Here is a 72,089-nt window from a genome sequence, read left to right as displayed (position 1 = left end):
GCAGTGCATACAGTGTGCTCTTGATTTTGGAGGTAGATGCCCATGATTCATTGCTTACATACAACACCCAGTGCTCATCCCAACAAATGCCCTCCTCAATGCCCATCACCCATTCCTCCCCGCCGCCCCCATCAACCTTCAGTTTGTTTTCTGCATTCAAGAGTCTCTTATGATTTGCCTCCCTGTTTGAAACCAGTTTTCCCCTTCCCTTCCCCCAATATAATAATTTTAATAAGACCATTCAATATCAAATATTTGTATTTGAATGATTTAAGATCACTAACACTTGTGATTTCAGAAAGTAGGCTAATATGATTTTTCTATATTTCTGGTGATATAAATAAGAATTTCTTTTAAACGTTTACTCTCTGGGATTGTGTTACTATAACATTTGTGTCCTGAGGAGGGAAACAGAGGAGAGATTCCCCTTTACAAAAGGGGACTCCTGTCTCGTTCAAGTCCTAGATGGTCCCTTGAGGAGCAAGACTTCATCATGACTTCTTTGTCTGTTCTCTGCTGTAGCATCAATCAACAAAGAATATACTAATCCTTGTCTTGAATAAATAATGAGATATATATGAAATAAGCCACATCTATGTATTAGATACAAGATAATGGTACTTTGATGCATGTAGCTAAAGATAACACTGATAACATCTAGTCTATATCCTAATGAGAAGTTAATTGCCAAAAAAAAACCCAAAACTGTGTTGATTATCTGCCGAATTTGGCTTGGGACCTCTGGTACCTATTTGTCCACCAGGCTACTTTAAGAGCTGAAAACGAGAGATGCATTGCTGTTTACACATTTAAAACTGCTATTCCTATTGTCTTTGGAATGTGAAACAGAATTACACTGTGTACGGATGATAGTCCTGACTAAACTAACTCCACCCTCAATATTCATGGTAGAACACAATATTTTATGCTGTAAAAAACTCTCCACTTTTAGGGGAGTATTTCTTGAACTGCAAAACAATGTAGTGTTGCATAAATATCAAAAGGATTGTACAAATAACCCACAAATATAAAGCTATACAGAAATAAAACAGAGCTTATACATGATCTAGACATTGATTTCAAAGCAGCTGCACAGAGATAGTTCATATTTACTACACTGCAAATGTAACTTCAGCTTAGTTCTTTGGATTTCAATTTAGCATTCATGTCTGAGAAACACACGCTATTCAAAATTCCTTTAAATTTTTCAAAAGCAGCCATTATTTGAAGTAATGGTGTTGAAATATTTGCACCCAAATGCTTTATGACCATTCCTATAGGTATCTTTCTTTACAAGATATTTTAAACATTCTTTGTTGTTAACAGGGAGCCATGCAACTCTTTATATTTCTCCTAATTCAATCTGTCATATTTACACTTGAAATGATGTTTAAGATTTCCACTCCCTGGAACAAGCTCACAAGTGACCTTGCCAAAAAAAAAAACCAAAAATCCACAAAAGACTGAGAAAAAACATACATGGTGGTAAAGAAGGGTAAAATAAAGAAGGGTAAAATATCAAGTAATTACTCACTGAAAATTGGTGAGAGATTAAAAGCAGCTCATGATGATATGAGATCTGCAGTAAAACAAAGCTTGTGCTTGGAGCTTAAGCAGATCAGAGTCATTGTCAATGTCAGGTAGCTGTCTCTACCTGCTTTGGTCATCAGCTTCCCTTGAGGCCGGGAAGGTTTATTTTTATTTATTTATTTGTTTTTTACAATGCGGAGTTGTTTATTTGAAACATTTATAAAATGCCTTGCTGATATATATGTCTTTTAATGTATAAATTCTACTTACAGAACATATCTTAAGAAAATAAGAAATGTGCCCAAAGATAATGTGCAAAGATCCACTCTGCAGGAATATTTATAGTATTAGATTACTTTTTTATATGAAATTTATTGTCAGATTGGTTTCCATACAACACCCAGTGCTCATCCTAACAGGTTTATTTTCTTCTAGTTCCCAGGTCTGGTAAACCAGTCTTCTAGTTGCCAGGACTGGTAAACCAGAGGATGATTTGCATATCTCTTGTGAACAGATAGCAGGTCATGTATGTTCTTTCCAGGCACATTTGGAGAGGGACAACACAAGCTGTTAGCAGTGTCAATTTGAAATCATCAGTTCACACATGTATGTGCACATGCGTGAAACTGGAAAGAAAAACATGAATAGAATAGTCCTTGCTGTGTAAATCGCCTGGCTGATTTTTAAAATGGAAAAAAGAAGTAGTGTTTCTTATCAGCTTTCTTAGTATTTTCAAATTCTCCTATTTCTATCTTCCTCATCTAATAGGTCCCAATTTTGAGTTTATGCTGCTGGTTGCTGGGATTCAGGTCTTTAATGAACAAACTTGTGAGAGTGATGAGCAGAAACTATTTACCTAGCGACAAAGTGCCCTCCAGAAGTGAAGTGATTTTAAGGTAAAATGGATCCAGGACAGTAACGTGCCTGATGACAAAGACCAGAGTAGAATGTGTGCGTGCAGGTGTGCATGGTAGCTTCTGAGAATGACACAGTATTTTTCTCTGCAACTCTCTGTGGAGTTAAGTCTGGGTCCTGAGAAAGTGGAGAAAGGAAGGACAGGGATGTAACAACTAAAAAGGCTATTTTTACTAAATCCTCTGGAAGACGCTTGAGGCATTTATACCAATGTCGCATACCATGATCCAAAGTTTAATGCCAAAGCTGAATAAGTGACCTCTTTGTTTCTGTATGGAACCCAGGCTGGATTTAGCCCCTTGAGAACATCCACATTCTCAGCCTGGCTTGCAACCAAGATCGCTTCACAGTATCAGTAGCAGCCAAAGTTTGTGACCCAGATTGCCAGAGGCAGGGAACAGGATATCCAGTGCACAGTAGGATGGCACCTAAGGGGCCCAAAGCAAGAGGGGAATGATGAGATGGTCTAGGCTACATGGCCCCTAGCAGGCCCTGCCATTGGCCATGGGGTTCCCAGAAACACTGAGATCACACTCTGAGGCAGGTGGAGGTCACATGGGAGTGGACGGGAATGTCCATGGGGCAAGGTTTATTTCTGTGTCAGAACATTTACAACCTCCAGGCTTGTGGAACCCGAGGAAGCATGGAATATACCCATCCTGTCATGCAGAGAACTGGATGTTCTCAGGATCCAAGTGATTCTCCTTTGCTAAATGAGGCACTTATGGGAATTGTTTTTACATGTTTAGGCTATTTAGTGGGAGTTATTTGACAAAAGAAGGGCAGTGCCCGACATCTTTCTTTCCCACTCCATTTATCCTGTTTTCTCTCACTAACTTCTAATGTCCTATTTGTCTAAAGAGCAACATAAAATGAACTTAGACACCCTTACCCATTGTGTGAAACTCAAGTTTCTAACAATCACTATCTGTCTTTCAACCATAAGTTTCTCATTAAAATTTTCTCAAAACACAACTCTAATGAGACTTGCTTTCTATTGAAATATTCCCAACCCACAGATAGGAGCATTAGTAAAACCCACCCATTCTGTGTGGTCAGCCATCAATGAGAATCAACCAAGAACTTGTCTGCAATCATGTATCTCTACATCTAATACTCTAATGAGAATGATGACGAAATTTCTCTGGGTTCCAAGATTACAAAAGGAATGTAGTTCAAAAAGCAATTACCTAAGCAATTGTATCAAACCCTATTTGGGGACACACAGTGAACGGCTATCTAGTTTATTGCAAGCTTACTTGGCACTGGGTTTACAAATATTATCTCATTGAATTCTCCTCACATCCTTGATAGGTAGGCATTATCCTAACCATTTTGCAGATGAAGAAAAAGAAACCCTGACAATCTGTGCACTCCATCCAGTTAATTTTTCTAAGGGACAAAGCCAGAATATTTATTCAAGTCTCTCTGATTTGAAAGAATAAGAGTTACTGAAGAGTAAGACTATCAGAATCCCCTAGACAAAATTTCTGAGTCACCCCCATTATAATTAAATTGATCTTAGGGTGGAGAAGCCATGAGAAATTAAGTCATTTTTTCCTCTTCAAAGTTCAGTAGGGCATTCTGTTGCTCATTCAAGTATGGTAACCACTAACCCATAGGTAAAAAAAAAAAAAAATCAGCCATACCCATTCAAACACTATTTAGGTGACTGATGGTCATTTCTACCCTTCCAATAGAGGTGGCCATTTATGAAATGTAATATTATGACACCCTGATACTACTAAACACTTATTCTGTAATGCATTTCCTTTGTTCTGGTCCTAACTCACCCAGCCTTATGAAAATGTGGCTCTACATGTAGCTTGTTTTCCAAGAAAGAATATACTGACTTGCCCCTCTAGTCATTTTAGCCCTTTCATTGAGCTTTAATAAACAATCTCTGTGAGTGTGATTATTGGGAAAATACACCATGCACACAGTGTGCCAAAAGAGGAACCTATAAGCTGGAGAGCCATCCTCCGGCCCTCAGTGCAGCCTAGAAAGCAAATGCCACCTTGAATGGGTGTTTAGGAGCAGCCTTCTCCTAGTGATGCACAACTCTGCTCTCAGAGGGCACAGGCAGGCTCTCCACTTATCCCTGTAACCATCGGTGTTAGAATTTGGTGAGGAGAAAGGTCACCTAACCTACTGCTAACAAATAAAGAAATATTTACAGACTGGTAAACACGTAGTAAACTGGGTAGCTGTTTACACAGCCTTCTCCCAAATTTGGTACAGTGCAACTAGTTGCTGCTAACTAAAAGTCCATCTTATCTTAGTCTGGTTTCTTGAGATATCCCCCAAAGCATTGTAACAGAGTCCTGGATAGGGAGACATAGGATTACAGACAAGTTTTTGGTTAATACTCAACAGATGGTCAATCCTCATAGATGGTCAATCACACCAAACATGTGTATTTTGCTAGTTTAGGTCTGAAACAATATTATTTACTCTATGTTTAAGTTACTGGTCATTGGGGAAATACCCAATGCCTCATACAATAAAAAAAAAAGTTATATGTGGAAATTTTAGCAATATTAAATTTTAGTTGAAAGATAGGCCAGAAGGATAATTATTAGAAACTGTAGTTGTGAGTAGTATTTATTAGAGAGATGATGTGAGCTTTTTTTGCTTGTCTTTGGCAAAATCACATAGGTGTTTTGATGTTGCCAACAACAAAAAAATCTCAAAACCATGTTGAGTCTTCTCAAGTATGGAAACCGCCATATCCTTGAAATAAGGTAAATGTTTGAAGAGCAAAGAAGAAACCAATTACATAGTATTTTCAACAGGTGGCTTCAACTACAGGGACCAGGAGTGAGCAGTACACACAGGTGGCTTTTCCTCTTGATGCACCAGTTCAGAAGTCATCTTGGCAGCTGCACATGGTGGGAGATCAGACCTTGGCCCAAGGTCCTTCCTTTCATTCTTCCCTTTTAGCTCCATTAAGGAGCCAAAGCCCTTGATTGTGAAGTTGGTGGGGAAGAAGGAGCAGGGCTAGCAGGGATTGGGATCCAGGACCCTTGACAACTGTCATCAGGAACTAGAGTGAATACCAATCACCAAATCACCAGAGCTTTTTGCATGTGAATAAAGATTTGGGAAGGCTGAAATCATTTTTACTATGTTCCTACTTTCTGTATAATTTTTTAAGGGTAAATTCATGTCGTTTATAGATTACAACAACAAAAAAGATGTATTTATTTGAGAGAGAGAAAGAGGGTGAGAGCCGTGGAAGGCCAGAGAGAAAGGGAGAGAAAGAATCCCTTGCAAGCTCCATGCTGTCAGCACAGAACCCAACATGGGGCTTGATCTCACAAACTGTGAGATCATGACCTGAGCTGAAATTAAGAGTTGGTCGTGTAAGTGAATGAGCTACCCAGGTGCCCCAGTTTACAGACTTTTTAAAATATAGTTCCAGAAAGGAGAAATTATGATGCACATTATTTACAAAGCAATAAGGTAACATATCTAGACTCACATTTTATGGCTAATCATTTCTTAAAGTTCTGGAGTATCCTCATATCATAAGATTAAAGATGTAACTTTTAGTTTTCATAATGGTATTCTTTTAGCATCACAAAGTTCAAAATATACGATATAAAAAAGAGTTGGCAAACTACAGCCGAGGAGACCAAATCTGACCCATGGATTCTTTTTGTAAATAAAGTTTTTTTGGAACACAACCATGCTCATTTGTTCAGTATTGTCTATGGCTACTTTTGTGCTACAATGGCAGTTGCACAGCATGGCAGAGACTATATGACTCACAAAACCTTGAATGCTTACTATGTGGTGTTTTACATAAAATGTTTGTCAACTCCTTATTTAAGGAAAAATCTTCCTAAAAACTGAGGTAGGAAATACTTCTTTCCCACAAAATCCCACACATTCTTTCTTATTACCTTTATCATAGAACTGTAAATAGAGCAGCAAGAAATTATTGTCAGCTCTGAATTCTAATGGGTTCAAACAATGCCACACTAATGAAAGGAACAATTTTAAGACTGGAGTGATCAGTTTGGTTCTTTTACTTAATTAACTTATTTCATGGTAACTTATAAGGTTGAAGAATTAAAAAAAAATGTTTCACACTATTTTAAAGGACACATTTTGAACTCTCAGTTTTATAGCCAGTGTCTATTATTTCCAAGAAAGGGTTAAGTAAATTGTAACAAGGGAATAAAGAAGAAACTGGTTAGAAATTGTTCAACTGAGATACCTGTTCCCCCGTGTTCATCATAGTATTCACAATAGTCAAGATATGGAAACAACCTGAGTGCCCATGAGTGGCTGAATGGATAAAGATGTAGCATATATGCAATGGAATATTATTGAACCTTAAAAATTAAGGAATTCTTGTTGTTTCCAACAATATTCAATCAGAGGGCTAAATAAGTGAAATTAGGCAGGTCCCTCCCCTCCAAAAACAAAGTCAACTCACAGAAACAGAGAGTACAAAATGGAAGTAGTTGTCAGGGGCTGGGGAAGGGGGGATGAGGAGAGGTTGGTAAAAGAGTACAAACTTTCAGTTTTAAGATAAAGAGATTCTGAGGATCTAATGGAAAACATGGAAACTGTAGCTGAGAACATTGTACTGTATCACTGAAATTTGCTAAAAGAGTAGAATTTAGATGTTCTCACCAAAAAAAAAAAAAAAAAAAGAGGGAAATGTATGAGGTGATAGATCTATGGGGGGAATCCTTTTACAATATATATGTATATTAACTTATCACAGTATACACTTTGAACATCAATTTGTCAATTATACTTCAATAAGGCCCATGGGGGTAGAGAGACTTGTTCAAATGATTTTATAGAAATAAGATTTGAATTCTTTTTTAACTTTATTTGTATTTATTTTGAAAGAGACAGAGACAGCATGAGCAATCGGGGGGCAGTGAGAGAGGGAGAGAGAATCCCAAGCAGGGTCCATGCGGTCAGTACAGAGCCAGATGCGGGGCTCGATCTCAGGAGACTGCAAGATCATGACCCAAGCTTAAATCAAGAGTCTAGATCCAAATCAAGATGCCTAACTGAATGAGCCACCCAGGCACCCCAAGATTTGAATTCTTATCCCAAGAATGTAGGTACTACATGTTCAGAAGAATTTAAAAATTAGATTCTTTTCCTAATCTTGAATGCTTCTGTTCCTGATTTAGACTTTCAATGACATTACTTAAGTAACAAGAGAATAGATCCTTTTAACAACATGCAGAGTTCCATTCCTTCAACAAAGGTGCACTGAGCATGGACAAAGAAGCAGGCCCTAACCCGGGCACTTGAGCTAGAGCATTACAGCAGAGATGGTCCTCTGTGAAAAGGGGAAATGCATCTGTCCCATCTGAATGGGATATGGCTGGTATAACCCACGGTTTCCAGAGGGAAGGCCTGTCCACAACGCTTTGCCACTTGTGAGCTCAAACATCTACCACCTGGAATGATATTTAAGTTAGTTAATGTTTACACCTGCTTGAATATCCTCGGATTAAAAAGGGCACATCAGAAAGAAGTGGCTGTGCTGGAATTTGGAGGCGATGCAAAAAATCCAGCCCAGCAAGTCTAATGGTTTGTTTTCAACATTTATTTAACCTCCTTCTGCTATCAAGAAACCTGAGAGCACGCTGAGGAAGTTTATACTGCAGGAAGTGGAGAAAATGTGCATTGTTTTCGAGTTGTTTTGGTAAGGCTTCTGGATGGCAAGAATGTGTGTTTTCTAAGTAAGAAAGTTTGCCCAGCTTGTAGGGATATTGTAAGCTTAAGTTTTCGTGCCAACCAAGATTGGGTATCATGCCGTGCCTACTTAGAAAAGCAAATATTGTTAGAGCCCTTGAAATAATCTTAAGTCTGCCCTTGAAATAGCTATAAATGAACTTGGCCTCTGTTCAACATAGACCAGTGAAGACAACATGCCATGGGGAAATGTTTTTGTCCACCCTGAAATGGCCAGCTGTCACTGCGTGCCAGAGAGTGGGGAGCACAGAATTGCTGGATCAGAGGGAATAAGCAAATAGTTCTGTTTTCTCCACAGAAACTCATTTCCCTGTGCTTTATATTGACAATGTGAGCTCTATTTACAAAGGGGTTTGTATGCAAAAGAAGCATCTACTAGGGTAGTGGCAAATATTTACCCCAGCAAATCTCAGGAGCTCCACTACCCAGTATGCTTTTTATAGAACCAGGTGATAACACATTTCAAAGTGCTAGTTTGAGAGGCAAGTGTTTACTGGCATAAAAATGTTCTTTAATTAGTATTTATCTCAGAGTCAGAGTGACATAAGTTGCTAATTATGGTGATACAAGAACAGATTGAGATATTCTTGTATGCAAGGGAGAAAGGGGCAACAGACATGCCTTTGGGATTTGACGTATATGCATTTAAATTAGCTTGATTTGACCCTAAATTAGCTTGGATCCAGTCTGGCCTTTAGTTAACCTGCAGTTAAAATAGCCTTCCTAGCAGTTACGGAGACCAACCGTGCTAGCTTTGGTCTTGAATATTAAGAATTTCAATTTGTATATGGCATAGTTAATTCAGTTTATCATCTCTGTGCTTCATTAATGATACTTCTTACTCCTACACTGATTAGTGGGAACTTTCTACATCTCCGAGGAGCTATCTCTGTAAGTGCTAAAATAAATAATTTTTAAGTAAAAAATTTTAATGGAGAAATATCTTTTATTTCCATTTAAGTTCTACTAAAATATTTCACTAGAAATCTTCTACCTATATTAAAGAACTGTAAATATATGTATTGCTTATAACAAGGTATAGTACACAGTAAGAACTCAATTAGCCATATATGTATATATTTCAAATATTTACAAAGGTGATTATTTATGATATAGTTTTCAAAAAAGGAGAGTCTAGACCACATTGTTCATTTTTCTCGTGGCCAGTAATCATAGTTAATACTTGCATTCCATTTGTTATGTATTAGTTCCTATTCTAAACACTTACCATGTAATTCATTTCATTCTGAAGCAACCCTATGAGATAAGTACTATTAATTCATCCAGATGGTCTGTTGGGGATAGTGAGGCACAGAGTGTTGAGTAACTTGCTTGGATTCATGCAGTTAGTAAGTGGTACAGCTGAGACAGCAACCCCAGTATCTGGTGCTAGAGTTAGTGCACTTAACCACTATGCTGTCCTGCCAGTCAAAAAGTCAGTTGTGTTCAGGTGCTAGAATCAAGCGATGCACCATAAATTCCCTCTTCTCCAGCACTCTGTTAAATACTTCTTACATATCCATGCTTTGTTATCACTGTGGTAGGTGTTCATTGCAGTGAACAAAACACAAAATCATTCCATTTGAATTCTATCTGAATCAGTAAGAGACTGCCTATTTACTGTGATCTTACATTTGAAAAGGTAAGCAACAAAGAGCATCATAGAATTAACTTAATGAAATATCTTACGAATCAGGTCTCCTAACCCCTTCCAGCACACCAGATCACGCTGATATGAGTACATCATAGTTGGGAAGCTAAATTTCAGATGATGACTTTTAACCTCAAGGGAAATGCATCAGATTTGATAACTGCTGATAGAAAATCTTGCCAGTCTCAGTAACACTGAATGTTTACTTTCAAACTGTTTAATCATCACATTATTTCTGGAACCTTCTTATAAAAAATAAGAATCCCTTTTCCACTCATTTCTTTCCTATTAAGAGGACTTGGGTGACTAAGACCTGTCAATTTATGATTTCAAAATATGAATTTTTGTCTGTTTCTTCGCACTTCATCTTTTTTTCTCTGCCAAATTCAGAACAAAGTATATGCCCCAAACAAATTTAACCCAGCAGCTTTTTATGACACAGGAGTAAAACCATTGTTTAACAACAAAGACAAAAGCTTTCACTTTTTTTGGTTGTTTCTATTTGTGGTCTATTTCAACTGTAAAATTTACTTGGAAAACACCTCAGGTGATCTCTAACCTTCTGTATTATGTTGGTTGTAGATTCAAAGTTTCTAAGAAGGTCAATGAAATGCTATACAGGCTGTAGGAAAGGATCATGTTACATTGCTTAATTACCATTAGTTGTGAAGTAATTTTCCGAGTTTAGGATAGACAACTAATTTACATTGTAGGTTCATGTGCATTAATTTTGGTCCACAAATGCAATTTACAAGAACTATAACTTCCTTTTTGTTCATTCAACTTCATTTCTATTGGCCATAATCCTCCCAGATTGGCAAGGTTTTTAGACAAAAAAAAAGTCTTTTCATGGATTTTCTTGGCCTCATTCCTACTCCTCCATCAATGTGGGCACATAGGACAGCCATTTCATATTAGGGATCTCCTTTGTCCCCTGTGGTGCTAAGAGGGAGCCCAAGCAGCCCTCAGCTCAACTTCTTGATTTCTCCCACAATCCCAAAGAGAAGAAATCACTGCTTAATTTAGGGGTAATAGTGCTATCCTCATTTCTTGGACCAAGAGATTCTGCCTCCAACACCCGTTTTATAAACCTTCATTTATTTTAATATTCTTTGCAAAACTTTCTAAGCAGCCATAAAGTCTTGAGTTTTGGAAAGCACAAGTCATTTCTAATTTGAACTGCAGATGGTAAAGGTGAGTGAAAGTTTAGGGATGGTAAGGAGAAAATCTGTGAAGAGTAACATGGGCAAATATTTGAAAAGAATGTCCTGATATTGGCACTTTGATTTATATCAATATGCCAATAGTCTGTGGAATATGGCAGTTGATGGCACAGGTTGTGAAGTCAGGCTACCTGGTTTGACTCTCAATTCTACCACTTACTCACTGAGTCACCTTGAGTGACTGAATTTTGGGAGAACAGTGCCTGGCATTTCCTGAATTTATTTATCTTCTAAGTAGAAGTTTGTACCTTTTGACCCCTTTCACCCATTTCTCTCACCTTCATCCCCTGCCTTTGGCAACCACCATATAGTTTTCATAGTACGTATTTAATGTTTTACAGCACTGTAGGTAAATAGTGGCAACGTGCTGAAAAAATGTAATAACCATAAAATTATTCTAAATCAGAAGATTATAAGTCAGACTGCCATACAAATAGGTTTGAGTGTGTAGCATGAACTGGTCACACACAGGGAACCAACTACTAGTTTGTCTAAACTGAGTGATGAATTCAGCCTTAAGACACAATGTCAGAGAATGTTGTATATTTACTGAGCATCCCTATCACTTATCAACACCTCTCCTGTAGCCACCAAGCCACCAGGCCATACATCATGGATTATTACAATTGTATCCCAACTTGTCATTAGCAGCTAGAACTCTCCTAATAAAACACAATCAGTTCGTGGTAATTTCCAGTGATTGCTAAGCTCACAAAATAAAAGCCAAAGCCCTTGCTATGTCCCACGGGCTCTAGGTGAGGTGCCCCTGACTCCACTGTATCTCTGACCCACTGCTCCTCAGATGCTCCTTCCTCAGTGATGCCAGGCATGTGGCCTGAGGTGGAACGTGGCTTTTGCTGCGCTCTCCACCTGGGGTACCCTCTCCCTACAAATTTACATGGCTTACTGTCACTCATTAGCGTTTTACTCAAATGTCACCTTCTCCAGTCAAACCATAGAACCCTGTAGACTCCCACTTCCCATCCACCTTCCATGCCTTAAATTTTTCTTCTAGTACTTACCACAATCTAACATGTTTTGTATTTTCAGGGAACCTCCACAGGGTCAAGCAAATTTCTCAGTGTTGTTCATTATTGTCTCCCCAGCAGTGGGCACCCAGTAGGTCCTAAGTAAACATCTGTCCATTGAATGAATGCTTACTCCATGTTTGGCACTGTGCCAAGTCCCTCACAGGGACTTTCTCATTTCTCTCACTATAATCCTAAGAGGTTGGAGTTATAGGAGAAACAACATGAACTGACTTACATTTTACTAGAATCACACTGGGTAATGGTGACAATGTGGAAGCTGTTGTAATAATCCAGGGCAAAGGGGCTGGTGGCTTGAAACAGGGAGGCTGCAGGAGAGGTGGTAAGCACTGGTCAGATCTTAGGAAAAAACTCGTGGTAGATGAAGACACTGAACTAAAGAAGTTAGATATCTTGTTCAAGGTTACCCAGTTATCACATGGCAGGCACTGGGTTTAGGTAAGATAAGCTGACTCTCATCCACTGGGCTTTGCTGTTGCTTACATCACAGACCCTAGAGGACAACAAGTCTTCAGGGTGAGAACTGCCTGTGGCAAATAATTTAACACTTGGTTCTCAGCAAAATGTGGCTAGTATCTCCAGGTCCTGAATTCTTTTTGAGGACTAAATATATGAACCGTCTGTCACATAGATAGTAGATGCTTGATAAAATGTAGCTAACCAGGAATCAACCATTTTGTGTAGATATAACCAAGGTTGCTTGTGTTTTGTCTGTATTAAAAGAACTTGTTAGATGATGGTTTTATTGAACTTATATTGTTTTTGTTTTTGCGGGTTTTGTTGTTGTTGGAAACATAAATGAGAATATTAAGGTTTATATCCCAGTCTCTGCCTAAGGAATATTTTAAAAGAAAAGACGAAGTAGGGGGAATGACATGAGGAATCAGAGAAAACAGATCCTATCTTGATTATAGAATGAACTCCATAAATCATTTCCTTAAATTAAGATCTACAAAACTCTCAAGAATTTGACTTTTTGGATTCGGTTTATAATTCATTTGATAACCTGGGCCAATCCTGTGAGTTGCCCTGGCAACCAATTTTTATAACATAAAGAAGTGCTAGCTGTTAATTGGTATTCCGAGTTTGTAGCTGGTGTCTCTGCTTCTGTCTCCATGGTAACGGAGCTGTCATTTTTTTTTTTTCCACCTCTCACATGGTGGTGAGATTTGATATGTGTGTGCCTTAATACACATATACTTACTGGCACAGTATTTTACTTAATAACCATAAATGTGATCACTTCTGACCTATTAGCACTGTTGGTAAAAAACAGTTGCTCCAGGAAAGTCAATTTCATCCTTCCTCTCCATCCACACACATCGCAAGCCTCCATTTGGGGGATGTGTGCAATAGTGTTTATATGGTTATCTGCACAGGGACAATTCTGCATAATTTACATGTGTGTATGGAATATGATGTTTTAACTATGCTAAATAGAGCAAAAATTGTTTAAATAAGAAATAATTTTTTCAAGAGTGTTTATCTGAAGCTAAAGGTAATAAATATTGACTTGAGAGATAAATGTCAATCTAGAGAAATGACGCCCAGTGTTTTCTGTACTGAGAAAATATTCTCACACTTTGGTTAGATGATGCAGAAATACCTCATATATACAACTTCTAGCAAGTTCCTATTTAATAGAATATAGGGTCCCTCCCATTTGTTACCTTTCTTCTCCCCATTTTTTCCTACTTAGAATTGAACTGCAGTTAGATCTTTTTAGTTTTGATTTTCACTAGTTTTTTCAATCCCTCAGGTAGAATTATTTCCCAATTACTCGTGGTTGGATACCTAATCATAGTCTTTCTCATCATTATAAATACACCATTATCATGATGGAGGCAAAGAAAAAAAGGTGAGCCATGTATAGCAATTAATCCTCTTAGAGAGGTAACAGACACACTAGAAACCAAACTTTAATTCAACACTGGTTTCGAACTCTCAGCTTTCCATTCATTACCCTTATGTTCCTTGGGGAAAGCAAAATCAGCAAAATATAAAAAACAAATTTAAAAAGCTCTTTTCCTTAATTTTCCTCATCTGTAAATTAGGGTCAATCTTACCCAGTGATATGTTCATCAATGTTTAACAACCAGCTCTCTAGGGCAAGGAGGATGGCTAATTTGTAGGATTTATCGATTTCTAAGGTGTAAATACTCCCACCATGGCTGATTTCAAGCTTCCAACATGGTGTCACTGAACATGGAACGAGAAAGAGATGATGACAGAGATGCTAACATGCTCACAAGCCAGTGCATACCAGTTCTAGCACATCACTATTAAGTTTGTTATGAGCCTTAAAGGAGCTATGCTGGGTAAAATACTGAGTACATAACAGGGTCCAAACACCTTATTTTTTTCTCTTCTCAATCAAGTATCTTCCTTATCTGTTTTTATTGTTTAAACAAGTTTTTAACAGCCTCATTAAAATAGATTTCACATACTATACACATCATTTACATACCATCATACCAAATGATGGTATACCATCATTCTGCATACCACTTAATTCTCCATTTCTTTTAATAGGTCTGTTGTTGGCCACCATATCCACCTAACATTTATTTGTGGAAAATGAATTTGCATGTGTGGTGTTTTTAACACATACCTACAGATTCTTGGCCACGCCTCCCTTAAAAATGTGGTGCCTAATTCACCTTTGGTTGAGTGTGGCTTGTACTTAATGAATCTAAAATATGGTGGATGTGATGGTGTATAGCTTTGAAGACTAGGTCATAAAGGGCATTGTAGTTTTCTCTTGGCTCTTTCCTTTGTAACTCTTAACTGGGAGAGGGCAGCTTTTCTGCCATGAGAACACTCAGCAGCCCAGTGCCCTATGCCCTGTGAGAGATCTGTGTGCTAAAAACTGAGGCCTCCAATCAATGGCCATGTCAGTGAGCCATCCTGAAAGCTGATTTTGTAGACCCAGGCAAGTCTTCATACAACTGAAGTTCTTACTGACATCTGGACTGTAAACTGGCCCAGAGGTTCTGGCCCAGAATCACCCAACTAAGCCACTTCCTAATTCTTGACCAACAGAAAATGCAAAGTAATAAATGTGTATTGTTTTAAGCCACCAAATTTTGGAGTAATTTGTTACACAACAATAGGTCACTAATGTGGCATAATTCACATTTGTCCAAAAGCCTGAGACTTAAGTGCAGTAGTGTGAGGTTTTAATACAAAGTGTAGCGAGCATGGAGGAGGACACTCTAATATTCCCAAGCACTGACAGAATTTATAATGCTGTGGTGGGGGTGCTGCTGATTAGATTCACTATCAATGACTTATTTATTGGGTATGAATGGCTCATCACCGTTAAGGAGTTTATACCAAACATAGGAATTAAAAGTGGTTCTCTATTAATGAGCCACTTGATCACCTGTGATCTGGGAAGTCTGAGGTAAGAAGCACTTAGGTAGAACCTGAAGGTCAACTTGATTAGATTGCTGGAAGTGCATGAGGTTAATTAACCGGGGAAATCACTCCAAATTCCTGGAAGCTCAGACACCATACTTAAGAGTTATTCCTGAAGCTGCTAGGGGGTCATTAGAAGAAAGAAATAACATGTACTTCTTTTAAGACAGTATCTCCTTTTATGATTTTCAATCAATATTTAAGTGGAAATATCCTTGAAATGCTATGTTTTACTTAAAGCTTTAAGTGGAATTTTATAGTAAGATCTAGTAAAGAGGTTAAAAAATACAATTTTTTTAATAATAAAGTATATCTGGCCTATTTTTTTACCTTGAGTTTCATACTTTAGACAGTAGATTATATAATCCACATATATTTTACCAAAAAACAAGGGTTTGAAATGCACAGGTTCATTTATACGTGGATTTTTTTTTTTTTATTATTGATAGAGTACAGTACTGTAAATGTATGCTAGGGGTGCCTAGGTGGTTCAGGAAGTTAAACGTCTGACTCTTGGTTTTGGCTCAGCTTATGATCTCAGGGTTCATGAGTTCGAGCCCTGCATCAGGCTTTGCATGACTGGTGCAGAGCTTGCTTGGGATTCTCTCTCCCTCTATACCCCCCTCTCTCTTTCACCCCTCCCCACCTCTCACATGCTCTCTCTCTCTCTCAAAATACAGAAATAAACTTAAAAAATGTATTTTATATTCCTGGATGATTTTCTTAAACTTTTTTATTCTAAGCTTACTTTATCATAAGAATACAGTATCCAATACATATAACATATAATATGTGCTGATCAACTATGTTATCAGTAAGGCTTCTTGTCAACAGTAGGCTATCAGTAGGTAAGCTTCTGGGGATTCAAAAGTTACACATGAAGTTTTTATTTTTCAGCATCCCCAACCCCTGTGTTGCTGAAGGGTCAGGTGCACTTTCTAATAGTCCAAGGCTAATGGCACATAGTTCCTGAGTGCCAATACTGCCTCTTCAGAATTTTGTGTTTTAACTTAGTACTGCTAAAGTGGCATAGCAGTGACTCCAATCACCCAAAAAAAGAATGACATTTTGGAGGAAAAAAAAATCCCAAATGAGTCTTAATTCCTTCAGGGGATCACTAGATAAAATATGCTAAAGAAATGCTAATTGTACTTAACAAACATATCTAGTGTGAACACAAGTGCACAAAGGCACCTGCTAGAGATTTATCTGTATTTGAGGGTAAAAAGGAAAAAGATATTTTATATTTTTTTCATAAAGTCTTCTCTAATGCATTTGGTTCAAAGATGCTGCACAAATTCCAACTAAATGAATTGAGATGGGATGAAACTAAAAAATTCCTTAGCAAATCTGACTATTTCCTAACTGTTCATAGTAAACTTTGTTCCATTTTATTCTCACTTCCTTAGGAACAGCTTCTTTCTTTCTTTCTTTCTTTCTTTCTTTCTTTCTTTCTTTTTCTTTCTTTCTTTCTCTTTCTTTCTTTCTTTCTTTCTTTCTATCTTTCCTTTTAATGTTTATTTATTTTTGAAGGAGAGAGAGACAGGGCAGGAGCAGGGGAAGGGCAAAGAAAGAGGGAGACAAAGAATCCAAAGCAGGCTCCATGCTCTGAGCTAGCAGCACAGAGCCTGACGCGGGGGCTCGAACTCCAGAGCCATGAGAACTCCCGAGCCATGAGATCGTGACCTGAGACGAAGTCAAATGCCCAAGAACTAAGGCACCCAGGCGCCCCAGGAATAGGTTCTTAACCAGCCAAACAAAATCTCAAACAGACTATCTGGTTCAGTGACTGCCTGTATTTAAAGTTGACCTTTTTAGGGGCGCCTGGTGGCTCAGTCGGTTAAGCGTCCGACTTCGGCTCAGGTCATGATCTCACGGTCCGTGGGTTCGGGCCCCGCGCCGGGCTCTGTGCTGACAGCTCAGAGCCTGGAGCCTGTTTCAGATTCTGTGTCTCCTTCTCTCTGTGACCCTCCCCCGTTCATGCTCTGTCTCTCTCTGTCTCAAAAATAAATAAACGTTAAAAAATAAATAAAGTTGACCTTTTTGAAGTAGGTCAGGAAGTATTTTCTTTTTTCATGTTTTTTGCTTTGCTCTAGTTTTTTTTAACATTTATTTATTTTTGAGGCAGAGAGAGACAAAGCATGAACAGGGGAGGGGCAGAGAGAGAGGGAGACACAGAATCTGAAACAGGCTCCAGGCTCTGAGCTGTCAGCACAGAGCCCGACGTGGGGCTCGAACTCACGGACCGTGAGATCATGACCTGAGCCGAAGTCGGACGCTTAACCGACCAAGCCACCCAGGCACCCCATGCTTTGCTGCAGTTTTGTATTAAACATTGCTGCTAAGGGGTGCCTGGGTGGCTCAGTGGGTTAAGTGTCTGATTTCGGCTTAGGTCATGACCTCACAGTTGTGAGTTTAAGCCCCCTCATGGGGCTCTGTGCTACAGCTCAGAGCCTGGAACCTGCTTCGGATTCTGTGTCTCTGTCTCTGCCCCTCCTCCACTCGCAGTCTGTCTCTCTCTCTCTCTCTCTCAAAAATAAATAAACATAAAAAAATAAAAATAAAATAAACATTGCTGCTAAAAAGAAAGAACTGGTCCTGTTCTCATACATTTCTTAAGTACTTGAAAGATATGAGGAAGAGTTATTTTGATTCAAGCATTTGTTTTATTGACCGCTAGGTAGAAGCCTGCTGAAGAATTAATGCCGCTCATAATACATAATTCCTTAATTCCTATTATGGTGATTTTTCAGTAAAATGGTCAGTTAGAGGAATTAGGAGATAACATGAAGCAAAAAGTTACTTGGCTAAACAATATGATGACTTCCACAGTGTCTAGCTATTGACAGCTAGATTGATAGGATTACCTGATCAATCCCTAATTCTGTGCCACTTGCCTTTTCCCGACAGTACACAGCTTCTGTAAGCAATGGAGCACCACATACTCAAAATTTACCTGGAGATCATTTTATGGCTGTGTGTAACTGTACCAACAAATTGTCTTTTCCAAAAACTCACTATTGCCCTCATCCAGAACACTTGAGACAGCCCATTTCTGATGCTGGTCTAACTTCTCTAGCCTGCCAGCTGTATTTGCATGCAAGTTCATGCTTCATCATCAGCAGACTCTCACACTTCTAATACCCTATGGATATCTCTGTTAACTACAAAGATTTTTTTTTTCTATTTAACTCCTCTCCCTTGAGAGTTCATCATTTCCTTATACATGCATCTATTTTAGTGAGGTCAATCAAAAGCTATTTCAAAAGAAAAAAAGGCTAAATAATGTGAAATAGTTTCAATGGCCAATTTGTGCATAAACTGTGATGAAATAGTTTGAAGACACAATTAATATTAAGGTAAAAGAATCATGTCTGAATCCAAGGGTATTTGCAACTAACCATTTTAATCTATAGAAATAAACACTCTAACCAAGATAATATGTTTGAATCACAACACTTTTTTCCACATATTCTTGATTATGATACCTAAAGTCATTAAATATCATAGATGCAAGAGTAGTGATTCACCCTTTAAACATTTTTTTCAGTGCCCAAATATATGTGCTAAAGTGGTAATTTCTGTGGAAATATAAAGGTGAATAGATGCAGTCCTTGAACTCAAGGAGCTCACAGGCTAGCCAGTGCAACTCCTATCTGTGGGCTGAATCCCTTCTGCTGACAAATACGAAAATTTTATCTCTTGAGTTTCCTTTTATAGGAATCTTTGGAAAATCTTTTCCATGTTATTTTTACCTCTTGCTCCCTGGTTTGAACTCCAGAGACACACAAGATATTCACACATGCCTTGAGCATACATTTAACGAGTGTCACCAGCTGTGAAGCACTAGGTTCTATGCTGGCTTTGGGATCTAAGATATTATCACGGTCTTCTGGGAACTGTCAGTCTCAAAGAGAACACAGGCACAGACTTATGAAACTAGTCAGATAGTAATAATGGTATGAAAAACAGATGTAAATAAAGTTGCAGTTACAGAAAGAGGAGGAACCAGTAGCTTGGCTATCAGGATTTGGCAGAGGGTTTCCATAGGAATTGAATCACCACTGTGAAGTGAACCAAAGATACGGAAGGCCCCAGGGAGAGATGATATTTGAGCTGGGACATGAAGGATGAATAGCAATCTGTCAAAATGTCAACAGGGGAACGGATATTTTAGGCAGAGCAAAGAGAAAGTACATAAAGTCAAATAGTTAGGAAACACTCAGTGATTTGGAGAATAGGAGATGTTCAGCATGACTAGACTGTGAAATTGTGTCTGTGGGTCATAGAAAGAATCTGATGGGGGAAAGAAGATGGTTGGTGAGATATGGGGCTTAAAAGTGACGTGGAAATGAGATTATGAAGACAGGTAAGCCATACTGTAAAATGGCTATTCAAGATTTTCAGCAGCAGAGTGACTGATTACATTTGTTTTTATAGAAAGATATCACGTTTGGGTGGGTGGTGAGTGGTGTGGTAGATAGGACCACACTGTGACCATGCTTTTTGAAGGACTACTTAGGACATTACTATAATAGTACAGATATTTTGATTCTCCAGTAGAGTACAACAGTGAGACTCAGATAACAGTGAGAGGAAGGAACATTATTGTGATTTAGGAGGACAACTAAGTAGGTTTTCACTAGGCGGTACAGACAATAAATTTAATTTGGAGCACATTGTCCAAGCTCTTTATGGTTGTAGTTTAACTGGGTTTAGCTTCAGATGCAATCAGGAAAGATGGGCACAGATTGCCTTCAAATATTTGAAGATGCCCTGGTGATGATGTTCAGTTCTTCATCTAAAGTAGAAGATAACAACTTATGGGAATCTGGAAATAGATGGTTCTCATGAAGTTTTTGTTCTATGGTTCAAAAAAACAATCATTCTTATTGCTCTGCTTCTCCTTGGGAATGAGGGGGTGCTCTGCCTTCCTAAAAGTATAACTAAAATCTACAGCTTAGAATAGCTAACTTAACTTCTAGTATTTTACTCTATCTTGTTAAAATCTACACAGATATCAAGAGTTTAAGCAGATAGCAGAAGTTTAGTAGGATTGGGATTTGTTAAAACTCTATAGATCTAGATTCCTAGGGTCAAAGTGAATTTATCTAAGCTGGGTATATTATTTCTTTTGCCCTCTGATATTCCTTCATATTCCTGTAGTGGGTTTCCCATACATGGTTCATCTAGCTTGTGGATTGTTTGATGTGGAGTATTAATATATTTTTCACCTCTAGGTTTATTTTCTTCATTGTCTCAGATAAATGTTGGTTTGCATCCATCTCATCCTTTCATGTGCACTGGGTGGGGTGTGTGTGCATATTTTCAAAAAGAGGATAAATAAAGACAATTAAAAAGATAAATATCTATTTTACCCCATCCTCTAAAAAAAACTATAGAACAAATTCCAAAGAAAAAATGTAAAAAGTGTTTGGATTATTAGAGCCTTGTGTAAATCACTTAAACTTTCAGGCTTCAGTTTTTTCACATGAAAATCCGTCTGCGAAATATGGAGTTCTAGCAGTTTTCAACACAGGCATCATTTTGGACATTTTGGGCGAGCTATTCTTTTCTTTTGTAAATTCCGTGTATGGATAATCCTCAATGTATAGGACTTGAAGGGATTAAATGTTTGCATCTTAAGCTATTGGTGCTTAGTGTACTCTAGGATGACTCTCAAATCTCACAAATGGAAACTCAGTTCAGACCCTAAGCATAAGGGACTCTTCTCCACAAAAAATCATAAACCCCCTTTCTAGAGGCATAGGACACAGACCAAAAAGCAAATGAAGTGGTCACTATGGGATAATACTGACCTTCCAAAGAAAATACAACTGCCATAGAGTGCAAAATTAAAGCCTTAGAGAATACTGTGGAGAAGTCCAGAAAACTAGATTCATCATTTCCAGAAAACCCCAGAGAATGCCTGTAGCATTTCCAATTGGCCAATATTTGGACTCTTTAAGACTATATTTAAATAAAGGCATAATCAAAGTGAGAAACTGAGGAAATAATTACCCTGAGGCAGCAAGCAGGTATTCCAGTGCAGATAGCATATTGTAACTGAAACATGGGACTCCAGTTAGACCAGAATGGGTTAGACAGGTACCAACAGTACCTTATCCGTATCATAACCCAATGTAAAACTTCACTGGCTGTAAGCATGTTGAGGAACATGTGTAGTGATTCCATTGTAGGATATGGGTTTACTCTTTCTCCCCAGGTTCAAGCACCTTCTTCAAAAATTCACAGATTAGGTACCCCTGAGTAGCTCAGTTGGTTAAGTGTCAGACTCTAGATTTTGACTCAGGTCATGATCTCACAGTTTGTGAGATCAAGCCAGCCCCAAGTCGGGTTCTGTGCTGACAGCACAGAGTGTGATTGGGATTTTCTCTCTCCCTCTCCTTTTGTCCCTTCCCTGCTTGTGTTCTTGCTCTCTCTCAAAATAAATAAATAAACTTAAAAAATTCAGATTAATTCTTTGGGAGTTATGAAAGATGCTTGAGTAAGGAGACTGACTTATCTCTTAGCTGTATTCTTGCGTGTAGAATGGACAGAAACAACCATCTATCAGTGCCTAGGAAAGTGCCTGACATATGTTTGGTGCTCAAGTGAACAGATGTACTTAATCTCCCTGGCTCACTTTTTTTTTAATTAAAGAATGAATTTTATGTTTTTGCTAGGCTGAGAAGGGCCCATCCATCACCTTCACATGGATACTTGACCAGATGCAATGACCTAAGGGTAGATGTAGAGTGCTACTCTGATATGGGAGTTTTCAAGCTCTAGATGGTCAGGGATTATTGTTTAGAAGCATGACAAGGGCTAAAGAAGTGAATGGATTATCTATAGGAGCTGAAAAACAGCAGACTCCCATGAAACTTAAAGTTAGCTTGGTTAAATTTTGAGGGCTAAGTCTGGAGATGCCTGCACACTGGACAGTAGAGAAAAGAAGGCTCAATCTGGAGTTAACGGGAAGGTCTGGTGCTCAACCAGACAGAAAGGATGTGGCCTGGGCAACATAAAAGTTGGCAGGAAAGTTCTTGCAGTGAATGCTGTAGGTAACAGTAAGACTGAACAAACCAGGAAAGACAAAATGAACAGAGGGTCCTCTGATGAGAAGATGGGGTAGATGGCTGGGGACAAGAGAGAGCCAAGGATCCTAGAGGACCTGAAGTGAGTAAGGTATGCCTTGAAGGCCAATCTAATTATGCTAAAAATGAGATAGAGGCAGTATGCTGTAATACGGGTTAGGAAATAATAGTAACTCAAAGTCTACTGTGGGCATACACTAAGCACTTTATATATATATTTATCTCATTTAATTCTTCTGACACCTGGAAAGGTAGGTGTACTATTCCCAGAACAGATGAGGCAACTTAAGAGTATCAGCTCATATAGCTGTTTGAGTCATGTTTGTCACAGTGTCACTCACGGTTCTGCCAGGGACCAGAGGGTACCCTCAAGTGGAGAAACTGAAGAGAATTTAAGGAAGGAAATATTCACAGAGATGTAGATAGACTCTGCAGAAGCCAAGAGAGCTAGGAACAGGAAGGGATATTTATGCCCAGAGCATTTGTCACCTAAAAAACCCATACTTCCTCTCTCCTCAGGCAGAGAGGGTCTGGAGGAAAAAACCAGAGGTATCCATCCCAGGGAGTACATTCTGCTGACAACATAGGTCAGCGGCTCAAAACCTTTCTTGGGCATACAAATAATTTGTGTTTTTTAAAAATGCAGATACCTGGGTCTGCCTCCCACCCATTCCAGAAATTATGAATCTTTAGGTGTGGAGCAGGACTCATGAATGTGCATCTTCCACAAAGCAAGGTAGTCAGCAAATATTAATTGGATCACATGATGATAAATATCTCCTCAAACAAAGAAAGAGTGTCCTGTTTTTGTAGACTGCCTTTGGGAGACTACTTTCATGTCAAGGTGTTATCTTCAGGGAATTCCTGGAACGGAGAGTAGCATCCTGTAGCATCACAGTCAGTCTGTCTGTCTGTCTAACTATGAATAATGGCTTTGAGGTTAGTACCAACTGAGTCTGAATTCTTACTATGTCACCCAAAATATGAGACCTTGTCTTTTCTAAGCCCAAGTTTTCTTTCTGCAAAAGTAAAGTTATAGGGCCTAATTTATAGGGGTGCAGTAAGGACTGACTGTAACAAAAGGTAAAAAATAAAAAATATGTACCTTTAGCACAAAGTAAATATACCATAAATGACATATGTTTTTCTTCTTCTTCTTCTTCTTCTTCTTCTTATTATTATTATTATTATTATTATATGCTGTCATCACTTTTTGTTTTTTAAACTTTTAAATATGTATTTATTCTTGATGACAGAGCATGAGTGGGGGAAGGGCAGAGAGAGAGAGGGAGACACAGAATCCAAAGCAGGCTCCAGACTCTGAGCTGTGAGCACAGAGCCCGATGTGGGGCTCAAACTCAAGAGTCACAAGATCATGACCTGAGCCAAAGTCGGATGCTTAATTGACTGAGCCACCCAGGTGCCCCAAAGCTGTCATCACTTTCTTGTGTTTTGCCATAACCTATGCTCTGCAATAGTATTAGATGTGTATACGGAGTCAAAGTTGCAATGTGAAACAGACTAGTTAGCTCAGTAAGAAGACTATAAGCACTTTACTCATGTTTAATAATGCAAATAACGATTTAATCTTTGTACCTCGAGGTTTTTCGTGTCTGAAAAAGAATAAAGACTGTTTCTCCTTTAGTTAGTTAACAGTGAGTCCTATTGTCTTGTTTGAGTTCGGATGTCCCACATAGTGGGAGACTTTAAGTCTCTCTCAGCTCCTCCCTAGTGCCCCCAAGTTTAATCTCATAAATTTATGGAATATCCCTTCAAAGTAGTCATTGAAGCCCTTCCAGCTGTGATGCTGCAGGACCCCAAAACCCTAGGTTTGGGTAAAATCTATGTTATTAGAAGGAAGTAGCCCATGTGTCACAGGGCCAAGGAGTAGGAAAGTACAGAAGGAAGAAGCCCCTGTTTGAAAGAGGGTTTTTTTTTTCTTCCCTAGGAATAGAAAGTTGGACTGAGCAGCTTGGGATGGACAATGGACCAGGTTGGGAGAGTGAGAATCTACAGGATTCATCCCCCAAATAAAGACTGTAAAAACACCACTGGCAAAGATTTGTCACATTTTCACAGATTAAAGGAGAAAAAGGGGGTGTTCAGGAGCTACTGTGAATACATTTAAGAGGAAAAGAACAATGGGATGTCAGGGTGAATTATTTTGTCTTTCAGCTACAATTTAAGACAATGGCTCTCAATGAGTCCTGAATTTTGTCCCCAAGGGGACATTTGGCAATGGCTGGAGATATTTTTGGTTGTCTCAGCATGGGGCAGAGGCAGAGGCAGTGTAAATGGCATCCATTTAGCAAAGGTCAGGGAAGCTGCTAAACATTATCCAATGCACAGGCCAGCACCCCTTTTCCAACAAAGAATTACAAAATCCAACATCTAAAGGGCCGAGGTTGAAAAATACTGATATGGATTATTTCTAAACAACTTTAGCTAACTCAAATGTTAGTGAGCTTCAGAATTCTACACAATAGTCGTCTGGGTCTCTAGATAAACTCTGATTAATGCAAACAGTTATGTGTACTAGGAAGAGTTTTAGCTGGCTTTACACCACCCAGTGTTGAGAATTACTTAAGCCATTATGTACTAACTGCCACTTTATCTTGAAGGAAACTTGATAGCTGATGTCCAAGTCCATTCTTAGGGTAGTAAAATTTTAAGAGGAACAAACAGAAGAAGTTTCACTAACAGTACTAAACCAATTTATTGTTTAAGATTCCTTAGATCCAAGTAGAAGGTGCCAGATCACCAACATGTGTGGGAGGAAAGAAGATCTGTGGTCTAATTCTGCAGCACAAGGAGAAAGTATTTTTTTATGCTAATTCTATTTTAAGCACCACATAAGGCCTTTTAGAATAACGAAATAAATATTTAACCAGCTCTCCTGTTTTCTTTTATCATATATATAAGCTAGGGTTATTAAAGGTATCGGCATTGCCAATTCTTGAGAGGGTAAGATAGGCTTCCTTTATATTTTGGTCCCTCTGTCTCTTTCATAGGGTTCTGTCAGTGGGTTGTTTTTTGTTTGTTTGTTTGTTTGTTTGTTTGTTTGTTTTAAGCTCGTTTGGGGAAATTTTCCACTAAAGGAAAGACCTTCTGATACAAATTTAGTTGAAATTTACCTTGGCCAGTTCTTCCTCGTGGTTTTGTCCCAATTTTTGATTTTAATACTTGAACAGCACTACCACTTCCACGTTCACGTTGGTAGAAAAACCCCTCCACCCTCTCTGTGCATTTTGTTGATACGATTGTGTATTTTGCACATTGGGCTCCATCACTTATTAAGGTATTTGGAGCAAGGAAGGAAGAAGCCCAGGAGGAAAATTAGAACTTATTATTCTCAGAGACACCAGTGAATTTGTAAAGATCCATGAAATTATCTATGTAAGATGTATCCTTAGCTCAGTTCTCTCAGTGTGGAATGGTCCCTAAACTCCATTTTTTTTTTTTTTTAGAAATAGCGGGGAAAAAAAAAACAACAACAACAAACAGAAGAAAACCTGTAAGAGAGGGTAAGATTTAATTATAAATTCAATTCACCTGTCCTTACTTGAATATAGTATTACAAATATTAAAATCTATTGAGAACTGTGACCCTAAAATGATTCAAAAGCTTTTAATTTACTTGGTTAAAATTCCCTCTTACCTAGGTAGTGTCTCCATTCCCCTACTTGGGAGAAAAATAAATGTAAGTGTAAAGATATAGGTGAGTATAAATATGTTATGTGTGTGTGTGTGTGTGTGTGTGTGTGTATACAAAATTTTTTCTTTTACTCTTTTTTCCTTCTAGATTCTGTCCTAATATAAAGTAAATTAACTGGGGGACTGTTTTTCAGCTATCTAGAAAGTGACAGGCTGATCATAAAGTCAAATGACAAATTCCAGATGGCTAACTCAATTTTGCTTTGAGCTTTCAACTGACATCACCTGACTCTAAGTCTTTAAAAGGTAGACCAAGACTGACAGTAACCATGTGGATCCTTGGTAGTCTTCCTCTGTGCCTTCTGTGTTGTCAGCAGCTCTTTAGCTTCAAGCTTAAAAAAAAAATCAAGCAGGGGCTCCTGGATGTCTCAGTTGGTTGAGTGTCAGACTCTTGATTTTGACTTAGGTCATCATCCCAGGGTCCTGGGATGGAGCCCTGCATTGGCTTGCTGAGCATGGAGCCTGCTTCAGATTCTCTCTCTCTCTCTCTCTCTCTCTCTCTCTCTCTCTCTGTGTCATTCCCTCCCTCCCTCCCTCCCTCACTCTGACACTCTCCCCTTGCATGCTTTCTCTCTAAAAGCAAACAAACAGAAAAAAAGAAAACCTCAAAAAAACAGTGTCAAATCTTGCTTGCCTTTTTCCTCTTTAAGGGACACTCAGTAGTGTCAATTCAAGAATACATAAGAGAAAGTGACTCTTGGGTCAAGCACATATGAGTCACTGGAATTTGACTAGACTAGAGTAGAAAAATGAATAAAAGTTTCTATTATTATTTGGTGTATTTTCACCTTTTCTTTTATATTCACAGAAATGGAAATTAGGCTTAAGGGATTTGGAAAATTCTAACATGAAGAAAAAAAAATTTTTTTTAAATTTTATTATCTTAAACTCAGCCTTCACAGAGTAAAGGTGACTTTTCAATTCTATATGACATCAACTTAAAAGATTAATTCAATTTTCCGTGGAAATAGGACAAGAAAAAACATCTATAGCTAAAAGCATTCCTCTGGGCCATACCTTTTCCAAATAATAGAAAAGCAGCAATATAGTTAGTAGACAAGAGTCCACTGTTTGTTCTTTTGCTCATTCTTTTGTAAGAAAGCTCCAAAAAGATAAAGAAACAAAAATCAGGCAAAGAGAAAAAAAAAAAAAAAAAGAGGAAGGAAAATAAAAGAGCAGATGAGCTAAACTATCTATGGTTCCTCAAGAGCCCATGATGTTAGGGTGTATAATATATATAATGGGTCCCTATAAAAGAGAGAGGGAGAGTGTTCTTTTAAAATACAGTAGAACCTATGTGATCTGATAAGTGTGGCCATAAAAGGGAACTATTTTTAATACCTAAGAAGTTGTAATAGGGAGACACTAAAATGTCAGTCAAGTGATATTCCAGACTCTGAGGAAAACATGGATATGGCTGGCAAGCTCCAAATCATGACTGAATTGCAGTCAAGCCCAAGGTCAGAGCACTGACCTGGCCTCCAGAGTCCCAATCCAACTACTCTTCATCATGCCTTGAGTCTCTACATAGAGCTCTGAGGTAAGGGAAGAGTGGTAATTCTTAAAAGGGTTGTCCTGATTCAACAGCATGTTCCAAAATTCATGTCTGTCTGCAACTTCAGAACAGGACCTTATTTGGGAAAAGGGTCTCTTCAGATGTAATTAGTTACTAACTACATTGAGGTCATAGTATATTAATTAGACTGGGCCCTAAATCCAAATGATGTGTTCTTAAAAGGCCATGGAAAGGCAGAAACACACAAGGAAGAAGGCCATGTGATGAGTGTCACTGTGAATTGGCATGATATTTGAAATTACAGTGAAGCAGAGAGATTGGTGTAAGGTAGTTACATGATAAAGAATGCTAAGGATTGCTGGTAATCACCAGAAGCTGGGGCAGAGGAGTCAACAGACTCTGCCCTAGAACTCCTCACACCTTGATTTCAGACTTCTGGCCTCCAGAACTATGATGGAACACATGTACATTATTTTAAGAAACTTGGTTTATAGTAGTTTGTAATGACAGCCCTAAGAAACTATCATCTTTATTCATATCTTTTTTTTTTTTTAAATTAGTCCTATGCCCAGTGAAGGACTTGAACTCAGAACTCTGCCATCAAGAGTTGCATACTCTCTGGGTGCCAGGGGGGCTCAGTTGGTTGAGCGTCCGACTTCGGCTCAGGTTATGATCTCTCAGTTCGTGAGTTTGAGCCCCGCATCAGGCTCTGTGCTGACAGCTCAGAGCCTGGAGCCTGCTTCAGATTCTGTGTCTCCTTCTCTCTCTGCTCCTTCCCCACTCATGCTCTCTCTCTCTGTGTCTCTCAAAAATAAATAAATGTTAAAAAAAATTGTTTAAAAAGAGTTGCATGCTCTACCAACTGAGGCAGTCAGACATCTCTCTTTGTTCATATCTTTATTCACATTATTTTAAAAAGCCTTCACATGCTGTTTGTTCCCATCATTGACACACTTGGTCTCTTTTTCAGACTAGCTGACCTGGATATTAATGCTGGACATACCAATGCCTTTTTGTGTCCTTCTAAGTTTTCTTCATGAGTAGTGATGTGTTATTCTGTGAAAAAGTCTTGGATCTACATTGATATCACATGGCTTTTGTCGTCTTTAAAAAATGGACCATGTTTTTCCACTCAGTGATAGCTGCTGGTGATGAAAAAGAACAGGGAATCCACTTCACTGAAATCCAGTGAAAACTTGAGAGAATCCACTTAATTTGCATCCAATGAAGATTTAAGAGGAAGTTCCATTTAAAATATGTAGCATATTGGAAGTCAGCTTTACGCAAACAATGAAGAAAGCTTAGAAAACAATGCTGTTGACTTCCTGTACTCTAAAGTACTCTTTGACTCAGGAAGATAACTCAGGTCTTACCAAGGATGCAGCGTTTGGAAATAACTGCTGACAGAGACCTCTCAGCAGTACCCGAAGTGAACCAGCTTAAACTAAACCTTTCCCAGTCCTTTTTCCGGCACACATTTACCAGCCATTATGTACTGCTCACGTTGCTGGAACCCCAGAACAATATGCTTAAAGATACTGTTTTTATGCAGCTGGCAGAATATTTTCAGAAATCCAGCCACATTTAAGAGAAAGGAGTCCCACTGTGGTTGCTAACCCTACATCACTGCCCTTAGCAGACTGTGTGCTTAAGGAGATGAGAAACTTCCAGTGCCAGGTCACTAGGAGAGGGATCCTGGGTGTGTGGTCTGAAATAGTACTTGCAGTTCTGACTGTTTTCATTTCCTAGCACTGCTTGGAAATAAATGAGCTTGAGTTTTTTTTTTTTTTTTTTTTTTTTTTTTTTTAGTGAAGGGATGAGGCACTACTACTACTTTTGGGAATTGTGCCTTAACTTTAAGCTGCGCATTGAGCAGCTTCTATTTTTGGGCTCCTTTCTGATTTCCTGATATGTTTGCTGTAAATCAAATAAATCATTTTAGGCCTGTGTTCCTTCACAAGCAAAATGGGAAAGAATAACACATCAGTAAATTGGAAGAATGAGCTGAGTGTGTGTATCCACTGGATTTTTTATAAGCCTCTTGCAAAGAGATGACAAGAAAAAAAAAAAGACTTGGCCTTTTGAAAGAACATCTCGACTCCTTAAGTAGGTAGTGTTTCAGGAAGAGACAATAAAGCAAACTGAAATGGTCAGTGTTCAAGTATAAATATGGACTTGGGAAACTGAGATAGGAATCTGTGGTCCATTGAAAGCTCAGCTGTGCATTGCTTAGTCATAAAGGAAACATGGTAAGGAAATGCAGTATGACCCACAGTAGTTTAACACATACAATGCCAGGAGGATGGGGGTACAGGGAAATAAAACCATGAGAACTGAGTAGAAAGTAGTCTTTTAAGGAACAATATAAGAGGAGAACACACCTCAAAAAGTAATATGGAGCAGAGGAAAAGCTGTGAAATAAACCATGTACAATCAGACCAAGACGTCAGGATTGTTGAGTAGCAGGCAGTGTTTTTAAGGTGTAGTGATATAATCTTGTGCAATCTTTTAAGGTGCAAGAAAATAATCTTGAGGTTGGATGTGTGTTACAGGTTGGAAAGTGGAGACATGAGAAAAAAGGATTTCTTTATGGCAGACCTTTATTTAAATCCCAAGTGTGTGGCTTATGAACTTTGCAGTGTCAAGCAAGTTACTGCATTCTTCTGAGCCTTGTCTATAAAATGTGGATAGTAACTATCTTTTGAGACTGTTGTGAATGTTTTAGGTACTGCATGAATCTAGGTTCCAAGCAGAATACACTAAATAACAACTCTTAACCAGCCTAATGAGAGAAAAAAATAAAAAAGAAGAGATATCTAAGAGACAAAGGTGGCTACTTTTAACCTTCAACTCTCTCCTCCAAAGGACAAAATGATAGGGCAGTTCTCCATCTGATGGAAGGCACCTGGGTCACATAGACCTGTGGGAGTTCCTTGCTGGATTTAGTCATATCCTACAGTCATCTCTTGCGTAGTAGAGCTGCAATGTCCAATACAATAACCACCAGCCACATACGGTTACTAAACTGGAACTGACTACAATTAAAAACACATCCCTTTGGTTTCACTAGCTATGTTTCAAATAATCAATAGCCGCACATGGTTAGTGACTGTCATATTGGAAAGTATATCTGCATATGCACACATATACACATACATATGTGTATTTTCATCCTCGCAGAAAGTTACATTGTTTGCACATGCTTGACTACAGTGGATAATGTGGACAAAAGTGTAACTACAGGAGAAGTCAGGGTTGCGTGAAGAATGGAAGAGAGAAACTGGAATAAGAATATAAAGCTGCTTAGAGAAGGCTTACTCTTTCAAAAAAAAATGCCTAGAGTAGAGGCAGTAAAGAGGGGAAGTTAAGATTAGTAAGGTGGGCAAACCTTAAGCTGTGATATCTAAGGCCTGGGATGGAAGAATGTCGGCTGCATTTGAAACCCATTCTAGGAGTGGTACTTGGGGCTCTGATGTCAAACAGATAACCTATTCTATGGTGACTAATAAGGGTAACTGTTTATACAGAGTGAATCATGTGGTATCATTGAGAACTATGTAAAGTCAAACAGATGTTATCATAGCAAATAGACTTTCCTAAATGGATCATACAATTCAAGGAAAGATGGAAAGCAAAAGAACACTTAGATCAAGAATGATCTTTTTCTATGAATCTGAAGCACATAAATCAAAGTCCTGAGAGAACCAGATGGACAATTCCCTTAGTGAATCCACCACCAGGATTCTAACATGCTGTGAATAAATATATGAAAAGCTGGTTGGATGGGATAGAAAAGCTCTGAAGCCCAAAGATGAAACCATACACCAGCACTGCCACACCCAAAAGAAGTAGATGTGCAATGTCGTTGTGAGTGGTGCACTTGGGGTCTGAGACTAACAGTAACCAGGGGCATAGCTAACATGTGTAAGCAGTGACCAGGTGCCAGGCCCTGGGCTGGGACCTTAAATATGCCCTGTCACAGGGGATCCCACAACATCCAAGTGTGATTATACTCATTTTATAGATTAGGAAACTGAATTTAAAAAAAAGGCAAGATGTTTGTTGATTAGAATACAAATGACCAAATTAAGGTCCTTACCATTGTCTTTGTAATTGACTCCTGTTCTGGTGAGATCAAGATCAATAACGGACCAACAATAAAAGGAGAAAGGGAAAGGAAACTTAAAAAAATGTATTTTGTGTAAATATTTTTGAATAATTTTAAATTTTTAAAAATATTGTATATTTCTTCTGTCCTCTCTGCTTTACCCATTATGCAAAAAACTACAAATAAAAATAAGTAAATTGAAATGAAGAATAAAAGAGCATGTGCCCTTTTGAGGTTTGGGCAAAGTCCCTCTTAGTAGTGTCAAGCATCTTAAAGTCAGACAAGCTGGAGGGAGAGGCATGTGCCAGATGGTATTCCAAAGTCAAAGTGGTCCCTGAGGCCATTCCTTCCTACAGTGGTTTATTTGAAGACTTTATTCTTTTATGAATGAGGTCTTATGCCTTGACAGATGGTTTTTATTATTACAGGTTACTCTTTACCCTAAGCAAAACCTCACTCCCCGACTTATGTTTGGGCAAGCCATCATCTTCCATAGTTTACAGAACTGAACATTTACAAATGGATCCACATGCTCTGACTCATAGCTCTCTACTTATATAATCTACACATATAATCATACATGTTTACAAACAATATTTTAAAGGCACTCATAAAATGGAGATTGAGTCTTTACAAAGTATTATGTCTGGAAAATCATGGAAAGGGATGAAAAAAAATTAAGGATTTCATCCTAAATCCCCTCTATGGGGACTTATGTGGAATCATGAAAAGGCTGTGAGTCATAGAGCTGATAGAGGTCAGGGTCAAAGAACTAATATCTGTTGGAGATCAGAACCAATGTTGATCTGATGTGGACCCACTTCCTTATGCTCCTGAAATGTATGAAAAACAAACAATGAAATGGCCCCTGTAAATGAGAAGGCCTTGACAAAGAAAGACTTCTTCAAAGAAATTTTTTTAAAACCAATATAACTTAAGAAAAATATCCTATTTACATGTGCACCAAAAATAATCAAACACCTAGGAATAAACTTAACCAAAAAGATCAAAGTCCTATCTTTTGAAAATTAGAAAACACTGACAAAAGAAATTGAAGACAACACAAATGAAAAGACATTCCATGCTCACAGGTTAAAAGAACAAATCTTGTTAAAAAGTCCATACTACCCAAAACAATCTATAGATTTAACACAATCCCTATCAAAATAGCAGCGGAATTTTTCACAGAACTAGAACAAACAATCTAAAAATTTGTATGCAACTACAAAAGACCACAAATAGCCAAAACAATATTGACCAAGAAAAACAAAAGTGGTGGTATCACTATTCCAGACTTTGAGTTATATTACAAAGCTGTGGTAATCAAAACAGTATGGTACTGGCACCAAAAAAAGACATATAGATCAATAAAACACAGTAGAAAACCCAGAAACAAATTCACATTTATATGGTCACTTAATCTTCTGAACAGGAGAAATGAATATACAATGGGAAAAAGTCTCTTCAACAAATGGTGTTCAGAAAACTAGACAGCAACAGGCAAAAGAATGAAACTGGACCACTTTTTTTCACTATACACACAAAAAAAAATGGATTAAAGACCTAAGTTTGAGACCTGAAACCATAAAAATCCTAGAAGAGAGCATAGGCAGTAATTTCTTTGACATGAGTCATAGCAACATTTTTCTAGATATGGTTCCTAAGGCAAGGGAAACAAAAGCAAAAATAAATGATTGGGACTACACCAAAATAAAAAGCTAATGCACAACAAAGGAAATTAAGAGGCAAACTACTGAGTGGGAGAAGATATTTGCAAATGACATATCTGATAAAGGGTTAGTATCAAAAATATATAAAGAAATGATGTAACAACCCCCCCAAAAAAACCAAATGATCCAAATAAAAAATGGGCAGAAGACATGAGCAGAAATTTCTCCAAAGAACATATCCAGATGGCCAAGAGACACATGAAAAGAAGCTCAACATCACTGGTCATCAGGGAAATGCAAATCAAAACAACAATAAGATACAACACCTCACACTTGTCAGAATGGCTAAAATCAAAAACAAAAAAAAAAGGAGGATGTGGAGAAAAACAAACTCTTTGTCACTGTTGTTGAGGATGCAAACTGGTACAGCCACTCTGGAAAAGAGTATGGAGGGTTATCAAAAAGTTAAAATGAGAATTATTCCATGATCCAGTAATTACACCACTGGATCCTTACCCAAAATATACAAAAATACAAATTCAGAGGGATACATGCCCATGTTTATAGCAGCATTATTTACAATAGCCAAGATGCGGTAAAAGCCCAAGTATCCATTGATTGATGAATGAATAAAGATCTGGCATACATATTTATATATATGCATATATATATGAAATATTATTCAGCCTTAAAAAAAGAATGAAATCTTACCAGTTGGAACAACATGGATGAAATGAGTATAATGCTAATTGAAACAAGTCAGAGAAAGACGAATACCATAAGATTTCACTCATGTGGAATTTAAGAAAGAAATGAGAAAAAATGGAGAGAAACCAAGAAACAGACTTTTAGCTATAGAAAACAAACTATTGGTTATCAGAGGGGAGATGGGTAGGGGGATGGGTGAAATAGGTGAGGAGATTAAGAGTAAACTTGTCATGAGTCCAGGGAAGATGATGGCATAGGAGGACGCTGGGCTTACCTCCTCCTGCTGATTACTTGCATTTGACACACATCTGCCTAAATAACCCAGAAAACTGCCAGAAGCCTAGTACAACAGACTCTCCAGAACCAAGCATAGACAAGAGGCCCAGGGAAGAGGGTAGGAAGGGCAGAGAGGTGGTGCATGCTACAGGGACTGGCGGGACAGAGCCTGGGCAGTGGAGGGGCAGCCCGCAGGCAAGGCAGAGCCCCCGAAGTCAGGCTTGCAAAAGCAGAGGGACCAGACTCCATGAGTTCTGACAGCCAGTGGGAGTTAACATTTGGAATGTTAAAACAACAGCTCTGCTCTCAGAGAGCAGAGAGGGGAGGGCGAGAGGACGCAGGGAGGGAGAGTTGTTGAGCCCTGGAAGACAGAACTCAGCTTGGCCAGGGGAACAAAGGCACTGGGAAGCTCCATCTCCCTCTCCCATCCCCCAGCCCAAACTCCAAAGGGAATCAGTTCCCATCACCAAATATGCTTGCAACCATACAAATGCCCAAAGCTGTGCTTCTGTGGATCCATCACTCCAATGGTCTGCCTCCCTCCCAGTGCTGCAGGGCCCCTCCCACAGGGGACCACCCACTGCAAAGCAAGATAAGCCTTCCCCTCCTGCCCCTGTGCACCTTGCGGATCTGTATTCACCCTGCCTAATATGCCAGATCCCATCAAACACCGCCACAAGCCTGGCAGTGTGCAAGTAGCCCAGACAGAGGCCACACCACTCCACAGTGAGTCCTGCCACTGGGAGAGGGGAAGATAAGGTACACACTAGTCTGACATGGAAACAAATGAGAATGAAAAAACAACAATCCAAACGCTTTGGGAATGCAGCGAAGGCAGCCCTGAGAGGAAAATACATTGCAATCCAGGCCTATCTCAAGAAACAAGAAAAATCCCAAACACAAAATCTAACAGCACACCTAAAGGAAATAGAAGCAGAACAGCAAAGACACCCCAAACCCAGCATAGGAAGGGAAATAATAAAGGGCAGAGCAGAAATAAACAATATAGAATCTAAAAAAAAAAAATGTAGAGCAGATCAACGAAACCAAGAGTTGTTTTTTTGAAAAAATAAACAAAATTGATAAACCTCTAGCCAGGCTTCTCAAAAAGAAAAGGGATATGACCCAAATAGATAAAATCATGAATGAAAATGGAATTATTACAACCAATCCCTCAGAAATACAAGCAATTATCAAGGAATACTATGAAAATCATGTGCCAACAAACTGGACAACCTGGAAGAAATGGAAAAATTCCTAAGCATCCACACACTTCCAAAACTCAAACAGGAAGAAATATAAAACTTGAACAGACCCATAAACAGTGAATAAATTGAATCAGTTATCAAATCTCCCAACAAATAAGAGTCCAGGACCAGATGGCTTCCCCAGGGAATTCTACCAGACATTTAAAGCAGAGATAATACCTATCCTTCTCAAGCTGTTCCAAAAAATGGAAGGAAAACTTCCAGACTCATTCTATGAAGCCAGCATTACTTTGATTCCCAAACCAGACAGAGACCCAGTAAAAAAAGAGAACTACAGGCCAATATCCCTGATGAATATGGATGTAAAAATTCTCAATAAGATACTAGCAAATCACATTCAACAGCATATAAAAAGAATTATTCACCATGATCAAGTGGGATTCATTCCTGGGCTGCAGGGCTGGTTCAACATTCGCAAATCAATCAATGTGATACATCACATTAATAAAACAGAATATAAGAACCATAGGATCCTGTCAATCGATGCACAAAAAGCATTTGACAAAATTCAGGATCCTTTCTTAATAAAAACCTTCAAGAAAGTCGGGATAGAAGGAACATACTTAAACATCATAAAAGCTATTTATGATAAGCCCACAACTAATATCACCCTCAATGGGGAAAAACTGAGAGCTTTTTCCCTGAGATCAGGAACACGACAGGGATATCCACTCTCACTGCTGTTGTTTAACATAATGTTGGAAGTACTAGCATCAGCAATCAGACAACAAAAGGAAATCAAAGGCATCAAAATTGGCAAAGATGAAGTTAAGCTTTCAGTTTTTGCAAATGACATGATACTATACATGGAAAACCCAACAGACTCCACCAAAAGTCTGATAGAACTAATACATGAATTCAGCAAAGTTGCAGGATACAAAATCAATCTACAGAAATCAGTTGCATTCTTATACACTAATAATTAAGTAACAGAAAGACAAATAAAGAAACTGATTCCATTCACAACTCCACAAAGAAGCATAAAATACCTAGGAATAAACCTAACCAAAGATGTAAAAGATCTGTATGCTGAAAACACTAGAAAGCTTATGAAGGAAATTGAAGAAGATATAAAGAAATGGAAAAACATTCTGTGCTCATGGATTGGAAGAATAAATATTGTTAAAATGTCAATATTACCCAAAGCACATTCAATGCAATCCCAATCAAAATTGCACCAGCATTCTTCTCAAAGCTAGAACAAGTAACCCTAAAATTTGTGTGGAACCACAAAAGTCCCCGAATAGCCAAAGTAATATTGAAGAAGACCAAAGAGGGAGGCATCACAATCCCAGACTTTAGCCTCTACTACAAAGCTGTCATCATCAAGACAGCATGGTATTGGCACAAAAACAGACACATAGACCAATGGAATAGAATAGAAACCCCAGAACTAGACCCACAAAAGTATGGCCAACTAATCTTTGACAAAGCAGGAAAGAATATCCAATGGAAAAAAGACAGTCCCTTTAACAAATGGTGCTGGGAGAACTGGACAGCAATATGCAGAAGGATGAAACTAGACCACTTTCTTACACCATTCACAAAAATAAACTCAAAATGGATAAAGGACCTGAATGTGAGACAGGAAACTATCAAAACCCTAGAGGAGAAAGCAGGAAAAAAACGTCTCTGACCTCTGCCACAGCAAGTTCTTAATTGACACATCTCCAAAGAAAAGGGAATTAAAAGCAAAAATGAACTATTGGGACCTCATGAAGATAAAAAGCTTCTGCACTGCAAAGGAAACAATTAACAAAACTAAAAGGCAACCAACGGAATGGGAAAAGATATCTGCAAATGACATATCGGACAAAGGGCTAGTATCCAAAATCTATAAAGAACTCACCAAACTCCACACCCAAAAAACAAATAATCCAGTGAAGAAACGGGCAGAAAACATGAATAGACACTTCTCTAAAGAAGACATCCAGATGGCCAACAGGCACATGAAAAGATGCTCAATACTACCCAAAGCTATCTCAACATCACTCATCAGGGAAGTACAAATCAAAACCACACTGAGATATCACCTCATACCAGTCAGAGTGACCAAAATGAGCAAATCAGGAGACTATAGATGCTGGAGAGGATGTGGAGAAACGGGAACTCTCTTGCACCATTGGTGGGAATGCAAACTGGTGCAGCCCCTCTGGAAAACAGGGTGGAGATTCCTCAAAAAATTAAAAACAGATCTACCCTATGACCCAACAATAGCACTGCTAGGAATTTACCCAAGGGATACAGGCATGCTGATGCATAGGGACACTTGTACCCCAATGTTTATAGCAGCACTTTCAACAATAGCCAAATTATGGAAAGAGCCTAAATGTCCAGCAAGTGATGAATGGATAAAAAAAACTGTGGTTTATATACACAATGGAATACTACTTGTGAGTGAGAAAGAATGAAATATGGCCCTTTGTAGCAATGTGGATGGAAATGGAGAGTGTCATGCTAAGTGAAATAAGTCATACAGAGAAAGATACCATATGTTTTCACTCTTATGTGAATCCTGAGAAGCTTAACAGAAGACCATGGGAGAGGGGAAGGAAAAGAAAAGTTAGAGAGGGAGAGAGCCAAACCATAAGAGACTCAAAAACTGAGAATACACTGAGGGTTGATGGGGGGTGGGAAGGAGGGGAAAGTGGGTATGGGCATTGCAGAGGGCACCTATTGGGATGAGCACTGGGTGTTGTATGGAAACCAATTTGACAATAAATTTCATATTAAAAAAAAAAAGAATAAACTTGGCATGATGAGCACCGAGTCATGTATAGAATTGTTGAATCACTACACTGCACACCTGAAACTAAGTAACCCTATGTGTTAACTATACTGGAATTAAAATTTAAAAACTTAATTAAAAATGATTAAAAATAAGAAATAAATTTTAAAAAGAAAAAAATAAAATGCAAGTTAAATGTTGTAAAAAATGCTTTTTTTTTTTTTAACAGCTAAGGGACACAATAGTTTCACAGAATAGAAATAAGGAAAACCCTTCAGCAACATGTTTTAACTTCATCATATTTTTTCTCAAGATATGTCAATTTGCCAAGGCTGCCATAACAAAATACCACAAACTGGGTGAATTAAACAAAAACAGAAATTTATTTTCTTACAATTCTGGAGGCTAGAATTTCAAGACCAAGGCATCAGCAGATTTTTTTTTTTTGGGGGGGGTCTCTCTCATTGGCTTGCAAATGGCCATCTTCTGACTGGGTGTTATCATGGCCTTTTTCCTGTGCACATCCCTGGTGTCCCTCTATCTCTCTTCTCGTAAGAACATCAGTCATACTGAATTAGTGCCCATCCATCTGACTTCATTTAGCTATAATAACTTCTTTTTTAATTTTTTTTAATGTTTATTTATTTCTGAGACAGGGAGAGACAGAGCATGAGTGGGGGAGGGGCAGAGAGAGAGGGAGACACAGAATCAGAAGCAGGCTCCAGGCTCTGAGCTGTCAGCACAGAGCCTGACGTGGGGCTCGAACTCACAAACCGTGAGATCGTGACCTGAGCCGAAGTCGGCCGCTCAACTGACTGAGCCACCCAGGCGCCTCCATAATAACTTCTTTAAAGACCCTATCTCCAAACAAAGTCACATCCTGAGGAGTACTAGGTGTAAGCACTTTAACATATGATTCTGGTGGCACACAATTCAGCCCAAAATATTTGGATAGCTATGTTCTCACATGACTCAGCAGCTCCGTCTTCCTCTAATCCATCTTCTACTTATTAGTGAACAAAGTTCCTCTTAGTATATTAAGTTAAATTTGAGATACAGAAGAGATTAGACATCAATTAAAACAACAAGGTAACTAACTATGCCTGCATTTCATTGTATTTCAACAAGGTTTCCATCTGAGAATCTAACATTGGTATCCAAACTGGAATCAGTGGAACACCAGTCTGCCAACTGGATATGAGGCTGAGTTTATAGTGGCATGAGCTGATAAATCCAAAAACATATACAATGAAGGGCACTAAGCCATATATTTACTGACAAGGACTGCATTCTCCCAAATTCCCTACCAAAGAGAACTGCTAATGATAGGCATCCCTAGAAGAGGTGTTAGGATCTCATGTGACCAGTGGGACTGGGAAAGTTGAACTAATTGAGTTGGGTCATTATTATGGGCTCTATTAAGTCCAAGAGTGCAATGAAAGGGAACACAATGTGGCTAAAGCAATGAGGATTTGTGTAGATGAGAATCTCAACAATGAGATTTTTATGACACTGTGGATGGCCTCATTGACTACTAGGAAGGCACAACCAGAATGCTCCAGGTGGTCATCGTACTGGCAATAATGATGAACTTAGATATGCTTGACTACAGCGTGGAAACCTGATCGTTCTTGCTCCAACACTGGAGCCAAACTCCATCTTTGACTTCTTGACAAATTCCGTGTACATTCCATTGGCATGGATCTAACACCAGAGCTGGTGCCTCCCCCAAAGCTGTGGCAAACAGAGAAGCCTAAAGATCTGTGCAGTAGTCAACATGGTTTTGAATCTGTTCTGGAATCAGGCCAGTGTTTTCCTCTTCAGTGGTACATTGCACATGCTCACAGAAAACTTCAATATCTTCCCACTAGTTGTGAACTGGCCAGAGTGAAAGAGCTGTTGGTGGATGTCAGGGTGAATATCATCACGTGTGCATGGTTCCAGATCTACAAACACTGATGCAAGCAGCAGACTTGTGAAAACGTTGTCCAACATGTGGTCCTCTTCTACAGCATCTTGTTCCTGAGTACTTGGACTTCAGGCTGGATACTTTATTTCAGGCAGCAGAGTTCTCAGCAAGGATTGTCACAGTAATAGCTAGGCCAGCCTGGATAGAGAACTATTCACATATGGTGAATATTTGGAGAGATCATTTTGTTTAGAGGAGGTAAAGTAACTTGCCTCACAAAGATCTTACCAACACAGCATTAAGAGGTCTTAAGAAGAAATTAAGAAAAAGTTGACATTTTATGTCTAGTTTTCAGATCCTTTGGGAGAATTATGAATTTATTAGACCTGAGTTAATACTGCCACCCATGGATTTTGGCTTTAGGAAATTCTTGATATAACAATTATTCATTATCTCATCCATTTTCATATGGATTTCCTGACTCAGAAAATTAGGAGTTGCCCTCCCCCCAACACAGACACACAGCTCTTCCCCTCCAAACACACACTGTCCTCTCTCCTCCCCACATACATTCCACCCAATTTTTTCTCCAAAGTAACATTTCCCCCAACACTTTCAACTTCAATAGCTACAGTAGCACCATCCAAAATTATATAAAATAACTTTCTAACCAGAAAGCTGAAGATAATTTAAAAAATCATAACAGACCCAAATATTTCTATTCTGAAGAGCTTTGTATATCTCATAATAATTACTGATTTATTATCTGTTTCCATTTACTTAAAAAAGAGTACCATAAATACGAATCTAAGGGAGATCCAGCTATACTGGTAGTACTAGGATAGTGATCTGTTTATAAGAAATGGATGGAACCAGAAAGTCTTTGGATCTAATATTTAAGAGTGACAAGACATCTCCAGAGTTTTTCTCTTGTACCTTCAGATATAAGGAGGGAAGGAAAGTGAAAGCAATGAAGCCATATAGGAAATGAAAACTATGATTGGGTGTTCATGCAAAGTCCTTTAAATGGGTGATGATTAAAATCTGGGGCTGCATTGTAGTGAGGAATGGCAGTAAAGCTTGGGCAACTTATGATTCAGTGATCCTTCAATCTGAGCATGCATCACCATGGATGTGAGGGCATGGTCTCCAATGAAATCCTGGGTCTTTATCATAGCTCAGTTAGCACTGAAAGCAGTTTATTCCTAGGCTTTCCCACTTTTGACTAGAGAATTTAACAACAGCAGATGTTTACTATTAAATCACTATAGACCAGACACTAAGTTATACTTCACAAGCACAATCTCATTTAATCATCACAACAACCCTGTGAGGTGGATAACATGGTTGTCCACATTTAACAAACCAGAAGACTGAGGTTCAGAGAGGCGAAGTAATTTGCCCAAGTTCACACAGCTGGTGGAAAAGGTAAGACTTGAATACAGGCCCACTGTGTGATCCTGTAATACCTGAAAATAATTATTTTGTTGCAGGGATTAAAAGTAAGGACACATGGACAATTCCTATTAGACTTGTAAATTCAGTATCTTCTTGCTGTGGCAATCCTTACATTTTCATATACATTCACATCAGTGACTCCAACAGTGTCTCCTTAATTCAGCTGTTGCTGCAATAGGTTGCATTTAGAACCTTCTAGATGAAGCCTGCTTCTTTTCAAACTGTTGACTTAAATTGAAATGGGTGTGTCCAGAATATGTTCTAAAAATTAACCTTGTTGTGTTATTCCTACTGATGTTCCCACTTTCTGGTATTTCATTTGGAGATTTAACAGGATGAGAACAGTGTTCTTAGGACTAGAAAATATTTCTCATAGAAATTCCTTCTGTTGGAGGCTCTTTCTGTAAAAGTAGGAGCAAGGCAAGGCTATGTTCTGTCTCTTAGACATCTGTACCATCCTTCTGGGGCAGAAAAATGAATTGGAAGATTGCTGCCACATTTTGTCTTTAGAAAGGATGAGAAAATGGAGTATCTTGAGATAACAATGGAAACACCATGAGGACAGAAACACTTTGGTCCTCCAACCACAGGGCCCAGCACAGAGGACACACTGCTCAGGGCTGCATGCTTACTATGACAGGCCCTGCCCTAGATGCTGAGTGCTCTACATGGTCCTTGCCCTCAAGGGGCTCACTGAATGATGAGAAAACAGATGAATCAATAGGGAGTTCTGCAGAGGGGCCATTGCACAAGGGATTCATTATGTTAATACTCAGGAGAAGCATCTGATTCAGGGAAGGCCTCTCAGAAGGTTCCATCTACGCTGAGACGTAGAGGAATGTAAGTTATCAAGAAATTGGAGTAAAGAGCCCTCAAAGCTAGCACTTTCCAAAACTGCATATACCTGGGGAGCTTCAAAAAAAATAAAAATAAAAAAGCAACTGGTACCTGAGGTCCATGTATAGAGATTCTGATGTAATGAGTCTGAGTACAGGGGATTTTAAATTTCCCCAAAAGACTTTAATATGAAGCCAAAGCTGAGAATCTGGACTGGTAGCCAAGAATACTGGCTGGGTTTTGAAGTCACTGGATGGGGGCACCTGGGTGGCTCCGTAGGTTAAGCATCTGAGTTGGCTCAGGTCATGATCACATGGTTCATGGGTTTGAGCCGCACGTTTCGCCCTGTGCTGACATCTCAGATCCTGGAATGTGCTTCAGATTCTGTGTCTCCCTCCCTCTCTGCCCCTCCCCAATTGTGTTTGCTCTCTCTCTCTCAAAAATAATAAACATTAAAAAAAAAAATAAAAGTAAGGTTGCCTGGAAATCTTTCACTTGGGAAAGCCCAGAGATCTCCAAGCAGTCTTGTCTAGTACGTGGTATCTGAGAAGACTTTCCACAATTCAGAATCACTGTTACATGTTAGCGGCACCTGCAAGGGCCCAAAACAGAAACCAGAGGCAGTTCTGTGGTTAGGGTATAAAAGGAAGTACATGGGCCTAGATTAAAAGGAAACTTGTTATCCAAGTTTTTTTTGTTTACCTTCATGTGAAGGACAATGGGTAGTGAGTGAGTGGTTTAAGAAGAGGAAGTGATATTTTAAAATTTGCTCTCAAAAGATTAGATGCAAGATGGAAGACAGCACATTCAGTTGGAAGTGATCCTTGGGCAGAATGATGCAGGACTTGGAATGTTGGATGGAGGACACAGATATTTTTGATTCAAATCCCTTTGCTTTCAGAGGAAGATGGAAAATCAACTTTTTTTTTTCCTGTTCTTACTCAAGTGCTCTACAGAAAAAAAAATGTATCATTAGTCAGACTCTATACAATGCCTACTGGGGCAAGGGGGTAAAGGGTAAGGAAGAAAGTGGAAGTTTCCTGAAGAGGGGGATCCCACAGCTCACCAGCAGATTCCAGCAACCTCTTTTCAGAGAGTAAAGTATCAGGCTCCTTTTTTTAAAAGGACAAAGCAGGGCAAAGACTGAGAGGGTTTGAGAATGAAATTCAAGAACTATACTAATCATTCTACTGGTGTGCACTCAGCTCTAATGAATATCCTACTCTCCCCACCACCCTCCTGCCCCCCTTCAACATTTACTCTTACCCACTTGGCTCCTGGCATTTTCCCTTGGGTTGTTTAGGAAAGGATGAGGCCATGGGAAGAGGAGCCTCATGCACTCTGTCTTTCCTGGGTGACTGGCCCTGCTGGGAAAATGGCCCCAAGCCTTTCATGATTCAGAAGTCTGAGAAAGGACTAGGCGGCCACTCATGGGGAAATGAGGACTTGTCACCACTCAGCAAACATGTCATAAGAACAAAGCGTGAGGTATACCTGTTCACTTCCTGCACACATCCTTCATGTGGCTGCTACCCCCAGGGGAGCCCGCTGAAATCAGCATCAATCAACACAAGGTGCATTGTGAGTCCTCTCTCCCTCGGCAAGTTACAAGTGAAGAATGTCACTGCAACTTGACACTGAAGGTGACAGATGCTGCTGAAATACACCTCTGGGCTCTTTTAAGCTCTCTTCTCCTGACAGTAATATTAGGTAATTAAATATTAAACTATTTCAATAATTTTCTTCTTAAAATTGGGGTTTTTTTTATTAGTGCAAAGATGCTCCTGCTGATAAAAGAATTCATGGTGGCCAGAAGGTTTAAGATTCACTGTGGTTTAAGGGAGGCCAGGAGAACCAAGGAGGATCCTCAGGGCCAGGCAATTAGAAATCTAATCTACACTTTCCACCTGGTGTGGGATCTACTAGCTCTTTGCACTGAACTGTCAGTGTGGCTTTTAGTTCTTTACACTTGCCTGAAACTCCTTTTACTAGGTCAAAGGAGTGGCTTGCTTTTTTCTTTTCTTTATTAAAAAGAATCAGTACGACTTATTGATCTTCTGTTTGTCATGAGCTTTGAAAACATTGCATCATTTAATCTTTTCAACATTTCTGCACTGAGGTAGTATTTCCAGTCTTTTATGGGAGAGTGAGGCTTGTAGAGGTTGAGTGACATCCTCAATGGAGTGTACCCAAATAGGGCCAAATTGGGGTCGTGAACACACGCCCACCTGATCTGTTATCTACTCTCCTGTCTATACCTCAGTATCTCTCTTCCCCAGGGAACCATGTCCCTGGAGCCCAAGCACAGAATATAATTCAAGTAATGTTGTACTGTTCAGAGAATCAACCCCTTCTCCAGGACTCAGCTTTATCTGAAATAGTTTGCCCATTGATTCATCCTTTCATTGATTTATTGACTATTTAGTGACCAACTATTTTGATACAAGCACTGGGAGACAGTGATTAATGCATTAGGGTCCCTGTTCTCATAGGGTTTGGTTGTGTCATGGGGTAAAACAGACACTAAGAAGTAAAGGAATAAATATTTGAGATACATTTAGAGGGCTGAGTGCTATGAAGACAACAGAGGAAGGCAAACTGGTAGAAAGTAATTTAGATCAAGGAGGTAAACCAGGTGGTCAGAGAAGTCTTTTCTTGATGAGTCATGTTTGAGGTGGAAAGGGAATAGTGGGAAGAAGCCAATGATGCAAAGACCTGCAAAAAAAGAGATCCCATTTAAGAGGAACAGTGAGCCCAGAGGCAGGGAGGCTGGACTGAGCCTGAAGTTGTGTGGCTTCTGCTCTCTCCCCTCCACGAGACATGTACTTCATGTTTAATAAAGGTGGTCATGGTGTTACTTTAAATTATCTAAGTATTCATAATTCTAAAATAATTCTTATTTCCAGTAAGATTATCATGCTCACAATGATGACACATGACGGAATTACATTCTAGAAAGTAGAAAATCTGTAGCCACTATTTTCAGGAATTTCTACCTTACCATCCCTACATTTTCTCCCTTTATATATATTATCTCATCAATCCTCATTTAACGGCTGTGCCCAATATTATCCCTGTTTTATATGATGATTATATGTTTCCTATGATGAAATAAGGCTTAGGGAGGTTGGATCAGCCTGCTTGGGCTGTTGTAACAAATTACCACAAACTGGGTGATCTCAACAACAGAATTTAATTTTCTCAGGTTCTGGAGTTTCCCCATTATAGTAGAGTGTCTCAGTTGCCAAGAGATGAGAACTATTTCTATGTACCTCAGGAAGTCCTAGTTATGAAAAGTGGAAATCAACAGAGAATTATCCACTGACACTTTTCCCACACAGCCCTGTGCACCCTCCTGTAAACAAAGCTATGGCTAGACACTGCCGGCCCACCAGGGTATGCCTGGTCATGCCTGGTCAGTTCTCAGATGGAATGCGTTATGCTCTGCAAGTCTATCAACAAAAAAATAAATAATTCCTCTGAGTGTTTAACGAATGAAGGGCGATGACCTACTTACCTTCTTGTATATTTTGCTGTGGAAAATGAGTTTAATCACTTTATAAAGTAGGAGGCTTTGATTGGGGATTACAATTAGGTACAAGTTGGAGGAAAAATTATACAGGTAAAGCCACATGTTAGGACAATGGCTGCAGGTCTACTCGGTGACTGCACTTATTTGCATAGAACTGTTCAATCTCAAAAGCGCTGTCATGGCTATTATCTCACATGCACCGCGACAAGCTTTGGTCTGAGGCAAGATGAGTGCTGTGTGTTATTGATATTCCTGCTTCCTGTTCCAGGAAGTGGAGGCTCAGCTGGAGAGTGACTTCCAGGTGGGACAGCTAGGAGGTGCTGAAGCTGAGACAGAGCCCTTGGCTTCTGCCTCCCCCTCTTCCACACAGGGATTCCCAGTGTCTTCTCCTTGGATACCCACGTGTTCTCTGCTTTGCAGAGACACATCTCTATGCTAACACTCATGCTGAGCAGCTCTGAGAAGTGATTTACACAGAAACAGATCTCTACCTTCTGCAGGGCTCATGTCTTCTGCTTCAGGTCTCATTCCAAAAATCAGCTTCTTAGAGAATACTTTGTGACCTTCCTCTCAAGAGTAGTCTCCCACTCCTTCACCGGGTTATGTTTTATCCCATGGTCCTGTTTATTTCCTTTATGGTACTTATTATTATTACATTTGTATAATTTCCTTGTGTATTTTGTTTTTCATTTGCTTCTTCTCTTCTGAGACAAGGCAGGCTTCGTCAGGAGAGGGAGTTTGGGCTTCTGTACAGCAAAGGAAACAATCAACAAAACTAAAAGGCAACCAACGGAATGGGAAGAGATATCTGCAAATGACATATTGGACAAAGGACTAGTATCCAAAATCTATAAAGAGCTCACCAAACTACACACCCAAAAAACAAACAATCCAGTGAACAAATGGGCAGAAAACATGAATAGAGACTTCTCTAAAGAAGACATCCAGATGGCCAACAGGCACATGAAAAGATGCTCAGCGTCGCTCCTCATCAGGGAAATTCAAATCAAAACCACACTCAGATATCACCTCACGCCAGTCAGAGTGGCCAAAATGAAGAAATCAGGAGACTATAGATGCTGGCGAGGATGTGGAGAAACGGGAACCCTCTTGCACTGTTGGTGGGAATGCAAACTGGTGCAGCCACTCTGGAAAACAGTGTGGAGGTTCCTCAAAAAATTAAAAATAGATCTACCCTATGACCTAGCAGTAGCACTGCTAGGAATTTACGCAAGGGATACAGGAGTACTGATGCATAGGGACACTTGTATCCCAATGTTTATAGCAGCACTCTCAACAATAGCCAAATTATGGAAAGAGCCTAACTGTCCATCAACTGATGAATGGATAAAGAAATTGTGGTTTATATACACAATGAAGTACTACATGGCAATGAGAAAGAATGAAATATGGCCCTTTGTAGCAACGTGGATGGAACTGGAGAGTGTGATGCTAAGTGAAATAAGCCATACAGAGAAAGACAGATACCATATGGTTTCACTCTTATGTGGATCCTGAGAAACTTAACAGAAACCCATGAGGGAGGGGGAGGGGAAAAAAAAGGAGGTTAGAGTGGGAGAGAACCAAAGCATAAGAGACTCTTAAAAACTGAGAACTGAGGGTTGATGGGGGGTGGGAGGGAGGGAAGGGTGGGTGATGGGCATTGAAGAGGGCATCTTTTGGGATGAGCACTGGGTGTTGTATAGAAACCAATTTGACAATAAATTTCATATATTAAAAAAAAAAAAAAAAAAAGGAGAGGGAGTTTGGTAATCTTGATCACTGTGCTGCCCTAAGCACAGTCTGGTACGTAGTAGATATTCAGTAATGACACTGGCTAGGGAAATAGGAGAAGCACTGCTATGTAAAGTTATCCTAAGGCCTAAGGCTAACAAAGAGGGCATGAGGAAATTCACACCCTGGTTGAATGACTTACTCATTATGTGATCTTGAGAAACTTATTTTAACCTCTGTTAAGAGTTAAACTGTGGTCCCTCCACCACCCCCACCTAAATTCAAATTTGAATGTTGAAGCCCAAATTTCCAGTACCTCAGAATGGGACTATACTTGGAGAGATGGTCTTTAAAATAGTAAAAGCAAAAATGAGGTCATTAGGGCAGACCCTACTCCAGTAAGGAGAGGAAATTTGGACATAAGCACATACAGAGGGGAGGCAATGTGAAGACCCAGGGACAAGATGACCATCTACAAGCCAAGGAGAGAGTCCCCAGAAGAAACTGGTCCTGCTGACACCTTGATCTCAGACTTAAGCTTCCAGAGCTTGAGACACTGAGAAACTCTTGTTTAAGTCACCAGTCTGTGGCACTTTGTTATGGCAGCCTGAGCCAACTGATACAACCTTTCTAAGTCTTAGTTCTTCCTCTCTACAACAGGATAATAATGGGCATTACTATCAAATGAGGATCAATGAGATGATATATGTAAGGGGACATAAGAGTGACAGTAACATAGCAATTACTTAAAAATACTAATCAAAAATTTTCTACTTTGTTCATAGATTGTAACTTGGAATGTCATAGGTATCACTAACATAGTTTTAGCAGAGTTCAAATAAGATATGGTTTAGAATTACGCAGACCTATTTGGTTTTGAACTTTTATTAAGGATTCAGTAAGTGTTTGCTGCATGAATAATTGAATTCGTAGACATTATAGATATACTTATCTCTATTCTTTTGGTAGAGAATTCCCTTCAACTCACAGCTCTGTTTAACACATAGGAGCACCCATCTAATGCAGAGGGAAAATTCCCATCATAATGAACACAGCAGTTCCACCTTATTGCTTTATATATACATTTAGTGTGAGCCAAAACATACATCTATGAGAAGAAAATAATTTCTAATTCCTTTCCAGAACAATATTATACCATGAATTAAGAATTGATTTCTCTAGGGCACCTGGGTGGCTCATTTGGTTGAGCATCTGACTTCAGCCCAGGTCATGATCTCACTGCCCATGGGTTAGAGCCCTAGGTGGTCAGGCTCTGCACTGGCAGCATGGAGCCTGATTCAGATTCTCTTTCTCTCTCTCTCTCTCTCAAAAATAAATAAGCATTAAATACACACACACAACACACACATATTTTTATGTACATTATATATATAAACATATATATAAGAATTGCTTTGTCTAAATACTACTTTTTTCTCCCAGGAGAAAACCCAAACCCTTAGATGTTTCAAGGACAGCTCTTTACAAACAGAATAATAAAGCAGCAGAGTGCTTCCCAGCCCCCTCCTTCCTGGAAGAGGTTCCTGTTTCCCAGAGGTTTGCTCTAAAGCCAGGACCATCACCTCCAGGCACACTCTGCATTTCCTGTTGGTAATGTCCATTAGAGTATGTGGTAACGTGGATGATAGAAATAACACACACACACAGACACACTCACACACATGCACTCAAATACTTATGTGTCAGAGGAAGGAAACTTGGGCGTTGGAAGGGCCCCTTAATTTAGGGTAGACACACATTGTTTTGATTAGCTTATCTGTATCATCTTTTGAGATTGTTTCCATAGGGCAGTTTCTGCCTTAGGGAATATCCACACCTGGGTTTATTCCACTGCCTTCTGAACCCACCTCTGGAATTAAAAGCTCTTTTCTATCTAGTTCCCTGTTCACCCAAGTGAACCAGAGTTTTCCAGATCTCACATTAATGAGTAATGAGAAGCAACTGAAAGAGAGGTTGATCAGCTACAATCCCAGAGAATCCTCTGGAACCTAGCACACTCACCCTCCACACTCTGCTTTTTCTTCTCTAAGGAGAGGAAGAAATGGCTAGAAGAGAGGAAGTGCTTTTTTTTTTTTTTTAATTTAGCAGTTGACAGCATGCAGGTTTACACAGCATCACCAACCAAAGTGTTATTTCCTTTTAGTAAATGCTAAAGTCAGATTTAAATATATTGAAGGAATACAGGAACCATTCGGTTATTATTTTTTTTATATTCCCTTTTCATTTATGGCAGGTTTCACATACCCTCCTGCAAAGACAAGAGCAAGACATGATAAATTCTGACAGAGTAATAAAAAGCTTAGTTATTTTGTTCGGTTTGTTGTGTTAACCTCAGACTGTTAAAGACACATGTATTCATTTCCTTTGTTTGTATTTTATTGGAACACTAATTACTGTTATTACTATTATTGCCACTCTTTATAATAATATCTTACCTTTAAATGCAGTCTTTTATCCTGAAATAGCCAAAGCTGTTTACAACCCATTCAACAAATTAGACATGAGTCTCACTTCACTCTCCCCTAAAATGTACCCCCTTCCTGGAGTGAAATCCAACACCTGTATAACTACATGCCTAGCCTAGCCTGGGAAGTCATTAAGGACAGAAATGGCTGGATCATGATAGTCAAGCCACCCAGCCACTAGCCACAGTATTAACAGGCACTAAAAAAGGACAACAGGGGCTCCTGGGTGGCTCAGTCGGTTAAGCATCCGACTTTGGCTCAGGTCATGGTCTCGCAGTTTGTGAGCTCGAGTCCCGCTTCGGGCTCTGTGCTAACAGCTCAGAGCCTGGAGCATGCTTGGGATTCTGTGTCTCCCACGCTCTCTGCCCCTCCCCCACTCACACTCTGTCTCTCTCTCTCCTTCAAAAATAAACAAACATAAAAAAAAAAAAAAAAAGGACAACAAAGGTCTTTTATGAAATATGGCCCCTGATCAAAAACCTAAATAAGTAGACAAATAATTTATCTTCTCTTCTGGACCCAAGCCTATACCAGGTAGAGGTACAAGTGGAAAAAAAAAAAAAGTTATTTTTGCTACTGTAAAGGGGAAAAAAATCTTGTCATTTTATGAGAAAGTGTCTTTACATTAGAGAGTTAATATGATTGAAGCATTTAACCTTTGAGATGCATTTGAACTGAAACTGTTTTTTCTTGTTCACACTTTACTATTCACCTTCTACAACAAGAATATTGAGACCTGTTTGAGTCTTATCTTGTTTTTTGTTTTTTGTTCGTTTGGTTGGTTTTTTGTCCCCCAGAGAGTTTATTTGACCACCATTAATCTTTTTTGACTGTCCAATTCAACCACATTGCCTTTTTCTGCAAGACCACACACAGAGAGCCCCTTGGACTTTGAAGAATTTTAGTGGAAGGCACATAAACAAATTATCTCTTTCTCCAACATTTTTGTGCTCCTCTGATTTGGAGAAAAGTGGGTTTGTCACAAAAGTATTTTTGAGATTCTGGGGGCAGGGACAGAAGTAGTAAACCACCCGTTTGTCCATTGTCCTCACCCATATCTGCCAACAATCCATCTCTGACCATCGAAAATTCTCCTTCTCAGCAAGGCCCCAGCAGCCCTTGCCCAGCCCCACCCTGCCATCTCACCTGAAGAGTATTAAATCTTAGGCTCTAAAGGAACCTGAACTGTTCTTCCACACCTAACCTTCTTCTACTGCTCAAACCTTTGTGGTCATGGAACAACTTTTCTGGAGAAGAAGACCTCAGGTAAAATTCAGTTTCTTTATCAAGTCTGGGGCAAATTTCCCTGGACTGCATTGATAGTGTAGCTTACTTAGAATACCTTGGATCATGGGCCTGAACTTGAGAAAGCAAAGCAAACATCACTCCTTTGAAATCTGATTTATCCTCCTAGTCATCTTTGATAAATACTCTCAATGAAGACTTAAACTCATTTAGCTATGCTATTAAATTGTTATAAAACTAGAAAAATATTGGCAACAAAATTTGTATTTTTAGACTTTTATTTTTGTTTTTGAGTTGGGGGAAGATTATAAGGGAAAGCAGATTTATAGCTGATGAATGTGCTTTCCTCTTATCTATTCCAGGGAATTTGCAAAGTCCCAGGTAGCCTTTTGTTTTGTTTTGTTTTACATGCCAGTTAAAAATCAAGTGTCATAAAGGCAAGGTTACCATATAATATCATCCACCAAAATTCAAATTCATTTTTATGTCATTTAATCATGACATAATCCTTTGTAATATGCAAAATAGTTTAAAGGATTATGTCTACAAAGAAGTCTATAGAAATCACTGCAAATTTTGGGAGTAATGATATTAGTGCACTTAACCATGACTGCAACTCACCTGATTATAGATTGCCAAATTTTAGGGTTATCTGAATGTAGGGCTAGTGTACCAGAAAATTTCTACTTATGAGTTGAACCTGATGATGTGCAAAGACTTGTGTTTGCATTGGTTATTCTATTTTGCCTGAGAGGAGGAAGGCAATATTAACAAATAATTTGCTTATTCTAAAGTTCTTCAAATCCCTTCACGTTACTCAGCCCATGGATTGGCATCACTGGATTTTCCATATTCAGAACTTTGGCAGACTAGAAAGCAATTTGACTCATCACCTCTTTGTCCTTGACCTCAGGGTACCTCTATGATTTAAGCTGAGTGACCCTAGGACCTTTCCTTGATGGTAATACTCCAGGATTTCTGTTTCTACCAGATGGTAGACTATGTGGAGTTGCTGGCTAATGAGATTAAAATATTCATGAATGCTTTTTATCATACAACTGCCTGGCCTTGCAACCAGAATGGCATCATCGTGTCCATTTGCACCAGAGGAAGTGTGTGTAAGCAGAAGCCAAGTGGACCGCATTTTGTTGACACAGTACCACAGGCATGCTGTGATTCATTTGGCTATTCACCTGGCTCCTCGCTTTGTTAGGCCCATGAAGTCAGATGTTAAGGATTTTCCCCAAGGTAAGTTTGCTCTGACAGAAATATGGAATCCAGAACATCAATTTAGAAACCTAATGTAGCCATAATACTACAGAAAGCTGAGAAAGCTCTCGGGAACAAAGTGGTGGTATTTTAAACTTTCTCCGAATATTATGTACTCTCCTCTCATTTTTAAATTAGAAATAAACATATGTCATCAAAAATTAACAAAGAAAATGAACTTCAATAGAACAAATTTGGTTTGCAGAAAATTGTTTTTCTATTTTAAATAGGGGGCAAAATGAAGCCTTCCCTTGCATGTAGTAGTCCGTGCTGAAAGATGAGGGAGGTTTTCAAAAATTATTTCAGAAAACATGGGTAGAGTCCCTACCCTGGGAGTCTTTATATGTGATTCATAGATAAAGCAAGAAATGCTAGGGAAGCTGGGAACCACAGTGAACACCAAATCAACCTGTGTAGCTAGAGATACAATTCTATCAAGCAGAATGCTGAGCTCTGAGGAAAGCAAGTAATTTTCTGCTAGGAATCAAATGCTTAACTAAGTACCTGGTGTTGCAATGGGGAAGGAAGGCAAGAGTACTGGAGCATGTATACTAGAAAGAAAAAGGCAAGGTCAGAGAGTTAAGCAGGTGTGGGGGGGTGGGGGCGGTTCAAAGTCAGAATCTAGAAGAAGGATCACTCTAAGAGTAAACAAGTTGGCTTCCCGGATGGCTTCTCAGATTAGAAGTATCATCTTGCTTTAACTATGGGAAGAAGAATGAGCCAGAGGGCATAATAGTGCCTAAGAATCATGAGGTGAAAGAAGTCAAAATGGATGCTCGAGAAATCCGGAAACCATTCCTGGGCTACCTTATCTGTGTCTCCACATGAACTAAAGTTCTGAACTTAGATAAAGAGTTAGATTAAGTGGTAAAATAGCTTATGGAGCCTTTGATGGAAACATACTTGGGGTAGAAGTGTGAAGAATATTGTCTACTCAATGAATACTATTATGAGATTCCTTTGAAAGCTATTTTAAAAAATCAAAGACCCAGTGTACTCAGACAATGATAATAAACAAAGGTATGTTCAAGTGTGTTTTCTCATTACTTCACACATCTTTCAAAGTTATGCTCTCTAAAGGTCTTTTTTCATGGCACAGAGAATTTGCTACAATTTGCTGAGAGCATTTGCCAATATTTCAGTATCAGAGCCTCTGAAACCTCATTGATACTTTTTTTTATTTTTCAGTTTGTTAAAGGTAATTGTGTGTGACAGAGTGAAACAGAGGAAGACAGAGTGGATATAATGGAAAGGGAAGAACAGAGGAAAGGACAGAACATGTTCCAGTGGGCTCGAGAAACCACACCTAAGAGCCATCTGTCCCACCTCAGCAACATCATGATTGGCCCTGAGGATTTCCTTTTTTTCTTTTTTGTTCTGAGATCCTGTTTTAAGATAAAGGACAGCCAACATCCAAGGAAAATGAAACATTAAATAAGTGAAAACTTTACATTTTATTTTATTTTAAATGTTTATTTTGAGAGAGAGAGTATGTGAGCAGGGGAGGGATAGAGAGAAAGAGAATCCTGAGCAGGCTCTGTGCTGTCAGCTCAGAGCCCAACACAAGGCCAGAACTCAGGAACCCATGAGATCATTACCTGAGCAGAAATCAAGAGTTGAAGAGTCAAATGCTTAACCAACTGAACCACCTAGGAGAACCCCCATTTTAAAAAAAAAATGTTTTAATGTTTATTTATTTTTGAGAGAGAGAAACAGACAGAGTGTGAGTGAGGGAGGGGCAGAAAGAGGGAGAAATAGAACTTGAAGTAGGCTCCAGGCTCTGAGCTATCAGCACAGAGCCCGAGGAGGGGCTTGAACTCACAAACCGTGAGATCATAACCTGAGTCGATGTCAGACGCTTAACCTACTAAGCCACCCAGGTGCCCCAATTCCCCCCTGCTTTTTAATATAAAGTTTATTTATTTGTTGTGTGTGAGAGAGAGTGTGTGTGTATGTGTGTACATGACTGGAGGAGGGGCAGAGAGAAAGGGAGAGAGAGAGAGAATCCCAAGTAGTCTCTGCCCTGTCAGCACAGAGCCCAATGCAGGGCTTGATCTCAGGACCCTGAAAGCAGACCTGAGCTGATATCAGGAGTCAGATGCTTAACTGACTGAGTCACACAGGCATCCCGAGAATCTTAAATTTTAAATTTGGTATGTATATATTCCTTATTCTTCATAGAGGCACATTATTTGAACTTATTAATATTTTAGTTGTCTCCCATATTTAAAAGGCATAAAATGTGCAAAGATGACTATTTATAAGAATCTCCATTTCTCATGTAGTCAAAGGCCTCCATATAGGTATTGAAATCAGTTATTATGTAAATTATGTGTCACATGTAAACCAACTGGTGCCTCAGTTCCATGACTCATTCTTTCATGATTAGAATTTATAAAGGTGGTTTTGCACAATTTAATGTGCTTGTGACTTTTACATTATATTGCTGACTATAAATGAGTGGTTTCCAAGAAAGATAGGGAGCCACATCAACTAGAAAAATCTCCTCAGTTGGTTTTAATGCACTAGCTCCCTGGCACCCTCTCAAGCCCCTCAAATCTTCAACAAAACCACTTCTCTGGATCACATCTGAAAGACAGAATCTCCACTTATCACACCCTATAGCATATTGTCTTCCTCTTCTCCATTCCCCCTTTGATGGTGGTATAGAAATTATAAGTGGAAGAACAATCAAAGGAGTGTAATTTTAAATTAATTTATTGTTTCATTTGTGGAAAACTGCCAAATAAGAATCATTAAAATTGGCTTCTACAATGGTTTCTCAATAGAAACCATTACTTTTAGAGAAGAATATCTTTGTTCCAAATCAAATTAAACACTGTTGAGAACACCATTAAATAAAAACTTTAGTCAAAAGCATAAAATAAATTCCTACCCATTACTCTGTGAGAATTTAACAAAGTGGCCGTAAGCCTACATACAGATGCTGCAGAATAGTGTTAAACATTGGGTTTTACAATAAAAATTGGGATGTACTTTATAATTAAATAACACTTGCCCACAAATATGTATGTAAATTTGGCTCGAAGTACCTTATAATAGGTCTTTTTCAGAAAAATCATCCAGACTTTAGATCTACTATTTTAACTGCTGTTTCCTGGTAGAAAAGTTCTAACTAAATGTTGTAGATGAACACATAGGATTCTCATGCAGGAAAGAATTTTTCCCTGTTAATCATCCGGCGTCAGGGTGAGACAAAATGTCATCTACGTGGTGGAGAAGGAATGCAGGGTCTCTGGACTCTGATATAGGAGAACAAAGATTTCCATTTGGGTCAGTAGAGAAAGGTAACCCCTGGACCTGATCTTCAGATAGGAACTCTGAGTCTGAGAAGATGTTAACAGTGTGGAACCTTTCAGTAATGTCTTTAGTAACATACTGTGGGCATTTGGATTGTTAAAGATGAAGATAGTTTCTATGCTTGGAATGAGTCGCTGTCAAGGGAGGAAGCATACAGGAAAAGCCATTTGCCTGACTGGATAAAGTAACCTGGAAGTCCTTGAGGCCACAAAGTTTCAGAGCCTTAACAGCAATGTGGTCTTGGTGGGACCACCTAGAAGTCACTTCCAATTCCCCTTCCAGACCCTATCCAGGTGTAATCAATGCCACCTCACAAACATATTCCCATGGGTACATACTTTTCAAGTCCTCTTTGCGTGTCACCTAAACCAGTATCAAAGCTCTTAGCTGCTCACCCTTGCAGCTACATTCTTTTTTCTATACAGACGAATCTCTTAAAGCTGTTAATCAAATCACACCACTCCCCTACTTACAAGGGGCTAACGATTTCCCATCACAAGAACACCCAAATCCAAATTGCCACCAAGCTCTGCAGGACTCTCCCTGCTCCCCCTCCCTTTCTTTCAACCTCTCTCATGTATTCCAGCCAACAGGACCTTCCTTCTAAAAGGTCATTCAGACCTCAGCTCAAATATCTGCCCTCTGAAAGCACTGCCTGACAGTGACTGCCCCGTCACTGTTTGGTCACCCAAATTTAATTCTGGCACAACACTTATACTTTCCTTGTTATTTATTTATTTATTTATTTATTTATTTATTTGATGTTTGTTTACTAATCAGTCTGTTGGTCTGTTGGGTTATTGACTGCTTCTCCCCCATAGTATGCAAACTCTGTGAAAGCAGGGCATTATCTCTATCCCCAGTGTCTGACCAGTGTCTGGCATGTAGCAAGAGCTCAATAAAAACCCACTGAGTTTACTTGTGCAAATTCCTCAGGAAATGTCAGACACCGCTTCAGCAGAGAAACTGTAGAAGACTCCTATCATCCTGGGAAAGTAGGGGAATCAGAATCATTATTATTTAAGCCTCAAAAGTAAGTCTCTTTTTATATTATATTCCAAACAGATGAAGTAGAACATACTATTTGTTAACCCTTATACCAAAAAATTATTTCTAAGTATTTAAAGTGTTCACATTTTTTTATTCTCTTGTCCTTGGTAGCTAATGTGGACCCGATCATATCAAACTACTTTCTACTTAACATTCAAACCCATAGGCCACTGCCATCTTTGCCCATACCTGCTTCTGACAAGTAGTCACTTGCCATTCTGAACTCCTAAAATATTCCATATTTTCCATGTTTATAGCCATGATTACAGTACTTCCGTGAGTGGGTGTTTGCCAGTCTCCCCTCCCTAGCTCTTAGAAGGTAGGAAGCCCATGCTATTTCCATCTATAGTCTAACACCTGGAATTAAACCTATTACCTGCTAGCTGTCTTATATATGATTTCAAAAAAGAAGGCTGATATTTATAATATTATACACACATATATGCACACACACACACACACACACACACACCCCTGTAGATTTTAAGCTGTTTTATTTTGAGATCTTCCAAAAAAAGAAGGGTATAGAGTTGACTGAAATTTTTGGAATAGCCTTTGCAAAAGTGATGTTCACAAAATGTATTTCATTTAATATCCTTACATTTTTAGTGCAATGTTAACAAATTGGTATAAGATTGATTGTTTAGTTGCCCAACTACATTTAAATTGGTTTATATGAATCTAATTGGTTTAATAATATGATTGTGGCCAAGTATGATATAAAACATTTGAAGCAATGATTCCAATATATTTCAGGAAGAAAACCTCAACAGGAAAGTCCAGCTAATTCAACAGCGTATTTCAGGGAAAAACTTCAGTCTGGCCATAGATTTTTTCACTATGCTCTTTCTTTTTATTGTGCGTGTATATTCCCAGGAATATTATTCTCTGGAGTCTGTTCTCATTTCAACCAGGGACAGAGTTGCAGATCATAAGATTTCTGGAAGAGACTGATTCCTAATTCCTCTAGGTTGTACGGCATGTCTCTAGTAGACTGCAATGACAGATTGATGTATTCTCAGCCTCTTCAGAGGAGCAACTCTAGATGGTGAAAGCCCTCAAGCCCTTTGGAAATTTAACTCTGAGTGGTGATTAGTGAGGAGAAAATCTCAAGTCAGCCTAGTTGCTTCCTTTATCTTCCATGATACCAGCTGTTCCTGCTCTTCATCCCTAAGAGTGTCCCTAATACATAGGCAAACTGCAGCCATCTTCTTGTCTATATGCCTGTGTCTCCTCAATTCAATGCTAATCTTTGTGAGAACATACACTTTTTCTTAACCATGTCTGCATCCCTAGCTCTTAGCCATGCACACAGCATGTAGCAGATATCCAAAAAAAAGTCTTACACTGAACAAAAGCAGCACTCCTGCTTTTGTTGGTCTCGCAAGGTCTCTTCCCTGTCACCCAAGTATCCCCTAGCAACATCTCTCATTTCTTCTCTTTCCCTTTGGCTATTCCTGGACTTTATGTAGGAGTTGGAGAGTTCCAACACCTGCTGTAGATTAAAATATTACCAGGTCAGGGGCTCCTGGGTGGCTCAGTCAGTTAAGCGTCCGATTTCGGCTCAGGTCATGATCTAGTGATCCGTGAGTTCGATCCCAGTGTCAGACTCTGTGCTGTCATGACAGCTCAGAGCCTGGAGCCTGCTTTGTATTCTGTGTCTCCTTCTCTCTCTGCCCCTCCCTAACTCACACATACTCTTTCTTTCTCTCTCAAAATAAACAAACGCTAGGAAAAAAAAATAAAAAGAATATTAACAGGCCATGTGTGGGAGGGAAGTGTCCAACTTAGATGAATAATAAGAAATAATTATTATAAAAAAAATAATGACTCAACCCAGTGGACTGGTTGTCTCTTAAATGAGTAGACACTTGAATGAGACAAACAAAGCCACTGGCAAGAAATCCTGCTCCCTGTTGCTAGGCAGAAATTAAGTTGGCTTCACTGAGATGGTGGTTTAAATTTCCTAAATGTTTCAGATGCTATTTCAGATAAGCTAAAAAGACATAACATGGGAAAATGGGGAAAATACATTTGCATTTTCTGTGATTATTATCTGATAATCTTAGAGAAACCATCTTGGAGAAATGGAGTTAGCAATAACTGGACACAAAATGAGATAAAATAGGACAGAGAACTAGAATAAGAACTTTGATTACATTATGATTAGGATATTAAGACAGGTGGTAAACAAAGCTAATAAGAATGATCAAGACTATGGGAAGGACAGCCTCATGGAAAAATCAGGCAAGTCCTCCAAGAATAATGAAAGGAAGAATTTCAAGTAACTGAAGAGGCCCTGAGCTTGAGTGAAAAACAGCGTGCATTTGGAATCAGACACACATAACTTTGGGATGCTAGTTCTATGCATCTAAGAAGTTCCTTAACTACTCAGGGTAAGAACGACTTATTTCTTAACTCCCAAGGGGCTAGTTCCTTTAATCTCTCTAGGCCTTAGTTTCTTAACCTCTAAAATGGGGACAGAAATTTGGTTATCAACTCTCTTCCTGAAAACATATATACATACAAAATTTTTTTGCTTGTACTTTTAAGAAGTTCACACTCTGTACCCGATTTAGAATCTTGAGAGTAAAAACATCTACTGAAACACTTTTTTGACCCTGAGATAACTTTTGTCTCATAGGACTTTTCTAACTTTAAGATTCAGGATGATGAAAGAACTATCAAGAAATTGTTTATCAGCTGAAATTTTCTGATAACCAGAATCGCTAGGCTTCAACAGCACATTAATAATTACTATAATGATGGGGTACTTGGGTGGCTCAGTCAGTTGAGCGTCCAACTTTGGCTCAGGTCATGATCTCATGGTTTGTGAGTTTGAGCCCCACTTCGGGCTCTGGCTCGCTGCTATCAGTGCAGAGCCAGCTTAGGATCCTCTGTGCCACTCTCCCTCTGCTTCTCCCCTGCTTGCACTCTCTGTCTCAAAAATAAATAAAACATTAAAAATATTATTATGATAACCCATACTCAATATTTTGCAGAGCATAGTCCCACATCACTGTGCACGTGTACATGTGTGTCTGTCTCAGAATAATCTTGTTTGTTTGTTTAAAAATCCAGAACTCTACCTCTGGAAATTCTGACCTTAGAAGGTATAGAGTGTGTTCAGGAATATGCTTTTTTAACAAAAAAATCTTGACCCTAGTTGTCATATAAAGTCTTTAAAAATATAAAATTTCAAATGTAGCCCATTCATTATTACAGGAAATACGTGTTTGCTTCTCTTTATTTTATTTTATTTTATTTATTAAAGTGACATAGTAAACAAATACATCATGTCCCACCATCTGACCTATTCATTTGAAAGATTTCTTTCAAGGGCAGATTAACACTTATCATAGTTGTACGTGGGACAGGGAGCTTAAATGAATCCAGTGTTCTCAAGGGAGAGAATAGTCAAAATATGTGCCTTCACGTCCATGCAATAGAGTTCATGTATTTTATTAGTTCAGGACCCTTAGGGATATCAATAGCACATCAAGAGGTGAAAGCAAACACTAAAAGCAATGAAGAAGTTTACAAAAGCCAAACAAAAGATGGCAAAAGCCTAGCAGGATGGGACCACTGGTATATGAGCAAATAGCCAGCAACCGCTCAATAATTCCCAAGGCCATTATGTCTTAAGACACAGGAATAAAATCAAGGTCCACATGATTGCTTAAATTGATAAAAAAGATGAAACATGCATAGAGTAATTTAAAAAGGAAGTACACAATACAGTTTAGAAAAGTTTCTATCTAAAATTTGCCAATATAAAACATTGTATTGTTCAGTTCTCAAGAAAACTACTACTTTCTACAATTGTTCACTTTTGAAAGATAAAAGTATTTATCACCCCTTAGTATAAAGAGCTTACCAAGAATACGAAACAATTAAGCAGTCTCCCTTCAAACTCTAGCCTCACTGAAATTACAGAGGGAAGATGCAGGAAACTACTGAGGCACAGGGAAGTTTCCTAACAGAACAATGCAAAACTAGAAGAGATTAATTTTTATCCTTTATGAAAAAGTAGGTTAGGTCTTAACCAAATTTTCCTCTCTCTGCCCACCAAAAGAACTCTGAGAGGATGAGGAACTGGAAAGTTGTTGTCTGATGCATGACTCCAGTTCCAGCTGTACTTATGATAATGGATCTGGGTTGGGCACCCATAGGAATTAATAGAAAAGCTTTAGGCTAATCCTAATGCATGAGGATGATATTAGCATCAAATGAAAGAACAGAGAACTTCAGGGAGAAAACCAACAATGAGGAGGATTAAAACCCTTCCATCTGAGGTTCCATCAGGTACAAACTCTGGTTCACGTTAGGGTAGGTTCAAGGGGAGTCACCCTAGAGTCATTTCAGACACTTGGTGGATTCTCTCCAAGAGAAACAACACAAACCCCAGGGATAAACACTTGATAATTTATCTAAAGAAAGTGCCATCAAAACTGCAGTCAGGGTCATATATAATTAATATGCCATTAAAGGGACTCGAATAAACCCTACCCTGGAGATTTTCTCTTTCCTCACAAGATGCTGCTGGTCTGAACAGGTTTAGGCTCACCTTGCCTCTTCTGCTTTCACAAAAGCCAGGAACAATGGAGAGATAATGGAATGCCATTAAGAAAGTGAAAACAGGAATTTAATATGTACCCCGCAGGTAATCCTTGAGTGCTGGAACTGTTTCTAAGTGCAAAGCCAAGAATGATGGTGGGTAGTAATTCTGCTTCTGTGGAAATGATTAAAAGTTCAAATAGGGCACAGAGAAAATAAATATGAGGTATCAGAAGGAGATTATTCTGTACTTGGATTGAATTACTTCCCTTTGGCACATGAACTGTATTTTCTTGTGAAAACCATTTTTGTTAAAGCAGTGAGCTGTGGCTGCCAGCTAGCCTTCCATTAGTGAGGTGGCTGGATGGTTCCTAAAGGAACATGAGGGTGTTAATGAGGTTTGTTTTTTTTTTTTTTTTTTTTTTTTTAGGCTATGGAGGCTAGTATCTGCTCTGATGCTGCTGAGCAGACAGCTGTGTTTGCATGTTCTGCCACCTAACACTGAAACACATTATTTAAATACCTAAGCTGGGAGACTGGAGATCCTGAATGATTTGGGCAGAAACAAATGGAAACGGTCTCAGCAAAATTAATAAAACTCAAAAGGGAAATATAGTCAGCAGGGGTTAAGAGGGAAATACAGACAATATGAAAAGGTTAAAAAAAATAATTTTGCTATGAAGCCTCCCGCCGACTCTCAGTTCAGAGCTTGATTCAGCTTACATTTTCACTGCTGGGTATCATTCCACAAAGGAAAAACAGCCACTATATTTTTGATCAAACGATCTGAAGATTGCCCCTGCTTCAGGTAGGGGTGTCAGAAACTTTACTTCTGCTATGTGCAGTCATCTGGGAGCTAACTTAAATACAGTAAAGCCACCAATGGCGTCCCAATATCCTAGTTGTTTTGACTATCAAGACATTAGGAGCAGACCCCCAGGTAAAACACAGGAGCCAAAGTGAAATGCCTTCTGATGAAATGCCTGGGGCTGTACCACCCACTCACCAGAGCCCTCTGTTGGTCAAGAGAGACTTCGTTCAGTGTCCCAAATCTGATCATGGAACAGAAGAGTGGTAAAAACTAATCTCTTTCAATGTAAATATTCCGGGTTCTGACCTATCACATCAGCCTGAAAACCTGCCCACCAAAGGAACTCTGAGAGGATGAGGAACTGGAAAGTTGTTGTCTGATGCATGACTCCAGTTCCAGCTGTACTTATGATAATGGATCCGGGTTGGGCACCCTTGGGAAAATGTCTGTTTGGGGGAGGAAGATGCCTGGACAGTATACGAGATTTCCTGTGCTGCCATGAGCAATTTGTGACTTAATGAGTGTATTTATAGGTACATTACAGGTCCTTTATCATTTTAGAAATCATTGAAGTAGTTTCCAAAGGAAGTTAGAGTGATCTATGCCTATCAGCTGCGTCTATTTAATTTATCATAAAGAGGGGGAAAAAAAGAATTCATCCATTAGGGAAAACGGGAAATGAAACAGTTTTCCAGAAAGAAAACTTAACTTCTGTAAAATTGAATGAAATGTTATATAAAGATACTACCTAAAACAAAAAGAGTAGAGTGTTTCTAGTGAGTAAAGTCTTTTTTTTTTAATTATTTAAACGTTCTTTATTTCTCTATCAACTACTACCTAATGACAAGAGCTACCATTTATTGAGGACTTGCTACATTGCAGATCTCTGCTAAATATTTTGCATGCTTTACTTCCTTTAATCTTTATACCAATTCCATACTTTACAGGTAAAGAAAACGAGGCTCCAAGAGATGTAGTAACTGAAATTATGATAGCAACATTGATAACTTGCCCAAGTCACACAGCTGGGTGAAGGGGCAAGAGGTGGCCTTGAACCCAGTTCTGTCTGGCTTACTCCAAATCTATGCTCTTTATCACTATACCATATTGCCACCACTGGACTGAAGTGATTCAACAATTTGGGTAAACATGTGTTTTGATCTGATAAATTCATTTTACACAGTCTTTGAATATAAATTCACATTCACATACGCATACTTATCCATTTTATTTATTCACCCCTTCAACAATTTCTTACTGGACAGATAGATACCTCCTATCAAACTCATGCTAAGCCCAGGAGACTTTGAGATGAAACATAAAGTCTTTCTTAGTGAGTTTCAGGTATAAAGAACGCTATTTCCAATACAGCATGTGCCATAATGAAAGAAAGAACAAAGTGATGAAAGCAGAAAAGAGGTGGGGCCTTATTCTCCAAATACAGCGCTGGAAGAATTCCGGCTCACGTCAAATTACCAGATATTTTTCCAAACCTACTGATCTCAATTCAAATTTAAGATAAGAGCAAAAAAGTTGAGGTTGTTTACTTGGTTGGACGAAAACACCCATCTGGCTCTCTGCAGACCACACCGGAAAGGGTGTATTTCTAGACAAGGGAAATCTCCTTCTCCCAAATATAGAACCTCTAGGAAACTGTATTCTTAATTTAGAAACCAACTTCAAACTTTGGTGCTTGCAGTGTGGGTGGGTTGAGGTAAAGCATAAGCTTGGAGCTTTCTCATGTATCTCATTTTCTTCTTTCTAGTTCCTTGGCAATCCTCGAATTAGATACAAAAAGACTTGCAAACAATAATTTTTATATTGTTTGCACATAATAGACTACATGTTTCCTTGGTTGGCAAAACATGATTTTCTCTGCAAAATTAAAGCTTTCAACATAATGAGAAATGTCTTTCAAAAGCTGTAATACTCATTCTGAGAAATCCCTGTTGAATAGTCTCTACCCTGACTAAATCCTAGTGTTTCTTCCTGGCTGAAAAAGGAAAACGTCCTGTAGATACAAGTGTGAGAAAAGTGATAAAGATAGAATGTTGGAAGGTGACATGATTTTTAAACTTTATTAAGACACACGCTGGTACGTGTTGTACCTTTTATACGAAGCATTCACATATCTCAATCAGTCCTGACAACAGTCCTATGAAATAAGCGAGTTTTTCTTTCTTGTCTTCCAGTGGAGGAAGTACAGTCTCTAAAATTGTTATGACCGCCCTGGAGATCATCCAGATAATGAAAAGAAGCAGAAACTGAAATTAGCTATATCTGCATTTTGGTTCAATGCTTTCCACTATGTGCTATGCAAAACTGTAACTAGAAATAAACAGCATGCTCTCTGACAGTAAAATAAAAATCATTTTTAATGACATTAATGGAATAATATATAAGGGAAACATTTACATTTTTTAAGCAAGTCATTGCGCTAAGAGTAATAACAAGAATCTAGAGATGAACGGTGCTGTACCTCTGTTTAACCATGGAGATCTATGTGTATGCACCAATGCATACTTGGTAACACATCTTCCCTAAATACAGTCTGAAATGTAATCTGAAATCAAAATTAGGAAATAAACAAAGCTCCCCTTTTGAGATGTTGCAGGCAGCTGTAGACTTAGATGAACATAAACAGTGATAAAATATTTATGTAGGATCCTGATTATACTTAAGTGTACAACCCTATTCATTGTTTTGAAATAAGCTTTATGTCACAACTGCCTTCAGAGTCACCAGGTCTGGTGATCATGTCTGATGTAGAATTCCTAAACTATGCTCTTATATCACATACCAGATTCATCCCATATTGACATATCCTGACATTTGCTATCAAGATTGAGCTCCTAATTAAGCTGCTGGATTAGGGAACTTTATAATGAAACTCTTGGTAGAACGCAGACTGGTGAGTTTCACATTTCATTTTTTGTTTGCAGATATGAGCTGTGGTATTAAAATCCTAAGCATTCACTGAGACTACTGCAGAACAGAATACTCTTCTTACATATCAGATTCTAGAAGGTGACTGGGTGACTTCTTCAGTCTATAGATGGACACTGTCCTGCCATACAGGTCTATAAACCTCTGTGTTTGCACCTCTCTCTATATGTACATTCATATTTCATATCCATCTGTGGCCCTAGTTATATAAGCTGTTCTTCACTATTCCCCAAAAGAAGATTGTTTTTTGAATATCTATTTCAACACTTTTTTAAAATTTTATTATTTTTGAAATTTTTTTAATGTTTATTTTTGTGAGAGAAAGAAAAACAAAGCACAAGGTAGGAGGGGCAACAAGAGAGGGAGACACAAAATCTGAAGCAGGTTGCAGGCTCTGATCTGTCAGCACAGAGCTCGACTTGGGGCTTGAACCCACGGACGGGGAAATCAAGACCCGAGCCAAAGTTGGACATTTAACTGAATGAGCCACCCAGGCACCTGTCAATGCCTTTTAAATGAAGTGCTTTCCTTCCCAAAATACCATTTCCCTGGAATTCACGTTCCTTTATGAAGTTCAGACATATCAACTCAACAGTATCTTGAATAGATCATGAAATACATTCCCTTAGGTAAAAAATAATTTTGTAAAATTGTTTTTTGTATTTTCTGTTTAACAGTTCTGAATTCTCTCCTTGACTGAAAAAAACTCATGCATTTCAAATTCTTTAAAGTAACAGGCAGATAATATTCTCAGATAAGCAGTGAGCCATTGTCATTAATCACTTTTAATACCATTAATTATGTAAAATAAAAGGGTTAAAAGGTTATTTTCTTTTTTTTCTCCTCCTCTTTGAATTTAAAAGCTTAATTCTAACCCCTGTTCTGAAGATTACTTAATGACTGTATGCATTCTGTCAAGCCAGATGACATGGGCTCATATAATCTATGAAACATTAAGACTCTAGTTAGGTCTAAAAATGATGTCATTTCCTCCACACCATTTACAAAGCTTTGTTTTTAAGGAACCATTGTTGTATTATGAACTCTACTGTTTCACAAATGGCCCCATTGTCCTGGGTATGGACTCCATATCTGTAGTAGAGATTGAGAAGGAGAAAGGTAAGGCCTGTTATAGTTACAAATGATAAGCAAATGATTCTGTAACTAGTACAGATGAAAAATACATCTTTTTAAATATAAGAAAATCTATAAAGTTTATCTTATATACTTTCAGAGTATTTCAAGATGGAAAAAAGTTGTGTTTTGATACAGAAAAGTTTCTAGAAAGTCATATCAAGATTATTTGTGCCATCTTGACAAATGCCTTTCAAAAGCTAGCACGTGACTCTCCTTTGCAAACTGGTATCTGTATATAATTTTGAAATTAAATATATGTATGGATCATTATACCCATGGCCAGACTGAGATACCCAATATTCACATTGTCATAGGGATTTGGTTTTCTATTCTTTGGGGACTTCAGTGTTGGTCATTACAGATCATGTTGCAATGAACAATTTTGTACTTAGTTTTGGGGGGTGGGTATTGATTATTTACTTGGGAGAAGCTCCTAAAGAATTATTGACTCAACACTGGACTTTCTTTGGGTCTCCTGCTTCATGTGGCTGTGTTGCTTTTCAATACAGTTGTAGTGTTTTCCAGTCTCAGCATCCCCATCTTTATCTTGTCTGTTCTCACAGCCTGCCACCACTACTCAACACAACTGTCTTCCCCCTAATGGGCCAGTCATTGTGCACAATACATGTGTTTCTGGACACTTAGATTAAATTAGCACTTGCCTCAACTTAAGCATGTGGCATTTCATGAAAAGACTGTAGATCTTAAGCAGCACAGAACATTCCCCAAAAAAGAAAAAAACAGTCTATAAAGAAACAAAAATTACTGTGGAAAGTTTCAAACCAGTGAAGCTAGAGTCTTGCACCGTTTTGCATTAACAGGGGCTCTTGTTCTCTTTTCACTAGGTAAGGGAGAGGGACCAGCCTCCTTCATCATTATTACTAACATGGATGTGTCATATCAAGTAAATTATACTGCAGTCTGCTGAGGACATTTTCAAGCCAGGCTTAATTCCCACAAACAAGATGTTAAGTTGCATTAACCCAAAATGGTTGAACCACCAGGAAAGAGACTATTTCATCTATTTAGATTGCTCTAGAAAGAGCAATGGAGGCCATCATGTTTCAGAGATGAACAATAGTATTTAGTCTCATTTTGAACATGAAATGTCTTCTTACATACAGTGAGAATTCATTGGCTAGATTTCCACCTTCAGCATACAAAAGCCATTAAAAAAACCTTGATTATGTAACTCAGCAACACAGCCCCCCCCCCCATATCTACTGGTCTAGCTAAAATTTCTCCAGAGATCTCATTTTTGTTCTCAAAAAGCCCAACATGCAAATGGTCTTCTACCTTTGAACTGGTTATTGCTATATTTATACTTGTTTTCTCATAGGATGGCCACAGAGGCAGATTGGGAGCTAAATTGGGCTTTGATAGGGTTTCCTCATCCTGAGCCCATTTTTTGAGCACACTGCATTCATAAATAGCCTGCAAGGCTTTGGGCTTCTGAGGTCACTGTGCTTCACACAATTGTTCTCTGCAAAGCTACGTGAAAGACAGTGGCTGAGCTGAGGCCTGGAGTTCCTGGAAGCTAGGTTTCTCAGCATTGAAGAGCTATCTCTTCTCAAACAAAAGCACAGCTAAGCTGTAGAGGGTGACCTTGGTCATTGTTCTTGGGGCCTGTGATTTCAGAAGTGGTAGTTACTCCTGAAACGATAGGACCTACCTCTGAGCGATACCATCTTGCTCTCAGGATTCCTATATAAATAACAAACTGGTATCTGTAATGGGATAAATGCTTTGTAAACTCTCCTCTGTTGAAAAGGAATGCAAATTAAAGTATTATCTGAATACTTTTCCCTCCCACTTCCCTGACATTCCTCAGGCTTAATCCTAACAGCCATCAGGGAGCAAGAGTGAATGAAATAGGGTGAGGACCAGTCATTAATCAATAAGAGGAATACCCTTGTAGAAACGTGGAAAAGAGAAAAAAATGCTTAATGCTTGGCAGAAGGATGGGGAGGTTTGAGGAGGTAGGAGAGGAGCAAGAGGAATTTGCTAATTTGTTGATGTGAATACATTATGTAGATATAGGGAGATACAGTTTGTAGCAGCAAGTAAGACATCACAGCTCAGTCTTCCCTGTTACACTCAAATATTGTTTTGTTCTCAAGTGATTTTCTCTTATTCCAAATTGCCTACTACAATTTGTAGAGCCTGGAGTCTGCTTTCGATTTTGTGTCTCCCTCTCTCTCTCTGCCCCTCCCCCACTCACACTCGGTTTCTCTCTCAAAAATAAACAAACATTTTAAAAAAATGTTTAAAATACTCTGAAGAGTTTCCATTTATTTTCATGGAAGCTGTAAGTTCACAAATAAATAGAAAGAAAGAAAGAAAGAAAGAAAGAAAGAAAGAAAGAAAGAAAAGAAAAAAGAAAAGAGAAAAGAAAAGAAGAGAAAAGAAAAGAAAAGAAAAGAAAAAAGAAAAGAAAAGAAAAGAAAAGAAAAGAAAGGAATTACTTCACTACTTTTCTCCAGGGCTCAATAACTTATAGCAATCTGCAAGCTTTCTGGTAGACCTCCCTTTGAGAAAGAGTAAATAGGTGGAGGAAACTGAGAGTTTGATAATCACTTTTAAAAAGAGCTCAAATACAGTGTATCTTGGACTTGTTTCTCTCTATACATAAGGGCATAAATTGTTAGCAGGCTGTGAAATACTTCACCCATTGTCATTAACCATTCTAGATATACAAAGTAATGTCAAGTAATATAATGAACTACTGTAAATATTTCACTACTGTGAAATTTAGATAAGGGATGAAACATTACTATCATTATTGCTCCCCTCTGTCCCTCTCTCTGAGTGTATTTCCCCCCTCTTTGCAGACACAACCACTGGGCATTACTTTGAAATTTATTTGAAGCCAAACCACTACATAAGCACTGCAATGTCCTCCATGGTACTAAATGTTAACAACTTATTTTTTTACGCAGTTTCTGATGAAGGTAAGAATGTGAATATGTCTTAGTTACAGATATACTTGAATATATCTTCACCTGCCCAACATAGGAAATGTTTGAGGACATGCTGTCATTTAAAGCAATGCTTTTAATATTGTTACAAATAGGTGCTCTTAGGAATATAGACAGGAAATTCAAATGTCTATCTGGTTATTTAAGTAAGAATCAGTCTTTTCATTGGAAAACAAGTCTGGTGACTTTCAAACTTGAAAAAAAAAGTCACATAGGATTGCATTTGAACTGCTGTGTTTGCACTGGCCCTAGCTTTTTTTACCCAAAGCCATATTCTTTCTCTTCCAGTGAACACTGTGTTTCTCCCCTGGGCCACATTCGTGGGTACAGAACATAGACATATCTATACACACATGCAGAGTAAATAGCCTCAGAGGTAAGATATTGAAGACCTCAAAACCACCTGTCAATTCATTTAAATCAGTATCAACTGCCTATATGACTAAATACAATTATCAATGGATTAAACTGACAGGTCAATAACAAAAATGGACCAACTAAAGAGCTTCTTACTCCAACAAAGCAGAAAGTATCCATTAGCATCCATTTCCAAAGCTCAACTAAAGATCTTCCTACTTTACAGCATCTAGAAGAACTGTGCTACCATTTGGCTTTTGGTAACATTCTTTAATCATCAACATATCCTGAAATTTGGGTGCAGTCTTGGGGTTGTTCATCTGGAGGCGCTAATGTAGGCCAGGAAAGTTTGAGATACATAGGAATGAAGAGGGGCAATGTCACCTAGCATACTGCATTTTATTCTAAATAGAGTGCAATTAACTCCTCTATTTGAGTACTCAGGCACCTGGTCTCAGGTCTGGTGCAGTGACTCCTAACATATTCCTATAAATCAAGGAATTAACAACCCTCACTTTTAAGATGATGTAAAATAGGTGGTATTTATTTAGAAATTCTAGAGAGGTTCTCATGTAGCAGGTGATAGTGACAGTGTAGAAACTATAGGGTAAACATCAGGCGGTTTCAGTTTGCATTCTAGAATACTGATGTACCCATCCCAGTGGTACTTCCAGTCACCTAGACTGAAGACGAAGGGCACTGCAGAGAAGCATCCAACTGATGGTTTATTTGTCCACTTGGGAAGAGGGGATATTACAAAGACTGAAGATGTTATTGCCTATCTGGGGGTTAAGAAATTACCCTAGACCTAAACATCCTACCTTAGCACAAAAAATTCCCCCATCCCTGTCTCAATTTGTCCAGGGACTGCAGCAGAAATATTTTCTAAGAGTCCCTTGAATAACTGCTAAGATACTTTAAAACCCAAATCATTTATATTGTAAGAGAAGGTTGAGAAATTGATATACAAAAGCAAACACAGGGAGTCACTTAGCCTATATTCTGCTATGCTTTAAAAAAAGAAAAACTCTTGGGGCGCCTGGGTGGCCCAATCGGTTGAGCGTCCGACTTCAGCTCAGGTCGCAATCTCACCGTTGGTGAGTTCGAGCCCCGCGTCAGGCTCTGGGCTGATGGCTCAGAGCCTGGAGCCTGCTTCCGATTCTGTGTCTCCCTCTCTCTCTGCCCCTCCCCCATTCATGCTCTGTCTCTCTCTGTCTCAAAAATAAATAAACATTAAAAAAATTAAAAAAAAAAAAAAAGAAGAAAAACTCTTAACCATCTAGATCTATTTCTCACCACAGCTTACTACTTTTTAGTATATCCCAACAACTCAGAGCCTCCATAAGTACCTGAAATGTTACAATTCAAGAATGAACCTGAATTTTCTGTTTTGCTTTCAATTCACAATAATTAGAATTAGGAGGAAAACTTAAGAATAAAAAATTAAAATTCTCCTACTTTCTTGTAGACTTAAGCCTTTTGTTCTCTGCTAATTTATGATAAAATAATGCATCTATCACCATTGGTAGAACCACACTGGGTGTTGATTGGTTTTGTTGACAGTACTGTGACAGGATCCAAGAGAAATGCCATACCAAGCTGGAAGTTGAGGAGAATAAAGAAAAAAGCTTTTGGAATCAGAGAGATCTAGGACATTCCCCACCTGTGTTACCTGGGAATGAGGCAGAAGGAGAAAGAGACACGGAAATCAACTATGACTTGTTTATTCTTCTGGGATTTCAGATCTCTTTCTAAAGATCTCTAGAGAGACACAGAGAAATGTTTCCTTATTAGCAACTTCTCACTCCCCACTCCAGCTGGAGACACTTTCTTGGAGGCAGAGCAAGGCCCTG

General features: G+C 38.8%; 1 long non-coding RNA gene across 1 annotated transcript; it reads left to right on the top strand.

The window, feature by feature from the left end:
- The first annotated feature begins 26,088 nt into the window (after positions 1-26,088).
- LOC125935657 (uncharacterized) lies at positions 26,089-54,590 on the top strand. The gene is made up of 3 exons (XR_007461740.1): positions 26,089-26,145; positions 26,284-26,339; positions 54,268-54,590. It is a non-coding gene; the product is annotated as an uncharacterized LOC125935657 (long non-coding RNA).
- The last annotated feature ends 17,499 nt before the right edge of the window (positions 54,591-72,089 follow it).

Source organism: Panthera uncia (genome assembly GCF_023721935.1).
Source record: "Panthera uncia isolate 11264 chromosome A1 unlocalized genomic scaffold, Puncia_PCG_1.0 HiC_scaffold_17, whole genome shotgun sequence".
In the NCBI taxonomy this organism is placed as follows: Eukaryota; Metazoa; Chordata; class Mammalia; order Carnivora; family Felidae; genus Panthera; species Panthera uncia.
This window is presented reverse-complemented; position numbering and strand designations above follow the sequence as displayed.